The 72,089-nt window shown below is 44.5% G+C and overlaps 2 protein-coding genes across 2 annotated transcripts; one reads left to right on the forward strand and one right to left on the reverse strand.

Moving 5' to 3' along the window:
- Positions 1-2,648: 2,648 nt before the first annotated feature.
- On the reverse strand, positions 2,649-3,524 carry LOC308424847 (small ribosomal subunit protein uS5-like; the record flags this gene model as incomplete). The annotated part of the gene is made up of 1 exon (XM_080922032.1): positions 2,649-3,524. The coding sequence occupies one exon, from the start codon at positions 3,522-3,524 to the stop codon at positions 2,649-2,651; it is 876 nt and encodes a 291-aa protein (XP_080778158.1).
- A 7,684-nt stretch (positions 3,525-11,208) lies between these two features.
- Positions 11,209-31,440, forward strand: TBX19 (T-box transcription factor 19; the record flags this gene model as incomplete). The annotated part of the gene is made up of 8 exons (XM_080941811.1): positions 11,209-11,405; positions 18,452-18,716; positions 20,029-20,163; positions 22,935-22,996; positions 25,000-25,061; positions 27,550-27,738; positions 30,117-30,252; positions 31,146-31,440. The coding sequence occupies 8 exons, from the start codon at positions 11,209-11,211 to the stop codon at positions 31,438-31,440; spliced, it is 1,341 nt and encodes a 446-aa protein (XP_080797937.1).
- Positions 31,441-72,089: the final 40,649 nt, after the last annotated feature.

Below are 72,089 nucleotides of genomic sequence, written 5' to 3' on the forward strand. Positions count from 1 at the left end.
AATAAAGAAAACACTAAAAGAGACAACCCTGGCAGGAGAAAAACTTAAAAAAGAAATCACGAGTCACAGATGCAAGCTTCACCAACAGACTACAAGAGATGGAAGAGAGAATCTCAGGGGCCGAAGACAACATTGAAAACATAGACAAAACAGTCAGGGAGGATGCAAAAGCCAAAAAGCTCCTAACCCAAAATGTCCAGGAGATCCAGGACACAATGAGAAGACCGAACCTAAGGATAATAGGAGTAGAAGAATGAGAAGAATATCAACTAAGAGGCACAGTAAATATCTTCAACAAAATCATAGAAGAAAACTTCCCTACCCTTAAGAATGAGATGACCATGAGCATAAAAGAAGCCCACAGAACTCCAAATAGAGTAGACCAGAAAAGAAATTCTTCCCGACACATAATAGTCAAAACACCAAGTGCCCAAAGCAAAGAAAGAATACTAAAAGCAGTAAGGGAAAAAGGTCATGTAACATATAAAAGCAGACCAATCAGAATCACACCTGATTTCTCAACAGAGACTATAAAAGCTAGAAGATCCTGGACAGACATCATGCAGACCCCAAGAGAGCACAAGTGTCAGCTCAAGCTGCTATACCCAGCAAAACTCTCAATCACCATATATGGAGAGACCAAGATATTCCAGGACAAAACTAAATTTACACAATATCTGACCACAAACCCAGCACTACAACGAATTATAGGTGGAAAACCCAATACAAGGAGGGAAATTCCATCCTAGTAAAAACAAGAAAATGAAAAAGTAAGAAAATAAAAAGAAGAAAGACACACAGACATAACTCTACCTCTAAAAGCAAAAATAGTAGCAAACAGCAACCACTATTACTTAATATCTGTTAACATAAATGGACTCAATTCTCCAATAAAAAGAGATAGGCTATCAGACTGAATATACAAACAGAATCCAGCATTTTGCTGCATACAGGAAACTCATCTCAGAGACAAACACAGACACTATCTCAGAGTGAAAGGTTGGGAAAAAGCCTTCCAAGCAAATGGCCCCAAGAAACAAGCTGGAGTAGCCATTCTAATATCGAATAAAATAGATTTTCAACCAAAAGTTATCAAAAAGATAAGGAAGGACACTTTTACTCATTACAGGGAAAAATTTTCAGTAGGAACTCTCAATCCTTAACATATATTCTCTAAATACAAGAGCACTCATATTCATAAAAGAAACCCTACTAAAGCTCAAAAAATACATTGTACTCCACACAATAATAGTGGGAGACCTCAACACCCCACTCATCAATGGACAGATCATGGAAGCAGAAACTGAACAAGAACACAGTGAAATTAACAGAGGTTATGAACCAATTGGAATTAATAGACATCTACAGAATATTTCATCCTAAATCAAAAGAATATACCTTCTTCTCAGCACCTCACAGCACCTTTTCCAAAACTGACCATAAAATTGGTCACAAAACAAGCCTCAATAGACATAAGAAGATTGAAATACTCCCATGCATCTTATCAGATCACCATGGACTAAGGCTGGTCTTTAATAACAACAAAGACAACAAAAAGCCCTTATACACATGGAAACTGAACAATGCTCTATTAAATGATAGCATGATCGAAGAAGAAAAAAAGAAAGAAATTAAGGATTTTCTACAATTTAATGAAAATGAAAATACAACATACCCAAACCTATGGGGTGCAATGAAAGCAGTACTGAGAGGAAAACTCATAGCTCCGAGTTCTTCCAAAAAGAAACTGGAGAGGGCATACACTAGCAACTTGACAGCACAGTTGAAAGCTCTAGAACAAAAGGAAGCAGATACACCCAAGAGGAGTAGATGGCAAGAAATAATCAAACTCAGAGCAAAAATTGACCAAATAGAAACAAAAAGAACCATTCAAAGAATCAACAAAACCAAGAGCTGGTTCTTTAAGAAAATTAACAAGATTGATAAACCCTTAGCCAGACTAACTAGAGGGCAAAGAGAGAGTTTCCAAATTAACAAAATCAGAAAAGAAAGTGGAGACATAACAACTGAAGCTGAGGAAATTCAAAAAATCATTAGATCCTACTACAAAATCCTATACTCAACAAAGATGGAAAATCTGGTGGAAATGGATGAATTCCTAGACAGATACCAGATACTAAAGTTAAACCAGGACCAGGTAAATCATCTAAATAATCCCATAACACCTAAAGAAATAGAAGCAGTCATCAAAAGCCTCCCAACCAAAAAAAGCCCAGGTCCAGATGGGTTCAGTGCAGAATTCTATCAGACATTTATTGATGACCTAATACCAATACTCTCCAAACTATTCCACAAAATAGAGTCAGATGGAACAACTCACAGACTATATGAATTTCAAGAAAAACAAAGGCCAAAAAAAAAAAAAAGAAAAAAAAAAAAGAAAAATAATCATGTTTAATCTTTACACACCAAGAAAACTTTAACTATTTCCAGGTTACATCTTGTTTTACATGTACTTTATGTTCATTGTAACTAGTAAGATTTTAATGCACACTATCAAACCTTTAAAAAAATCAAATACTGAAAAAAATGTATTCATATACTTTCATGTAGAAATGCTTTTTTTTTTTTTTTTTTTTTTTTTTTTAACAGACTTGGTTCATTTATTTTGTCTTTTATAAAAATCCTTATGTGGTAGCCACAGCTGTAGCCTGGGTCCTCTGAACAGAGACTCTGGTGTGGGTTTTCACAAGATGATCAGTGAATTCCTGATAAGGAGACTTGGTGAACACAGTTTCTTTCCAGAGGTCAGGGGTCAAGTAGCTGTACGTTTTTGAGATGGCATCAAAGGTGGCCTTGGCAAAGTTGCCCAGGATGGCAGTGCAGCCTCTGGCTGAAGTGTAGCAGTCCTCTATACCAGCCATCATCAGAAGCTTCTTGGGCACAGGAGCAGAGACAATGCCAGTGCCTCTGGGGGCAGGAATGAGATGCACTAGCACAGAGCCACAGTGGCCTGTCACCTTGCATGGGACAGTGTGGGGCTTGCCAATCTTGTTCCCCCAGTAGCCTCTCCTCACAGGGACGATGGAAAGCTTGGCCAGGATAATGGCCCCTTGAATGGCAGTGGCAACCTCCTTGGAGCACTTAACACCAAGATCAACGTGACCATTGTAGTCCCCAATAGCGACGAAAGCCTTGAACCTGGTCTGCTGGCCAGCCCGGGTCTGCTTCTGAACTGGCATGATTTTCAGAACCTCATCCTTTAGAGATGCACCCAGGAAAAAGTCGATAATCTCAGACTCCTTAATGGGCAGGGAGAACAGGTAGATCTCCTCCAAAGACTTGATCTTCATGTCCTTAACCAGGCGGCCCAGCTTGGTGACGGGGATCCACTCCTTGTCTTCAGCTTTACCTCCACGAGCCCCGCGGCCTCGACCACGGCCTCGGCCTCGACCACGACCACGGCCCCTAAGACCGCTGCTGAATCCTCCGTGGCTGCGGCCTCCTAAGCCTGGGCCCCTGGGTCCTCTGGGCCCTCCCGCTGCACCGGCGTCATCCGCCATTTGGTGATTTCCCAAAGAAGAAGAAGCTAGAAATGCTTTTAAAATCTGTAAAAAAATAAGAAAAGTTGTTCAGTCTCTTAGGTATAATTTTCTTGTCTGTTAAACATAAGTTTGGACAGTATAATGTTTGTAAACTAACTCACATGTCTTTCTGGTAATCTCCCAACTCTCTCATTCCTATTCTTGGCAATTTTTGTAATCTCTTACTATGTTTAAAAACATCTTTTACATTTATATGTAAAATATAATCATCTTGTATCAAAAAAAAAAAAAAAAAAAAAAAAAACCACCACACACATGACAAAGCTCCTTTCCTGCTAAGGATGTGAGTTTGTTTCAACGTATACAGATTGTCGTATAAGTAGACTGAAGGGCAGAGGCTGTTTGATCATCTCACCCAACTCAGAAAGAGCCTTTGACAAGGTTTGGTAGCATTAGAAAACCCCAAATGTAGGAATAGAATGAACATACTTCTGCGTTCTAATTCCTGATCCCTCTGGAGTGCTGGGATTAGAGACCTGGACCACCACACCTGGCTTCTTTTGAGGTTCATAGTGGAATGTTTTTATAATTGCAGTTTCTCTAGTTGCTTAGCTCAGAACTGCTGCTGCCTCCTGGTCTGCTCCGTATTCCTCTGTTTACAAAATATGTTCATGGTTGATGCAAATTAAATTTTTAAATCTCAGTGTAGAGTTTGAGTGTTTTGTGTTAGTAAATGGTAGTAAAATTGTCCTAACCTGTACCCCAGGATCTGCTATTCTGCCAGTCTTTTTGTTTACACAGCTGTCTACATTGTCTTTGTATCTCCTTTGTGGTTCTTCTTGGTTATTTTAAATCTCAAGTTTCACTTTTTGGGCTCAGTGATTAAGAGCACTGACTGCTCTTCCAGAGATCCTGAGTTCAAATCCCGGCAACCACATGGTGGCTCACAACCATCTGTAATGAGATCTGATTTCTTCTTCTGGTGTGTCTGAAGACAGCTACAGTGTACTCATATGTAATAAATAAATATTTTAAAAAGATTAAAAAAATTCTACTTTTTTTTTTTTTTTAAAGACAGTTTTACTGAGTAGCCCTGGCTGTCCTGGAACTTGCTCTGTGGACCAGTCTGGCCTTGAACTCAACAGAAATTCTCCTGCCTCTGCCTTCTGAGTGCTGCAGTGAAAGGCACTTTTGTCCCCTCAACCCACACACAGTCCAATAGCAGTGAGAACCATGTAGTATTGGACTGTTCTGTACTGATCATTGTTGATAGTACTGCGGACATCTTTAACACACCCAGGCACCATGCTCACGAGTTCTTTCTTCTCAGACAGTTGGCAGGTTCCATTTTACTCTGACTCCGTTACCTCTTCCCAGCCTTTATGTTGTTTTCAAACATTTTCGTTCAACATGTACTTAAAGACACTCAGGACTGATGTCGCACAGCACAGTGAATGTATTTTTCATTGTTCCCTGATCCTTCCGCTTCCTGTGATGTTTAATCAGAGATAATTTTCCTTTTGACTGAAGAGCATGCTGTATTATTTCCTGCAGTACAAGTCTGGCTGGTGGCAGGTTGTTCTTAAACAAAGCAAACAGACAAACAAACAAACAAACAAACAAACAAACCCTTTGTTCATTAGTGTATCACCTAACATAGAGAAGACACTTAAGCTGTTTGCTGAATGAATGAAATCATGACTTTGTAAAGGAGTCTGAACGCACAAGCAGTCTACAGACACAGTTTGTTTTTCTGTATATAGGACAGAAGCATCTTCTGATGCTGCTCAAAGAGCATGTGGCTTTCCTCCAGTCTCATCGAGCTCAGTCTCCGCTTGTTTCTTAGTGTGTGTGTGTTCTTTGGGTTAGCTCCTCAAAGGTGTGGGAGTCGTACGATAACAACTGTAGGGGAGTCAAGGCTCTCTCAGCTGTCTCGCCTAGAGGATCAGTTGGATTTATTCCTTCTTTTAAATATTTTAGGTGTAAGGGTCTTTTGCCCGAGTGTATGTATATGCATCATGTGTGTGCAGTGTCTGCAGAGGCCAGAAGAGGGCGCTAGATCCCCTGCCTCTGAATTTACAGATGTTTATGAGCGTCTGTGTGAGTGCTGGGAACTGACCTCTGGAAGAACAAGTACCCTCATCTACTGAGCCATCTGTTTAGTTCCCAGTCCTTCTCATCATTATTAGAGATTAATATGGAGATTTAGAATGATGTTCTCACAGATACTTGGAAACTCAGTGCAGAAATAAAATGTTGAGTAATGTTTCTGTTGAAAACTCATGGGCATTCAGGAATCTGCTGAATCGTGAGTTTGCTGGCAGCTTACAAAATTTAACCTTTCAGACAGGGAAGGATGCGTTATTGGTATAGGAGGTTATCTTAAAAGGCTCCTATGACATTGTATTGGAACTGACCCCAGACACTAATGAAAGGGTAATCCTCCCCAAATCACCCGAAAGCTAGTAATCCCTGGGGCTGTGTGTCAGTGATTAAAAAAGAGAGGTAAGAACAGCTGCCTTTTTGTTCAGTTTAATTCCATCCACGTACCTGGGTGGGTGTTAATTTCCTGGTGGTGCTGGCTGAGGGAGAAGGAGGTGTCAGATTTCTGCAGGGACTGAATGTGCAGACGTGGATCCTGCCTGGTGTGTGTCTGGGGAACAGCACGGTTCACTGGGGCTCAAGCTTGTGAGCTCAGGTTGCGTACCTTTTAATTTTTGTCCTTTAAGTTGGACACACAGGCCACTATGTGCCTTAGGACATGGTAGTACTATCAGGTGTCAGCTAGATTGAACACTTTAATTAACAGTACATCACCTCACCCCCACACTCCAACAATGAGCCCTGCTGGGCCTCTGAGACAGAAGTCATCAGGCAGAAGAGCAACACCTTCACCCTGACTTGCCATACCCGTCTGTCTGTCTTACTAATTAAAACAAGTGTTCCATTTGCTTATGATCTCAAAGAGTCAGAGATCATGGACATCATGGCTGGAGCACAGCAGCAGCAGCAGCAGGCAGGGCCCTGGATCACAGGAGCAGGCAGGGCCCTGGATCACAGGAGCAGGCAGGGCGCTGGAGCACAGCAGCAGTGGGTGGGGCGCTTTAGCAGTAGCTGAGACCTTACATCCTTTCCCATAAGAAGGAGGCAGAGAGAGAGAGTGAACTGGGAATGGTGTGGGCCTTTGAAACTTCAAAGCCCACTCTCAGTTAAGGCAATACACACACCTTAACTGCACCATGTGAACCTTGGAACAGGGAACCCAGCATTACTTTGTCTGGACTTTAGACACCTAGAAACTGTGAGATAGGGCTGGAGAGATGGCTCAGTGGTTAAGAGCGCTGACTGCTCTTCCAGAGGTCCTGAGTTCAAATCCTAGCAACCACATGTGGCTTACAACCATCCGTAATGAGATCTGATACCCTCTTGTGTGTCTGAAGACAGCTACAGTGTACTTATATGTAATAAATAAATCTTTAATAAAATAAAATTAAAAACCCAAAAAACAATCCATATATCTCTCACTAACTCAACTTCCAATTCTCCATCAACGTTACTGTGCATCTCAATGAAGTCAAACACGTCGATCAGTCAACGCCAGCTTTATTTAATTGTCCTTTACTTTTATTTATTTATTTTGAGAAAGGATTTCTTTTGAGTAACTTTGAATTGGAAGAAGAGCCCAGGCTTGAGGGACACCAAGAATATGACAATTATCCATGAGGGTGAGGCTGTGTGTGACTTGTTTCATTTACCGAGTCATCCGGTTCCATCTGTTTTGTTGTGAGTTAGAGGCTTTGGCTCTTCCTGTGGCCGGAGGGTGTCCCACTGTACAGATGTGCCACACTGGACGACATCCACTCATCAGTTATAGCAACATCTCTTTATGATAAAAGTCCTGGAGAATCTAGAGATAGATGCAGGCGACAGATCTCAACATAATGAAGCAACGTGCTGCAAGTTCATGGACAGCGTGACGCCAAACAGAAAAACTCAAAACACTTTCACCAACATCAGAAATAGAGAAGGACCTCTACTCCTTCCCTTCCTCCTCGATACCGTGCCTGAGCTCTGAGTTGGAGCAATAAGACAAACATAAATAGGAAAGAATAAAGTCAAAGTGTCTTCTTTGCAGATGATAGGATACTATACATAAAAGACCATAAAGATGCCATCAGAAAACTCCTGACAAACATGTTCAGCAAGATTGTAGGAATCAAAATTAACACACAAATCCCAGTGACCTTCTTATATAACAACAACAATACACTGAGAAAGAAATTAGAAGAACAATTTTGTTTACAATGGCCCCCAAATCATCTTGGAATAAATCTAAGCAAAGAACTTAAAGACTTGTACAATGAGGACTTTAAGTCGCTGAGGGACAGAATTGAAGGAAAACAAAAACAGACAAACAAACAAAAAACAAAACAGAAGAAAAGACAAAAGACCTCCCATACTCCATGATCAGTAGGATTAATTTTGTAAAAAAAAGCCACCCTATAAAAGCAAACTACAGATTCAATGCAGTCCCTTAAGATTGTGATGTTCGTTTTTACAAAAAAGTAATCTTAAAAGTTATAAACAAATACAAAAACTCTGCATAGCCAAACAACCCAAAACAATAAGTAAACAAAAACTGCCAGAGGAGGTAGAATCATCACAGATTTCAAGGTACACTACACGTAGTAATTAAAAACCAGCATGGTATCAGCATAAAAACAGACATATTGATCAATGGAATAGAGCTGAGTACCTACATATAAGCCCACATCCCTGTAACCACCTGATTTTCATTAAAGAAGCTAACAATATACATTGGAGGAAAGGCAGCATCTTCAACATAAGGTACTGGATAATATATAGAAGAATAAAAAGTAGATCCTTATCTGTCACCGGACGCTGAATACTCTGGGTAGGATAGGGGGGAACAGTGAGTACGTGCAAAAAAGGGGGTGATGGTTAAACAGGACCCCAGTCAGCCAAAACTTAATAAAGGAGACGTCATGAAGCCAAAAACCTGTCCAGCAAAGGACATAATCATCAGAGTGAGGAGGCAGCTCACAAATGAGAGAAAGTCTTTACCACAGTAATAGACCACAAAACCCTAAATAGTGTGTTGTTTTAAAGAAAAATACAAATAGCTGAAAGATGTCTTTCAAGGTGTTTAATGTCTTTAGTCATTGGGGAAATGCAAATCAAACTTTTGTTATTTGAGACTACATCTTACTCCAGACACAATAATTAAGACCTAAAGAATGTAATATTCACTAGTGAAAACTGATCCAACCACCATGGAGGTTTCTCAAAAGCTAGAACTAGATACACCACATGATCCAGCCATACCACTCTTGGATTCACACCCAAAGGACTCTGTCCTAGTATAAAGATACTTGCTCATCTGTGTCCATTGCAGCTACACTTACAATAGCCAAGAAAAAAACAAAACAAAACAAAATCCAGTATAGATGTCATCTGATGAACGGATAATGAAAATGTGGTATGTTTATACAATGGTTTATTACTCAACTGTTAAGGAAAGTGAGATTATGAGACTTGTGGGCAAATGTATAGAACCAGAAATAATCATTCCGAGTGTTGTCGCGCGCCCCACGTCCCGCCGGCAGGAATAGGCGTGCAACAACAGGATTCTTCTGCGAACAACCTTTATTGTACAGTACTCTGAGCAGGGGATCTCCCTTTGAGCAGGGGACTTCTCTACGTGGGAGAGAAATGCATTGCTTATATATGCCCAGGAGACTCGTGTCGCTACCTGATTGGTGCACTCTCCAGTAGCTCATTAGTATGCCCCGAGAGTGGGCTATGACGTATGTGGCGCATGCGCTCTAAGTCTCTTGGCTGGGCAACAGCTCTGTTTGCTGAGTCCTCGGCGGGAAGCCGGCGCCATGTTTGGGTGTGGCACAGACGGCTCTCTACAGAGTGTGGTAACCCAGAGCCAGGAAAACAACTGTCACATGTTCTCTCTCAGTATGGATGCTAACTTTCAGACTTTGGTATGTGTATTTAAACTGGAACACACAGAGTTTGGGAAACTAGTAAGGGTTCGGGGACCCCTCAAGGGAGCAGAGACAGGATGGGGTGGTATATAGGGGAGTGGGGACTAATGGAGCAAGAAGGATTGAGTGGGGAGAAATATGAGGGCAGGGTAGAGGAGGGAGCGTGGGGAGGGATAGCTAACATGAAAGATCTTTGAAAAGTCATGTGGAAGCCGTAATATAGACACTTTCTGAAATATATTTCTATGTGGAGTTGGAAAGATGGCTCAGTGGTTAAGAGTACTTACTGCTTGTACTGGATTGAATGAGCCATGTCCCCAAAGACTCATAGGTTTGAATGTGTGATCCCCAGTTGGTGAACTACTTGGGAAGGTTATGAGGTATGGCCTCTTTAGAGGAGACACATTCCTGGGAGCAGGCTTTCAGATCCCTACTTCAACCTTCAGTGTCCCTCCCTATTCAGACTTTCCCCCCTAAACTTTCTGCTTTCATTTCCCCTTTGTTCTGATGTTATTGTTTACTTTTATAACAACAAGATTAACCAGCATCCTAAGCTCTTCTAGAAGGTGGGGTGTTCCAGATGTCTTGGTAGAATCCTTCATGGTTTCTATCTTTCTGTCTGGTCACATTGTGCTGTGTCTTTAGGAAAAGGAAATGTTTCTACTAATTGCATAGGATTTATATAGCAGGATTCACTCTGGAGGGACAGCGTCAGCCATGGCTATCCAAAAGTGAACCAGAAACCCTTTTGGATCAAGGGTTAGCATCACCCAGCCTAATGATGTAAAAAGTTGATTCTCACTCAGGAGGCATAGAGTTTTTCTTAGAATAATTTGGTACAAATTACTTTCCCCCATCCTTTTGTTAGGACTGGAGATAAGAGAAACCAGGGATCTGGATTCTAGGGAGGAAGATCAAAGTTCAAAGCTCTCCTCTTTACTGCAAATAGAAATGACCTTTATTTTTTTTTCTGATTTTGTTTTTGTTTTTCCCTCCTGACTTCAGTTCCTTGAGTATAGTACAGGGCAAAGCTTCCTTTCTCAGGTCTTGTATCTTGGCACAGAGCCCGTGACCCTCAGCAGAGACCGCTCTTGTCTGCAGGCTTCTGTGTCTGTTCAAGTTGTGAAGTGGGAGTGGAGGGAGTTCAGCTTCTGCCCTGTCAGGACAGCTCACCCAGGCAGCACCTCCTTTTCTATAGGTGCCACATGCCACAATTTATACACAGACATGATTTGTCTGATTGTTGCAGTCCAGGCCTGGAATAATTTTAATTAACGGGAAAATGGTCCTCAATCCACCGATTAGACCTCTTCAGGTACAACAGGATAAAAGCCTGATAATTTGGATGGAGTACTCTTCTTAAACGTCTACTGTAGGCAGGGCAGCCAATGAGAAAGCCAGGCTGACTCCCACCTGATCCTGTGAGTAATTAGGAGAGCGCTTTTTCTTCTCCACCTCTCCCCCACCTCCTCCCTGCTCCCCAACTGAAGCTTAACAGGTTGGTGGTATAATTCAGAGACTTTCAGGGGTGTCACACTGGAAGATTAAGCAAGAGCTAAGGCACCCCATTCTACTCCCAGACACTGACCAGCAGGGGCTGAAAAGCTAGCAAGTGAGGGAAGGAAGGAGCTGGGGGCAAAGACGGTGGGAACGGCTCTCAGCAAAGTTTGAGAGGGTCTACGGCCATGAGCGAACTGGCCACACAGAAGGTTGGTGAGGGAACGGTGTCTCGCCTGCTTAATGTGGTGGAAAGTGAGCTTCAGGCAGGGAGGGAGAAGGGAGACCCTACAGAGAAGCAACTTCAGATCATCTTGGAGGATGCTCCCCTCTGGCAGAGATTCAAGGAAGTCACCAACGAAATGATCGTGACCAAGAATGGCAGGTGAGTTTAACTGCAGCCCACTGGTCACTGTGGGCCCTCGCTTGGTGAGGAAGGTAAGACACCTTTGGTATTGAAGAGACCACCACTCTTCCTTCAGAGACAGCAGGCTCTGGACTTCCTAAAGACAGTCTCCTCTGGCTGTCACTCGGCCAACTTAATTAATGTCTTTGAGATCATCAGAGCAGTGGAAGATGAAGGCCACCTGCCTTATACAAATATTATATGGGGAATTATTTTGCAGGGGAGCATGCCCCATGCATTGGGAAAGTGGACTCAACTGTCATACACTGGTATTCATTTTTGACTGACTGTGTCTCCCTAAAGCAGACCTGTGCTCGATCCTGTTTGGATAATGTGGAAGTTGATTTTATTTGGAGACCGGGATAGTTTGTTTTTAAGCACTGCAAACCTGTCAGATGGTTCTGACTAGTTGGACATTGGGATTGAGAGGGCCACATTGCCGATCTCTGCAATTGATTGAGGGAGAATGTAGAGTTTGGATTGTGTGCTTCACACAGTTATGAGCATGGGAAAGCTGGTGTGGCAACAGAGAATGAAGCCCTAATATCAGGTCTCAGGGAAGAGAGGTTTTCTTATGTTCTCCCTGCAGAGAGTGGGCATCACAGATACCGCTCCCTGACGGTATTTCTCAGATCCTGGGAAGCTTAGCCTGTTGAGGGGATTTTGAGGGAACATTAAAAGCTTGCGCAGAGGAGATGCAAATATTTTGAAAGAGACTCTCACTCGCATGCTCACACATCTGTGGGTACCCATGGACACAAAAGTACGGGAAGGACATTTTCAGTAGTGTTGGTTGAGCCAGGACTCTTATTCTGATACCTTGAGAGAAATTTTGCTTATAGAGTAAAGTTGAAAGCCTCTGGACCTCAGGCTGGCTTTTGTCCTTGAGAAAAAGCCTTCAGTTCCTGGTATCTCGGTGTTCTAATTCTGAATAAAATACCACACTGAAAGTGAGCTCTCCCTTGTACAGCTGGGAGGCTTATGAACCTGGGAGCCGATGTGTGATGATAAACTGTGTTGTGAGTCAGAGTTAGAGGTCAACGCGTACATTCTATAAACTGCAACCAACTTTGTATCAAAGTGACGCATTTTTTCCCTTTCCGGACTTCCCTGTGTATACTAAACATTTTGTTGCTTTGGGTATTTGAAAATCTAATTTCACATGTTTCTTTTCCTGATATAAAACATATTTTAAAAAATTTTATTGGATATTCTCTGTATTTACATTTCAAATGTTATACCATTTCCCCTACTCCCCTCTTTCCTCCCCCAGATATAAAATATTTTTAATTTCAAAGGACTACCCCACATTCTCATGTGGATTCGGTCCCTTTCAAAGATGTGTGCAGATGCACTTGTGAATTGCTGCTGGTTGTGTGGGGAGCACTCTGCCTGTCTGTGTTACTGGGTAACTACATTCCAGTATTTGACCATCAGAGTGGCCCTGGATTGTAATCTAAATAAGTACAACCACTAGATGAAGCTATGGTTCATGTATTTTAATAAAGACAGCAGGATTCTTGGAGGCATTACACAATCCAAACTGATGGTAAATTACAACACAATGTATCTTTGCCACTTGAAAAGAGTGTTTCTTACTTTTTTTTTTAAACTTCAGCAACACTTCTTTCAGTCTTTAAAGTTTAAAATTACTTGTGTTCAACATCATTCCTATTCCTTTTAATTATTTAATTATTTATTTATTTTTTGGTGGAAACAGTGCACTGTGGCCAAAGTGGTTCATTGCTGCGAATGAAATCTTTTTCTTTAACCAAGTCACATCTGCTGAGCCTTCAGGGTCAAGATTTCCCCCAGCATTGGGCAGTGTGCTTTATGTTTTAGAGGAAGTGGGGAAAGCTGTGGCTGCGGCAGGGGATATCGATGGAGCTTGAGATTAAGAGTTTAGAGTTTAGATTAAGAGTTTAGTAGACTTACTTTATCTCCTTACCACAGACCACAGCTTTCCAGCTTTATCTTCTCCTCCCTCCCCTCTTCCTTCCCTCCCCCATCTCTTCCCCATGTCTCCATTTTTCTCCCTTGTGTCTTCTGATTCCTACTATCTCCCCAGCAGGTGGACATTACCGACTTGTTTTCCAGAACCTTCCTTTAGATCAGTGAGCTCAGTCCTGAACACTTACTTGTAGGTGCCTGGCTCCCTTTTCTCCTCTTTCTGCCTTGTTCCCATTGCAAAGTATACAAAACAACAACAACACCACAACACCCACACTTTTAGCCATTCTCAGTCAATAAGCTTTCAGATACAGCAGTAACTACAACACTGCTGGTTTACGCTTGCTCTCACCTCTGTCTTTAGGTATGTATATGTTAGGTGGCAGAAAAGAATTCAATTCTGAGTAAACAGGCAACTAAATTAAATCTATTGTAGCTCTTTCCTTCCCTCTTCCCTCTTTCTCCCCTTCTTTCTTTCCCTCTCCCCTCTGTTCCTCCCTCCCTCCTTCCCTCCCTCCTTCCCTCCCTCCTTCCCTCCTTTCTTCCCTCCTTTTCTTTCTCCCTCTCTTCTTCCCTTTCTTCGTATTTATTTCTTTCCAGTACTGGGGACTGCTTACACACTAAGCAAGTGATATCCTAACAAGGTATTTCCCCAGCCTTCTTCTGAAGGGATCTCACTAAGTTGCCCAGGCTGGGCTTGAACTTACTTGGAGCCCCAGGTTGGCCTTGACGCATTTCTCTGCCTTAACCTCCTGAGTAGCTGAGACAGTAGACTGAGTTCAGATCCAATGCAGTTGTTTATCTCTGAACATTTTCATCTGAGCGGCATGTGCATATTATGCTGTTATTTGCCTTGTACAGATTTTAAGAATTGGAAGCATTTTCTGACATATCTGGTACCTATTGACTTGGAATCTGTTGTTAAGTGGGGGGTGCAAGGGATGCTCAGCCTTGGCCGGCAGCATCCAAAAAGAGCAGCACAAAGGAGGAAGAAGCAAAGGGTGCACTTCAGGCAGGTTCATCTCTATGTCTGTGTAGCCCGTGAACTACGTTCTCTACTTTTCACAGTTACAAATGATACCATAGTTATCTGCATAACTGCTTCTAACCTGATGCTACTGCTCTCTTTCCCTTGATTGACAGCTGCAGCTGAGCTTATCTCTGCTTACTTTCATGTATTGGCGTTCACATGCCATGCATTTTATAATCATATAACATGAACACACACAGGCATATACATACACTCGAGTGTGTGTGCACGCGCACACGCATACACACACACACACACACACACACAAATACCTCAATCCCGACACCACTAGTGAGCTGATGACAGTTACTGTTTGGTGAACACAGTGAGGAGGGTGTTTTTGAGCAAGACCTCCTGAATGTTGTTGCCTCGGACTGCCTCTGTTCTTCTCCTGCTTACAAAGCCTGCCTCATCTCTTCCCCTCACTGTAGCCCTCTCTCCTTCTAGACTCTTTCAGCAGGGATATCTCCCCTGATTCCTGTTGGTGAAATAAAATCTGGATAGCTAGCTTCACAGTGAAACCAAAGGCAGGTGTGCAGGTAAAACTCAACCCCCACGACCCACCATTATGCTGTTTAGGGAGATGTGCTTACTTTGTCACGTTTCCTCTTTCTTCTCTCCCCACAACCCTCTTGTTCTTTTCTTTGAAGAGACTCAGGGATGATTTAAACACTGATTCATCATATACTTTTAAACTCCTCAAAGACTCTTGGCCTTCTCTGCTTAGTCAAGCTTTGGGGGAAATGCCAGGAAGAAATCACTTTGGGTAGAAGTGGATTCCATCCCACGAGTAATTACGGTAGGTATCTAGATGATGTGAGCTGGAAGGAGGCTAGCTCTGCTAAGAGGGAGGTCTCATCTAGATCTAAGACCTCCGGCAAGCTGACTGATTTGTTCGTTCCTCATTGAGATGATAGAGATTAAAATTACGTACTATTGTTTGGTTCATTCACATGTTAATATCAAAACCGAGAATAGTCATGAAGTTCTTGGCAAATGGAACACTAAAGGGAGTGAAACAGTTGATCATTTTTCATATAGGACCTCCTTTCACCCTTCTTCATTTCAATTAACAGCATCACTGGGTGATACGACTCATATAACCTATTGCTCACCCATGTAAGGTACACAGTTTAGTGGATTTAGCATAGTCACAGAATTGAGAACCCCTCGCCACAGTTGATTTCAGGACATTTTCATTGTCTCCCCCCCACCAAAGAATCCCATATCTTTTAGCCATCACTGACCCACTAGTCTACTTTCTGCCTCTGTAGATTTAGCTATTCTGGTCATGCGATTTTTTTGTGAAAATTTTGTCACTTAGCCCTGGGTTTTCAAGGCTCATGTACACTGTAGCACACAGCAGTAGTGCAGATCTTTTGTGACCAAAATAAAACCCTATCAAATGGATGTAGTGTATTTCGCATGTACTCATCATTCGGTGGATCTGGTTTTGTCTTGTTGCTGCTGTGTTATATCTGTAGACACATGTCTCCATCTTTCCTGCATATGCACTGAGGAGTGGAATTTCAGATTAACTAGTAACTCCTTGTTTAGTCAGACATGTGACTGTAACATTTTAATCCCTCCATAGTACTGTGAGAGGGGCTCCAGTCCCTCTCCTTCCTCACAGGTGTTTTCTGTTGTCTGGCTTTTCGACTGTAGCTATTCTTGAAGGCATGAAACAGCATCTTACTTGTATGCTTTTAGGATGGCTAGAGGTGTCGAGTATCTACTTATGCAGTCATGGTTTCTTTACAATATCAAGTTTATCTCTTAATTTAGAAAGAAGGAAGAAATGCCATCATGGGTTTCATTTCTTCTTCACACAATAGAGCTTCGAGACTAAGAGCAGGATTCTATACAGACATGCCTGTGAGGGCATTTCCTTCTCTTTGTCCCACAAATGCAGCTTTTTCTGTCAGTCTCTTGGCTGATAGGTTTATTAGAACCTTTGGGTCTTTGTACTAAAACAGGGTCATAGTAACATCTCCCTGCGGAGAAGGAAGACTTCAGTGAGGTGTAACTTACTCTAACCCCTGAGTGCATATGCTAACAATTATCACCACAAAGTGAGTTTGCATTAGATTACCTTGTTAATGGTGATAACTATACTAAGACTTCCTGTCTGATGTCACACTGACATGTTGATCAGTGTTTTGTCCTGCATGTATGGGGAACAGCTATACTTTGCAGGTTTTTTTTTTTTTTCTCTCTCTTATTTACAATGACATGTTACTGATGCTACATTTCTTATGGTACTTTAGTCCACAAAAATAACAATTGTGTGTATCATGCTTGTGCTGTCTGTCTGTCTGTCTGTCTGTCTGTCTATCGATCCATCAATCCATTGATCCATCCATCGATCCATCCATCAATCCATCCATCCATCCATCCATCCATCCATCCATCCATCCATCCATCCATTCATCCATCCATCCATGCATTGGCTGGCCTGAAACTCAACATGTAGGCTGGTCTTGAATTCATAGAGATCCACCAGCCTCTGCCTCCCAAATATGACTGTTTTCTTCACTTTGCCACTGCCACTAATAACGAGTGACCTCTCTCTCTCTCTCTCTCTCTCTCTCTCTCTCTCTCTCTCTCTCTCTCTCTCTGTGTGTGTGTGTGTGTGTCTGTGTGTTTATAATGTAAAATGGGGTAGAACAAACCAAAAACAAACCCCAAACATATCTCTTTAGGAGGAGCTTGGGACCAGAAGACAGAGACCACTTGTAACCACACCTCCTATGAATAAGAAACCTTCCCAGCTGTTGGAACGACTTACTGGGTCTCTATGTCATTTATCTAATGTCCACATTCATCTCTCTCTCTTTCTTTTTATTTTTTGCAAGTGACACTTTTGTATTCAGTAACTCCTCTTGTCAACACTGGGCCAATACCATTAAAATAATTAAAAACATAAAAATTCACAGAGAAGAGAAATAGTTTAATCTGATATCAAGAGAAAACAATGGGGAACCCCCCCCTTCTGATTCTATGAAGGAAAACAACAAAAAAATTGGAGCAGGCAAAAGAATGTTACATCACCAGCCTTCCTGGTGCCCTGAAAGGGAAGTCATCTCAGGGAGGGTAGTAAGGTGGGACTCTGGATTTTCAGCCAGGAATATGGGAAGGCGGCACATTATCTGGCGCATTTTCTCCCCTAGGTATTTTATTTGATGCATGTAGTCTCATTTATTGAAACTCAAGTCACAGGAGGACAGTTTTATAAAGCTGCAGGAACTCAGTTGATTCTTGGGAAGTGTTTATCGCCATGCCCAGTGAATGTGCTTAGCTATCTGCCCTCAGACTCATGGTCTCTAGCTGGCCAGTCCTGTGCTGTTCTAGAACCTCACCTTGGGTCACTGTGGATGTTATAAGCACATGTATTACTCATCCCTGTCCCTGGCTGGCAGGAACCACCTCCCTCTGCTTTTCCTTCTGGAAACAGGAAGTCTAGAAAGAACGGGGGACTGAGTGATGGCTGCTTTGTTGTTCCTCTTCCTGGGTGCTCAGCAAGTGATAGAATCAGAAGGCAGATGTTTAGGTAAATACAAACAGTGGCTCTGTACTAGAGGGGAGAGGAAGGATCAGTGGATCTTTATTTTCAACACCCCTTCCTCTTCAGCCTGGGTATGGGTACAGGGGGACTCTGGGAAGTCTGCAGGAAGGGAACTGTTCAGCTGTCATCTCCGTTTCCCATGGTTCTACCATGCAGACATCCACGCGCTATTACCTTTACTCACAACCAGGGTTCTGTGTCAGTCTCGGGACAGCAGGTCTCTAGCATTAGGATGTATGCCCTTCCGTATGGAATGACCAGACTGGTGGTCTGCAGATGTCAACACGCAGAGCAGTGCTTTATAGTCAAACCCAGATGTCAAACGTGTTCCTAAAAGAGGCTCTGGCCTTAGCCGCTGTCTATGTCGCCTCTCTTCCAGAACAGTTCCTGAAAGATCTCCTCAGAGGTGAGAAGCCTCTGGGGCGAGGAGGGGAAGAGGGCCTCTAAGGTCCCCTTGTGGCTGTTTCTGACTTCTTTCAGACGGATGTTCCCTGTCCTGAAGATTAGTGTCACAGGACTGGACCCCAATGCCATGTACTCTCTCCTGTTGGACTTCGTCCCCACCGATAGTCACCGCTGGAAGTATGTTAATGGTGAATGGGTACCCGCAGGCAAGCCAGAGGTCTCTAGCCACAGCTGTGTCTACATTCACCCCGACTCCCCCAACTTTGGGGCTCACTGGATGAAAGCTCCTATCTCCTTCAGCAAAGTGAAGCTGACCAACAAGCTCAATGGAGGTGGGCAGGTACGTGCGGCCTCCCCACACGCCAATCAAGAAATATCAAGGGTGCATTTAGGCAATTAGAGAGGTCCTCACCAGCCTCTTTGCCCACAGAAGCCGGTTATTTCCTGGAGTCCAAATGTAAACAGGAATAAACAGCTCTTAATTGGTGCTTCAGTTTTTAATGGACTTCCTGATGTTAAGAGAACAAGAGTGCACTAGTTTACTCAATCATTGGGCTCTTTTCCGCTTTGTCTTGTGTGTGGTGCTTTTTACCTAGCCCAGGGAGGGAGATGTTTGTGGGTACCGGGGGTTTTGTTTTTCTCTCTTCCTTTTTTTTTGGTGTAAGTGGCGTGTTGGCAACAGACAAATACCTTAATAAAAAGCTGCTCCTAAATGAAATAATTACTTCTTCTGCTTGGGCATTATGATAATTATCAATAGAATATTGAATCAGCTTTTTTTTTCAGGAAAGAAAACATAATCCAAACCAACCTTAAATAAGGAAGGTTTTATTTAAAATCTCCAATTAGAGTAAACATGATGTGAAGCTTTTCCCCTCCATTTCTGTGGCAGGTTGCAAATCCAGCTCCCTGGGTTAGACAGTTAGTTATCTTATAAAATGCAGACCATGTCGGGGTGCGGGAGATGGGACCTGGAGAACAGCCCGCTGCTCTCCCCAGCCCTTGTATTTGGTTTCATTGGTACTGAGCCTGTGCTTTCTCCTTTCCCTTTGTGCTAAGTGGCAGGGACCGTGGGAGTTCATAGTTTAGGAGGCAGAAGTGATATGATCCCAGGCTTTGTGTGAACCAGAATGTTCTTTATTAAAATGGAAATTTGAAGGTTAGTTGTTCCTGCCCTATTAGATCTCACAGTCTGAGGTTTTCAAAAGTCTCTCATTTAAACCATGAAGGGTAAGTTTTGTATAACCCTCTGGTGTCAGATCTCCTTAGCCTGCAGGCACTGTTAACATTTTAGTTACTGCGATGCCTCGTATATGAACAAATATACATTTGAGCGGATTGAAATGTACATTGTCATGCTGAACACAGAGGAACCAAGAAAATGAAAGCCTGCATTTAGGTAGATGCAGAAAACACAAGAACAGCTTTTCCTGGGCTGTCTGCTTCTGACTCAAGTGTGAGCATCAGAGCAGTGCTTGCTGGGAGTGTCTGAAAACCATCTCCCCATCCATCGGACATAGGATTTCATGGGTGTCCCTAGTTCGGGTGGGGTGCTGAGCCTGGGAGGAACCCAAGGTGCTGGCTAGCTGATCAACCATGATATAACAGGCTTATCTTTGCTTTTAAAAATGTTTTTCCCTCCCATTCAACAGATAATGCTGAATTCTCTGCATAAATATGAACCTCAGGTTCACATAGTTCGTGTCGGAGGCGCCCATCGGATGGTCATGAATTGCTCATTCCCTGAAACTCAGTTCATCGCTGTGACTGCTTATCAGAACGAGGAGGTAAATGGGCATGTCTGTGCCTGTGCACACAGCTTTGCCTCCACCCCCTCTATGGAAGTGTGTGAATGTTACACAGGAGAACATGTCAGGACTGGTGGGGAATCTTTTTATTGCAAGCTAGACCGAAAAGGATTTAGAGTTGAGGATCCTGACTTCAAATCAGTAATAAGACTGAACAGTGACGTGTGCGTAGAGCCTTCTAAGCCTGTCTGTCTGTCGAGACCTGTATGTTAGTCAGCGTTCTGTTGCTACTACAGGTATAGGAGACGATACAGAGAAAGGCTTGCCTCGTCTTACAGTTCTGGAAGCTCTGGTATAGGTCTAAGTGCCCCTTTTACTGTTATGGGGAGAAAAAAACTCCCCAAATTCCTTCCAAGGGCGTGTCTCAGTGATCCGAAGCCATCTGACTGAGTCCTAACCCTCAACATTGCTCCCAGGGGCACCGGGCCTTCACACACCAGCCTTTCAGACACCCTCAAGATCCGAACTATAGCAGCCCGCCCAAAGCAGCCTGTCCTGGTGCCAATAAGACACAGTTGAACAGGGCTATACTGAGTCACACTGGAAAACACACCGGAGTCTGTTTTATCGCTGTGTCTGAGAGCAGCGTGGACAGGCAGGTGGCAGGCAGCTTCTCCTTTCTGTTTTGGTGAACGTGGGGTCAACAAGCTCATCCTCCTATGGTTTTTACGAGACTACCTATCGGCTTCTCAGCTTTTCTCTCTGAGCAGTCAGGCCTTTTCTTTCTTAGGAACGTGAACATTGACTGAGTGTTTAGAGTCCCGAGCCTGCCCTCTCATTGAACTGCTTTGAGTCCACCCGGCCCTCCAGGGGGCTGAACAACTGGGCAGCGCTGGACTCTTTCTGATTAAGCGTAAACATGAAAGACAATAAGGTTTATTTAAAAGGCACACGGTGATGGATAATGCAGCGTATGCAAGGTAAAAACAAGAAGTCAAACGCAAAAATGCATTTTTTTTTGGAAGCGCATTCTTTATGGAAGGTATAATGACCATCATTAAGGTGCCCCTCCCCCCATTTGCTATGACATGTATGGAGATTTCTTCATAGAGATTTCTTCACATAAATTGGCTCAACTTGTAACCATTAGCTTGTAAGCTTCTTTCCTCCCTTCCTTAAACAACTCTATAGTTTATTGTGGGCCTCTTTCTATGAAATTATAGTCAGGCACATCTCTGTTTCTTATAATGCTTCTAGCATTTGGTTATACAGATCAATAGCATTTCATGTAAATAGCCTCCTATCCCCAGTAGAACTTGAGTTATTTTATTTTCTATTATATATTATGCTGCAGTGAGCATGCCAGGTAATCTATTATAATTTGCTTGTGTAGTGAACACCTAGAGACAGGATTGCTCCAGATGAAGAATGTATGCTGAAGACTTTCGTAAATATGCCACATCTGTCTCCCAAAAAGGGCGTTACATTGACAGCCTTCACACAGCAACAGCCCCTTTCTCCTCGGCAAACTGATAGGTTTAAAAACCAACAACTTCTGGCTGCTTTAACTTAGTCCCTTGGGGGCCACCCCTATACTTCTTGCTTTTAGCCAGTGGCTCTTGTCATTCCTGATTTAGGAGATACTCAGAAACTCCTGAACTACCTGCCTGGCAATGGTGAGCCTTTTAGCAAACAGCCGTCTGTCTGACTTAGCCAGTCCTTGAATGTGTATGCATCCCCTGCAGATGAAGCGATGTAAAACCTAGGAGGTTTCCCTGGTTGTTGAGCAGGGATGGGGCTGGCTGAGGGTTCCCTCATTTCTACCCAACCTCTTCAGGCTTAACCCAAGTGAACACCAGGAATGCCCCTTCCCCTTTACTAGAAAGAGCTGGACTTTTATACTTACTTCTCTTCCCTCACCCAGCGAGTCATAGGCTCTTGCAGACATCAATATTTTGTTCAATATTTCTTCAGAAGTATTTGCTAGATATCAGCTCTTATCACAGACGCTAGAAACACTGCAATGCACATAACAGGTATGGGCGTCCTCCTCAGGGTACTTTTATACCTGTTGGCGGGAGACAGACACAGATGCTCTCTCCCTGCTTCTGGCTCTGTCTCTAGCTCTGCCTCCAGCTCTGGCTGTCTTCCAGTATGTCTCTGTGTCTCCGTCTTGATCATTGTGATGGATGGAGCTGCTGAGAGAGAAAACGCAGTCTTAGAACTGTAAAGTTTTGCATCCCCCTTTCCTTTAAAACAGTCTAATATCTCCCCCTCGCTGTAAAAGCTACATGTTAACAGACAGACACATGTAATGGTATGTCACAGCATTCTGTCCTGTTTACCGACTGCATGGATTTCCATGATGTCCAGGGACGGTGGGTGGGAACACATGATGTGATTTTGCATTTGTGTGGCCAGGTGGGTGAGTGGTTACGGGAGAGCAAGGGACTTGGTGCTGTACTGAACACTGTAAGTGAGGTGAGCCATTGTACCCTGCTGTGCTCCCCACTGTGTGACAGGAAAGGAAATCCTTTACATAGCATGGCGCAGGGACTCTTGGGTAAGAGTGAAAACAGGGAACGGAAAAGGAGGAACAGTCTGTTAGCACGGCAGGGCTCTCCTGATTCCTGACCCCGTGCTCGCCTCCTTCACTTGCTCGCTTTGCACATCGGTTACCGTTTTCTAGGCAGTGCAGGGGTGAACAACGAGATGTGGGGAGGGAGTTGTGACTTCATAGAGGTTCCCAGGGGGAGACGAGGGCTCTGTATGCACCACACTGTCTTACTAACGCGTCTTGTCTTTGCAAGATAACAGCTCTCAAAATCAAGTACAACCCTTTTGCCAAGGCCTTCTTGGATGCCAAGGAAAGGTGAGTGGGGTTTCAGTCAGATCTCGCCAGCCGAATTCTGCAGACCTGAGGATTCCTGAGCAGAGCTGCAGCTCCCCCCTTGCCTTTGCTGGAAACGCTCAGCAAACTCAACAGTCACAGGTCTCTGTTCCTATCGCGGGCGCTACAGGTCCAGGAGGGGCCGAGGCTGCCAGTATTTTACCTTCCTTGTTTTACTGTGGCTTATTGAACGAAACATAACCACCTTAAAACGTGACTTAGATTTTAAACAACTTCCTCCGTCCTTTCCTTAACCTTTAAGAATATGTATGGTGCTTTTTTTATTTTATTTTATTCTTTTTTAAGACATGGTTTCTCTGTGAAGCTCTGCCTGTCCTGGAACTCACTCTGTAGACCAGGCTGGCCTCGAACTCATGGACATCTGCCTGCCTCTGTCTCCTGAGTGCTGGAATTAAAGGCCTGCACCATCCCACCCCCAGCTTTATTTACTTATATATTTATTTATTTTTTGAAGTATGATCTCAGGAAGACCAGCATGGCCTTGAACTCTCTGTTATGTGAGGATGAACCTCTGATCCTCCATTTCCTAAGTGCTGACTTACAGGCACGCACCATCATGGGGCTGGGATTGACGCTTGAACTTTGTGCATGCCATACGAGCTTTCTGCGAACTCAGCTGTGATCTCCAACCCAGGAATAGGGTTCTCATACCACCCCCCTTGCTTCAGATGGGACCTCTTTATGACCCCATAGTGTCAGTTCTGCTGCCCTGCTCTGGAGTGAGGGGGTCACAGGCGTATGCTGTCACATCTGGCTTTCAATTTTTCTTTTCTTTTATTAAAAATGTCATCCTTAGTGCAAAAGAAGGGCAAAAAGCCGTGGGAAGGGACTTTCTGGTACATGACTGGTGATCTCCCATCTTGTGAGGCTGTCTTGCTAGCTTCCCACCTTTCCTTTCCATGGAAGGATAAGGTGACAGAGAGCAGTGTCTGCAGTTCATGTTGGTTCAGGATGGTTCTTGAAGTACAGCTAGAGTCACTTTTGAATTGTTCCCATTTTACTGACCAAGCTTCAATTTTTTTCACCTTCTTTTTTTTTTAAGATTTATTGCATATACAGCATTTTGCCTGCATGTACGCCTGTCGGACAGAAGAGGGCACCAGATCTCATTACAGATGGTTGTGAGCCACCATGTGGTTGCTGGGAATTGAACTCAGGTCCTCTGGAAGAGCAGTCAGTGCTCTTAACCACTGAGCCATCTCTCCAGTTCCCACTTATTGTTTTTAATGTCCACCCTCTCCTTTTCCTTTTTAAAGGTTATCCTTTTAAAATAACAATCATTTTAAATGCTCTGCCACAGGAGTCTGTTCTGTTCAACATTTGAGAACATCTTGATGCTGTAGAGGGCATCCTTGGATATGTTTTTCAGATAACTGAAGTTCTAAGGAACAAGTTGATCCAGGATAGATCAAAATAGACAATGGCAATGCTTTGATGGAAAAAGTTCAGAGACCTGCTGGCCGGTGGTAGTGCACACATTCAAGTCTCAGCACTTGGGAGGCAGAGGCAGACAGAGCTCTGTGAGTTCGAGGCCAGCCTGGTCTACAGAGTGAGTTCCAGGAAAGCCAGGGGAAGGAAGAAAGGAAAGAAGGAAGCAAGCAAAAAAGAAATGTGTGGTGTTTCCCACAGAGGGCTGATGGTGGGTCTACTACATCACCTATGATGAACCTACTACTTCACCTATGGTGGACCTACCACATCACCTTTGGAATTGCCCAAAGCCCCCGGCGGAGCTTAGCTGCCGTTATTACTGCCTGAATCTTGTGAGGCATGTAAAAGAGTCACAAAACTAATCAAGTCAAGGTAAAAAGTAATGGCTGCAAGAATGACAGGAAAGGAAAAGTGAGGTTGCCATGGTTACAATGTGGCCTCAGTGCTTCTAGGATGGTGAACCTGGGGAGGGTTACTTTAGACAGGCTTATGCTGGACTGTAACTGACACTGTGATTTTCATTATTCTTGCAGAAATCACCTCAAGGACATTCCAGAGGCTGTCTCTGAAAGCCAGCATGTGACCTACTCTCACTGTGAGTGGAGTGGACAGGACGTGTATGTGTGTGTGTGTGTGTGTGAGAGAGAGAGAGAGAGAGAGAGAGAGAGAGAGAGAGAGAGAGAGAGAGAGAGAGACTTGGGGTCATGTGGAAGTCATCTCCTTTCTTGTTTATTTTACTGTCTTGACTGCATAAAGTCTAGGAAGATCTGTCCTCCCACAGATTTCCTCTCCCACCTTGAGGCAAGTTTATATCCTTTTCAGAGTTCTCAGAGAGAAGCCAAACAGGCTGAAGAGGTCCAAGCAAACCTTAGGTAGGAGCCTTGAATGGAATTAACAAATGCCATGTTCTCTAGGTCTCATATAAGAAAGCTCTGTAATGGGTATCCAGTTACAGTGAGGTGTCTCAGCAGACTGTGCTCTCGAGTGTTAGGACTCAGCTGACTGGAGGGCAGAGAGAGCTTGACCATCACACCTGGGATTCTGAGGTAGCACTGACATCCTTGGTGATACTGATTTATCTCAGCCCCAACACAGCAGAGGCCTCGAGGCAGAGCCAGGTTTCTGAAGAAACAGTGGTAGCCCAAAAGCAGAGACATGGGAGTAAACTTGACCTTCTGACACACTCTTCTTTAAAAATTGAAAACAGATATTTCTCTCATACAACACACACTGGCCACATTTTCTCTTTTTTTCCCACTCCTCTAACCCCCCCCCTTTTCTTCCCCTTTCCCCTAGATTCACCCCCCTCTCCATTTCCCTTCAGAAAGGAGTAGGCTTTCAAGAGACAACAACCAAACACAACAAAACAAGATATAATAAGACAAGGCAAAAAGCCTTCACACTGAGGCTGGACAAGGCCACCCAATAGGAGGAAAAGAGTCCCAAGAGCAGGCAAGAGACTCAGAGACTTCCACTGTTAGGAGTCCCACCAAAACACTAAGTAAACAGCCACAAACATCCACTGAAGACCTAGTGCAGACCCATGCAGGCCCAGGGCTTGCTGCTTTATCCTCTGTGAGCTCAGACGTGCCCTGCTTAGTTGATTCGGTGGGCTGAGTTCTTTTGGCTGACCCAGTCTACAATTTAGAAGCTAGTGGGCTGCTGAGGATGACTCTTGCTGCTGTGTGAAAGCTATGGAATTCTTCCCCCCCTCCAGCCTTAAACCGCAAGGCATCTTTTATGCAGAGGGGTCTGTGGACTCTCACAGAGAAGCCACCAGGAAAGCCTTTTAAAGGGACTTCAGTCAAGCGATTTCGCTTAGGGTCAGTGTGGAGCACAACTTCTTAGTATTCACAAGCTGTAATAGTCTCAGCAAACATCCCGAGGTGTAGACATCATGGAGCAAACGAAATGGTCTTGGGGTTGGGAGTAGGGTACCCTGGTTTGTTTTTGCCTAGTAGACACCTGAATTCTGATTATTGCAATCAATGTAGAGACATTTTAAATTTTCTCTGAAATGTCTATAATCTAAGACACAGACTGATAAACAGAGGCAAAGTATACAGATTACACACACGCAGGAGCATGGGGGCTGCAGAGGTAATCTGAGAGTCCAGGAAAGAGTGGTATGTTGGAAGGTGATAGTATGTTGGGTTACAGAGGCTTCTGTGGGCGGAGGGGCGGCACGGGGAGGGAGAGGGGGGATGATGACACACTGTGAAAGGCTGAACAACCTGAGAAATCTGTGATGTCCTGTGAAAGCCTTTTGGGCAGCTCTAGATAAGGCCAATCAGGGGGAGCCCCAGGGAAGCGTGTTTACTACTACTGCTGACTTCTTTACACATCTGAATCTCCCCACAAGGACAGTTTTTAGAGCTCCTCCTAGGTGGAACGGTCCTCAATAGCTACCTCGAAACATCATAAAAATGTACATTTTGGGGTGGGCTATTTTGAGCTCCCTTACCAGGTAGAGCTAATGAAGAAGACAAGGGGTTTGGAAACAGTTAAGCCCACCTGTGTGACGTGCGCTTGACACAATGGGCACACTGCATACTTTGCTCACTTCTACGACATTTCAAGCAGAAGAGTGGGCTCTCATACCCAACTTCACAGTACTGAGGTCCGGTGACGACCTTCAGCCACTGCCCAGGGAGCCACTGGGGCCCTGACTAGTGTTCATTTCTCATTTCAGCTGGAAAGGCTTTCTTGTTTCACTGCTGACACGGCTAAGTCGAGAGAGGGTACTCTGGTCAGGATCTTCACCAACTCATTTATAATGTGTTCCGCAGGATTCCAAAAAAGTCCAGTAAGAACTTCTTTGTTCAGAGTTAGCCCCTTTCGTTTCCTGTGCTCTCAGAACTTTGTTTGTAGGCACCTGCTGGAAGGTGGTTTTCCACTGGGTAGAAAAGAAACGGACTTTTATTTTCTCCTCTGTGTAAGCACATTAACAGCCCAGTGTGTATCTGGAGTCAGCGAGTGACACACCTCTAGTGTTTCCTAAACCAACGTTTACTTTAATTAAGCCAGAATGACTTCTGCCACCTGATTTTGGTGTGGAAATCTTTTCTTCTTGTCTATTCTAGTGGGAGGCTGGATCTTTTCCAATCCGGATGGCGTGTGTACAGCAGGAAACACGAATTACCAGTGTGCTACGCCTTTGCCTCTGCCTGCTCCCCACACACACCATGGCTGTGAACACTATGCTGGCCTCCGAGGACACCGGCAGGCTCCCTACCCTTCTGCGTATGTGCATAGAAACCATTCTCCCTCAGGTGTGTGCTCTACTGATGAAACCCTTGGGCATGCCAGGGTGGGTGCTCAGCTTATAAAAAGTAGTCTATAGTACACACACACACACACCACCCCACACTCACCACACACACAACACATACACCACATACACACACACACCACCCCACACTCACCACACACACAACACATACACCACATACACACACATACCACACACACACACACACACCACCCCACACTCACCACACACACAACACATACACCACATACACACACCATACCATACCACACACACATACCACACCACACATACACCACACTGCACACACACGCATGAGCACACACACACATACACCACACAAGCATATACAACTCCCCCACCACACAAGCACACACATCATACACACACAGCATACCACAACACAGCACATACAGCACACAATTACACACACACACACACACACACACACACACACACACACACACGCTGTATGTATATATTTGAAAGTAGTGTTAGTTGCACCTTTTAAATTGATTTCTTAGGAGAGTGCCACACCACGGCTGCAGCCCCGGCCTAGTCCACGGTGTCTAGTGCGTACGACCTAGTGTGACTCAGGGTCAGTGTACTGGCAGTTTTAGGTTGATATCTGACATTAAGTCAAGTCTGAGACACTCACCCCGTTGTCCTCAGGGCTCTGCCTTGTCACTGTGTTCATGACTTGCTTGGTCTAGGGATTCTGGGTCCAGTGTGGAGAATTGTTAGGAACACCTCTGGGGCACTGTATGTAGCCCAGGCCTTCAACTGGGTCAGCATCGTGCAAACTCAACTTCTATTTTTCCTTATCGATTGGAGTCTTGATCACCTCCTGCGTGCTCACTGCCCTCTGCATATAGATTTGTTTAAAAAAAAAAAGCAGGGGGTGAAAGCAAAGGTTAATTTTTAATTTTGGTTATTCATGCCCCACATAATTACTGAGAACAAACGTATGCCAGGTTCTGTTTAGGCACATGACGGTCACATACCTTACCAATGTGGAGACCCCTGTTCTGAACACGTGTGATTAACACTGAGCACAACACACAGACAAAGCTCACGATTCCAGAAATGCCTCTTCCCTCCCTGAGCCTGTTCGTCACTCGGGCAGACGTGGTCCTGGAGAGGTAGCTGAGGGTGCTACATCAGGATCCACAGGCAGCAGGGAGTGACAGTGACCTCAAAGCCTGACCCCTAGTGACACACTTCCTCCAACAAGGACATAGCTCCTATAGTGTTTACTCCCTGTGGGCCTACGGGGGCCATTTTTATTTGGACCACCACAGATATACAGTAATACACACATACACACACACATACGTGGAAAATTATTACTATGTTCAGGCAAATTAGCATTCATTTAAAATATGAAATAGATTCTCACTGGGCAGTGGTGGTTCATGTCTTTAATCCTAGCACTTGGAAGGCAGAAGCAGGTACATCTATGAGCTGAAGGCCAGACTGGTCTACAGACTGAGTTCCAGGACAGCCAGGGCTACACAGAGAAAACCTTGTCTCAGACCCCCCCCCCCAAAGAAAAGATTCTCGTGGTAAATTTTCAGGAGATAATACATTATTATTATTATTATTATTATTATTATTATTATTATTATTAATTATTTTGAGACAGTGTTTCACATAGCCTAGGATGACCTTGCAGTATGTAGCCAAGGCTGACCTTGAACTTCTGACCCTTCTTCAAGTGCTGGGGTCACAACAGTGTACTATCACGTCTCGTTGACGCAGTACTGGGAGATCAGATCTTGGGCTTTACTGGGGCTAGGTAAGCACACTGAGAACTGAGCTACACCCTCAGCCATCACACAACAGTACTTTTAGTCCACGTGCAATGTGCTAGATTTCTGGACGGCCTCATTCCACATACCTGCCTACTCCCTCCTCCCCCCACCCCGTGCTGCCATCCAGCCTCTGCTTCTCCATAGCTGATGTCTACACACAAAGGGAGGCTGTGCAGTGCTCTGTTCCCGTGAAAGACCCTTCTCTTGTGTGAGGGATGCTGTGATGGTCCATTCCTGAAGGGTAGCAAGCATGAAAGGAGCCAGGCAGGTGTTCAGTGCACAGGGCGAAGTGGCCTCCCTCCCACAGCATTGTGGGTAAAGTGATGGCGGCAAGGCGTTTGGGGAGGTTATAAACTGAGTAGCACCTGGGCCGTAGTGAGCATTGGACACACACACACACCCTTCCTATTTTGTCTGTGCACTTCAGAAGCTGCCGAGGTGCTGTTATGCAGGTGCCGGCGTAAACCAACTGGTCTAAGCTGCAGTTGTGTTTTGCCTTGAGATAAAGTCACTGGTCATGTCTTTCCATGTTCTGTCAATTGAACTGTTTGTTATTTCCCCAAAGTGAATTTGATAGAAAGCTCAGGCAACAATCTGCAAGTTTTTTCCGGGCCTGACAGCTGGACTTCTTTATCCTCCACACCCCATGCCAGCATCCTGTCTGTACCCCACACCAATGGGACAATCAACCCAGGGCCCAGGTAAGAGCAACACCAGGTACTCACTCACAGGGGGACTTGGAGGTTTCCTGCATCCATCTTCGAGGACTCTGTGCCTTGCTTCCAGGATGTTATCAGTTTAAGTCACTGTTCTGACATCAAGCTACAAGAAACAAAGGTGACAATGGGTGGCTCTTTTGCTGTTAGAGAAAGGATGGTAGAAAAGTCCCCGTTCAGCAACACACCCTTTATTTTATGGCTACATCATTTATGGGTTGGGACGGTGATGTAATAGGTCCATCTTCCTATGCTTTGGACCAAGGGGTGGAGCTGAGAGGTGAGGTTCTGGGATGTAAACATGAAAACACCATGTATGGCGTACTGTGGGCGTGGCACTGCACATTTGCCTTTGCATTTAGTCTTTACAACAATCGCTGTGGCATGCAGAATTATTCCTTCAGTTTTCGAGGATGTAGAAGGTGGGACTCAGAGATAGGAAGTAATTTGACCAAAGTCACAGAGCTAATGGCGGCAGAAGAGTCACAACCAAGGGCTTCTGGGAGCAGTGTCCTATTGGTCTGTCACATTCCCTGCCTTGGCCAGGGAAAGCCCATGTCACAGTTCATACGTCCAAGTACCTTCCGTTCAGCTTTAACTGTCTTAGACAGTTGGGAGGGAGTCTCGGATAGACGGAATGCTGTCTGAAATGAGTATCTTATTACCAGCAGGATCAGCACCAGAGTCCACTCCAATCTTTTCTTCCTTATTTACTATATCTATCTTTCACTGGGACTCTTGGATTTCTGCAGAAATAGAGACACGATCATTGCCACAAGTCCTCTCGGGAACATCGCTCTCAGCAACGTATGCGCGTTTGTTGGTAGCGTTTTGTTGCTGAAGTATCATCACCGACTCCGGTCTCTCCATTTCTGCAGCCCCTATCCGTGCCTGTGGACCATCAGCAATGGAGGTGGGGGCCCCGTGGCATCGGGCTCAGAGCTGCACGCCGGCACCTCAGGAACGTTTCTCCTTGGGAACCCTACTGCTACTTCACCTTCCTCTCTGCTCCCCACCCAAGCAACCACTTCAGCTGCTGTGGAGGTCTTGGGTGAGCCTGCGCTGACCAGCATTGCTGTGTCCACCTGGACGGCCGTGGCCTCACATCCCCTCCCAGGCTGGGGCGGGGCGGGTGGAGCTGGACACCATTCCCCCACTTCATTGGATAGTTAGGCGGGATCCTCGGAGCCGCTGCCCGCAGAGAGCTGTCTGTATGTGCGTAGCAACCTCCTTGCTGATTCCAGGCAGTTGAGCTGCAGAGTCTCTTTACCCAGAGGCCCGGAGGGGTGTATGGTGATGCCGAAAAGCCTTCCAAAAAGTGGTTTCGTCTGGTTGATGGTGATAATCCTGCTTGAGTCTCCCACCATCTCCCGAGGTTCTCCTGCCTTCTCTGAGTTTATCTTGGCCCTGCTTAGGTTGCAGAGTTGGCTTTGTCTAAGGACTCTCCTTGTGCCCTGCCCCTTACTCTCATGCATGGTGTTGAGGAGAGCTCAGAGTTTGCCCACTGAGGCTGCTGCTTCTTCCTAGCTTTGTGTAGCCTTAGAAAGTGTGTGCAGCCATAAGACCTGAGCTGGCGTCTGAGACCTAGAGAGGACGAGCGCCCGTAAAGCTGACAACAGTAAGTTAGAGCTGATGTCACTCCTGTGTGTTCGCAGAAATGTGTTTGGAATTCAGAAAATGAGCTTTAGCTCTCACTAGCTCATAATTGGTGTCTCCCATTGTCTACAGAACAGTGACCCCCTATTGTAAAGACAGCCTCTGATATTTGGCCTTCTCTGCACCTCCAGCCTTGACTCTCCTGTTAACCTTTTAGCACCCGCCACTCAAAGCAGACAGCTTTCCTTGCTCTGAACACTTGCTTCCTGGGCCTGATGCATCCTCTCTCCCGCCCCATCTGTGTAAATTGTCCCAGCTTGGCCAGGACTGGTTGAAAGGCCACACCCGGTATCAATCACCTGAGGTGATGTTTGACTATCTCTGTCCCCTGCTTTCCCGCCATTTTTACCTCAGGCATAGAGCTCGGCTCACTCTGCCTTACATTTCTGTGAGTGTATCTGTCTCCCTCTTAGACTGTAAGCCTCTTGAGGGTGAGAGCTAGCCTTCCTCATCGTGCCCATAGCCCCTGGCATTGTGCCTTGATTACCATAGGTGCCCAATAAACATTTGCTGAGTTGAGTTGGCGTGGCGTGTGTTTGCCAAAAGGACTGTGTGGGGTCGCCTGGCAGGGAAAAGTCTGACATTTGCATGTGATATAGAAGCAAGTCATTGTGGAAGCCAGGGACATGCTGGTTACTCAGTGTCTTCACCTGAGGCACAGCCAGTTCTTCCATTGCTAACGACAGACGGGGATGAGTGAACCTGAGACATTTTGCACACACGGCTCCTTGTGTTCCCTGTGCTGGGATTCTCTGGATAGGAATACAGATTCCTGGGTGGGAACAGAACCTCTGGGCTGAGGATCAGGAATCTGTGCTTTAAAAATTCTGCGAAGTAGTTTGAAGAACCAAGTAGGAGACCATTTCTTTCAAGCAGAGAAAGAGAGTGGGGGATATTCAGGTCCTTAATTCATGAATCTCAACTTGTACCCCAGGCGAGGCCACAGCTTCAGTCTGTGGGCACAGCATCTCTTCTGCTCTTACCGCTGGCTGTGCTCAGGACTGTAGGAGTGTGCTGTCCAGACCTGAGAGTTGAGGATTTCACACACCGCCATCAGACTACACTGAGGGAGCCGAGTAGTCCCACCACTACCCCATCAGCTGAGCTCTCTCCACTCTAAAGCTGAGTGTACCAAGCATGGCATTACCGGGTCTTTGGCTCGCCCCATAACATGTGACTAATTGAGTGTTTTTTGTTTTTGAAAAAAAGACTTCAGATCTCTGGAAACAATAATACTTCAGCTACGTGGTATCTTGGGAGGCCATATTACCCCAGTTGGGGTTGCCTGGCTAGAGCTCGGGGCCACTAATTGGTATGACTAAGGCAGGCTATCCTCATGTGACTATTATTTGAAAGGATGCTCCATTGTCGTGTTCCCATGGCTATACGGTCCTCAGGTCCCCAATGTCTCTGTGACATCATTAGAAAACATTAAGATCTTAAAGCATTAGAAACTCTGCAAGGTATTTTTGTAAGTTTTAAAAGGTGGCTGTAGCTTCTTTTGTCAGAACTTTGAGTGACGGTCACTTCTAGTTCCAGGTGAAGGCCTTTACCCTAGCTGCTGTCATCATTCCTGTGTGACCACGGATGTGTCTGTATATTTGTCTACATGCATTGAAATAGGAAAGCCCATCTTCACCTGTCCCAGACCTCCCAGCCTAGAGCTAACAGAACGTATGGTTAAGAAGCTCCAAACAGCAAGAAACCAACGACCTTCATTCTGTTTCATTCACTTGGACTCGGTGGCCCCCATCCGCTACAACACCCACCTGTTCAGGTTCACAGAAAACTGGGATTCCTTCTTCTCTCCTGAGTTACTGCTGCAGCCCCAGACACTCTCTCCAAGAAATCACAATTGGCACTTTTTAGCTTATGCTGGGAGGGGTGGAGCTCTGAGGATCACCCCCTTCAATCACTGGTGCAGCCAATATTCAAGTTGCTGCATGGAGCCCATGCTGGGTACACACGTGTCTCTGAACTCCACAGTAGGCGAGACCTTTCCATATCAATCATGAATTAACAAAATGTTCCCACAGGCTGGTCCGGTGGGGCAAAGTTGCTCAATTGAGGTTATCTCTCCCCAGGGGATTTTAGTTTGTGTCATGTTGACAAAAACTAACCAGTTCCTCTATATACATAAGCTTGCTACAGCTCAGCCTACACAGTGTTGGCCTGAATTTTATGCTATTTAGGAATGACTCTCTGAAATGTCTCGGAGTTGGACCGCTGAATTGAATTGCTAATGTTTACTGAGCACTTACTACGTGACAGTACTGTGTTCAGTACTTAGCATGCACTGCCTCACTAAATACACTCAAAAGGGACTTAGCATTTTAAATGGCTCTATTAATCTCTAATTTGCAACCAGATGCTTTAAATGTTTAAAGGGTTTAAGTAACTGATATTTAATTTTTAAATTATGTTTATTTATATGTATGTGGGGGAGGGGAGGACACATGTGCTTGACTCGGTGTGGCTGTCAGAGGTCTTACCTTCAGGAGCCAGTTCTTCTCTTCTACCACGTGGGTCCTGGGGACTGAGCTCGGGTCGGCAGGCTTGGCACTACACACCTTCACTTACCCAGCCATCTTGCTGGCTTCAGTTTGTACATTTTAAAAGCATATCTACAGAGTTGAACAAGCCCCATTTAATTATAAACCATTTTCATCAGCCTAGAAAGATAACTTACTTCTATTAGTTGTCATTTCTACCTCCTTCCGGTTCCCCCAGGCAGCCATGCGTGTGCTTCCTCTACAGACTTCCCCATCCTGGAATCTTCACGGACATGGATTCATGGAACTTTGGTGACTTTCCTGGGTAGCTTCTTTTACTCAGTGTGTAACTTTAGAGGTTGATTGATGCAGGGGGCATGAGCATCCCCATCCTGTTCCCGATGCGGGACACACCAGCAGCCCCATTCTCTGATGCAGGACACGCCAGCACGCCCATTCCTTTCTGTGCAAATGATATTCAATCATATAAACACACATCGTGTTCACACTTTTACTTATTTGGTTAATAGACATCTGATCTGAAGCCGCTTTTTGAGTATTTGTGTATAAGTTCCTTTGTGCCCTAGAGGTTGCCAGATCACTCTCCAGATAAGGAGGGAGGCCCAGGAAGCTGAGATGGGCTTCCCAACACATATGACTACTAGGAAGCTGGACTCAGGCCTCCTTTAGCCTCTCACTATGCCAACTCAGGTCTCTAGGGATGCTCTAAATAAAGCAGAGAACCAGATCCTTGGGGACAAACTTGTTAGAAGAAGCAAGAACTCGGGATAGTCATCTGAGCAGAGTCTCCTGGGCTGCAGATTTCAGGGGCCTGGTAGTAGATGGCTGGTTCCAGGAAGGACTTACAGGGCAGAAAAACATTGCTAGGAATTTCCCAGAATTCCTTTGGGGCAGGCTCTGGGAAAAACTGAATTTCCTGGAACAGTATAATATGGGGTTTGAGTTCATTACACTTTGGGTTATTAATGCAAATGTGATCTCAAAACCTGCTTAGTGGAGCTTGTAAATATTAATTATAATTAGAAAAGAGGTGGTTGGTCTTGGGACAGATTATTAAAAGTGCACTTGTGACTTAACAAAAATGTGTTGCAGACACAACATCCAGAGTGCTTTAAGAACTCACTTTATATTTAAAGGGTTTAAGTGGGAGAAAAACTTTGCATTTGTCATGAGGACACTTTGGATTGGGAGGCCATTGTCATGTGAGGTCCCTGCTTAGTGAGCCTGCCTCCAGGCTAGTCGTGAACAAGATAATACCACGAGTGTTTTTCTCTGCAGAGGATGAGGGTCAGGGGCCCTCATGTGGGCTTTTCGAAACCCAGGATGGCTTGGGCTAGGTGGGCTGGGTGGAGGCAGAGGCAGGTGGATTTCTGTGTGTTCGAAGCCAGCCTGGTTTACAGAGCGAGTTCTAGGACAGTCGGGGCTACACAGAGAAACCCTGTCTGGAAAACCTAAAGAAAATAAAACAGAAAAGTAGAGGAGAGGAAAAGGAGCAAAAAGCTTCCAGGAGGCCTTACATTCTTATTCCTGCAGTTCTCAAAGCCGACTGTAGGTGGGGCTATTGCTCAACACACTTACTAATGGAAGGCAATCTGGAGAAGCTTCTGAAAGACCCAGCCTCTGCCTCTCTTGGTCTCATTGCCATCAACCCTGCATGTTTATCTCAGTTTTATTGGAAGCACCCCCAAACCCTTGTTTGCACTCTGATCTCTAGGAACACTTGCACGTGTCCTTAAGAGTTTCTGTTTTCAAGCTGTAAAACCCCAGGTTCACGGCCCACAAAGGACGAGATGTCTCATAACAGATGAAAATTTAGATTTGCCGAGTCATGCAAGTCACAGCACTATAACTCACTGGGTAAGACCTGGCCTTCCAGCAGGGTCCTGGGCTTTATGCTAAGCACTCACACACACACACACACACACACACACACACACACACACACTACACATGTGCACCCATGAACATACACGTATGATTAAGAGGCCCCTCAGCAATGATGTAGCCCCACTGCAGGCATAGCATCACCTGGACCACTCTGCAACACTCTTATGGGAATGCGAAGGCAGGAAAAGTGATGTGAATCGGAGAATGAGCTGTCTAGTCTGACAAGGAAGTCCTTTGTTTCTGGCCCAGAAGTTAGGCTTGTGTGTGTGTGTGTGTGTGTGTGAGAGAGAGAGAGAGAGTATGTGTGTGTGTAGTGTATGTGTGTGAGTGTAGTGTGTGTGAGTGTAGTGTGTGTGTGAGTGTGTGTGAGTGTAGTGTGTGTGTGAGTGTGTGTGAGTGTAGTGTGTGTGTGAGTGTGTGTGTAGTGTGTGTGTGAGTGTAGTGTGTGTGAGTGTGTGTGTAGTGTGTGTGAGTGTAGTGTGTGTAGTATGTGTGTGTAGTGTGTGTGTGTATGTGTGTGTATGTAGTGTGAGTGTAGTGTGTGTATACGTGTGTGTAGTGTGAGTGTGTGTGTAGTGTGTGTGAGTGTAGTCTGTGTATGTGTGTGGGAGTGTAGTGTGTGTATGTGTGTGTGTGTGTAGTGTGTATGTGAGTGTGTGTGGTGTGTGTATGTGTGTGTGTGTGTAGTGTGTGTGTGAGTGTGTGTGTGTAGTGTGTGTGTGTGAGTGTAGTGTGTGTTTGTGTGTGTAGAGTGTGTGTGTATGTGCAGCATCAATGAAGCTGATTAAATGAAAGAAGAACTCATTATCTTGGAAGGATGACAAGGATCTTAGTTCATTCTCAGTTCTCCTCTTCTCCTCTTCCCCCTCTTTAATTAAAAAAATAAATAATTTAGTGGTGCTTATCCGTGAGTGGTCTTCGTGTGGGTTGTAGATGTGGGAAGATGCCCGTGGAGGCCAGAAGAGGGCACTGTATTCCCTGGAGCTGGAGTTTCAGGTGGTTGTGAAATACTGGATATGGATGCTGGCAGCCAAACTCTGGTCCCCTATGAGAGGACCTGTTAAACACTGAGCCATCTCTCCAGCTCCCTCAATGGATGCTCTAAAGTGGCTTACATGTTTATAAAACCTCAATATAGCTATCACTTTATAAAAATATATATATAGAAAATATAACAATGAGAGTCAATTTTTCTAAACAAAAATGGCTTAAGTCAACCTAGGTCCAAATAGATACAAAAATGAACAGAAAAATGAACGTGGACTCTCGTTGCCCTCACTTAATAAGCTAAGATTTAATCATAGTGAAAAAAATTATCAGCAGCTTACCTGGTCCCATATCCTACAGATGTGACAGGGCCACAGTGTTGAAAAGCTCTAAACTAAACAGGCCATAAAGAGTCAAGATGAACCCACATACAAGTCAGTGGCAAATGACATGAGAGGTTGTCCCCTCCCTGAGTTCACCGCACTCACATGGCTGATCGAACGGGTGGCACCCGACCTTGCAGGGTCTCTCTCAGTACCCCGACTCTCGTTCCTCACAATTTTAATTATTTTAGGATTCTTCTTTAGGTAACTTTTCATTCTGTGAATAAATGAGCGCATTTATCGTTACCCTTCCTGAAAGAGTTGATCTCTGCTTGTTCTCTGTTACAAGTGGCTGCCGTGATTGCCTGTGTGGGCTGTGAGAGCCTACAACAGAGCCAGCAACAATGTGGGTGTCAAGAGGAACCCTATCTTGTAAACTTTACTATCCTAAAGCTGTCTTAAGATGTGGACAAGGTTTAAACAGTGAGCTGGAAGCTGAACAGGAAAAGGCTTCCTGCCTCTTGTCCCCAGGCTTGGAATTACACAGGATCACCCCCACAGTGATTGTAGCTTACTTAGATCCAATAGGGAAGGAGGAATGGGGATGATACAACTGGACAGATAGTAGGTGAGGTACATCGAAGTTGTGGTTAACACAAAATCACACACTATGGGAACTATTGTGGCCACTTTGTTTAAACACCACAACCAACACCAAATTAATCTTTCATACCAGTCCAGTATTACTTTTACTGCTAATGTATCAGTTTTGGTTTTCTTGTTATTTACTTTTGAACCAACTCTCTCCCAAATCTCAAGCTCATAGATGAAACTAAGTCACCCCAGGCTTTAATCAATCAAGTGAGAATTCAGACATAGGTAGAAAACCTCCCAAGTATCTTTTCCTCAGCCAGTTGATGTTTTGACCTTCCCCAACGTCATGGCTTTAATTGATGATACAGAATTTTGAAGGTTCTGATTGGTTTTATAATTGTCTCAATTTGACCTTTGAAGCATCATTCTCCTTCATTGGGTGAAGCTCTACAACAGGGGAGTATCTCCTTCATTTTTGTGTTTCCCCAAACTGAACTTCCATCTTATGGCAGATTCTCATCAGGGTTTCTGTGCTGAACTGGAGTGAGGTCATGTTTGTTTCTGTCCTTTAATGAGAATCCATTCTGCTGACTTCAGCACGATATGCTGAGATTACTTTAAAAGTCATTTGTTGTTTACAGACTCCGTATGATTCCTGGAGATAGGGGGCTGTAAGTGTCTGATGAATTAATAATGTTATGAGTTTAGCATATATATGACTTCTTGTGTTTGCAAAGCAGGAGACATAAATGTTTCAGCATAATGGACTTTAAAGGTACCAGACTGGAAAATTATCTCCCCAGTTCTGTGTCCCCGTGGTACGATGCTTTTACTTTTATTTCCATTCAACTGCAATTGGAGATCTACTTCCCAGCCTCCTGACTCTATCCTCTGTAGACACTGGGAGTCTTGCAAAGGGGTCTAGGAATCCAATCATTTTAAATGTGTCCTGAGTTTATGGGTTTGGAGTCATTCCCCTAAATCCAGACTGAGCATCTTCTGTTAGGATTTTAGCAAAATGTGGGACAATGTGTCTTTTGTGGTGCCGATGTGTGTGTCTAAAAAGTGGAGAGGGGAATAAATGAAATCAGGAGAAATAAGGAATGTGAAATGCATTTGAGATGAAAATTTAATGATGATTAAATACATACTTACCATTACTTGTGGAAGAGATGCCATTTCAACCGTTCTCAACGCACTTCTGTGTCTCTCTTCAGCCTCTCATTAAAACTTTCTGGTCCAGTCTTGTCTCTGAATGCTGATGCTAATGAGAAGAGGGAAACAATGCTACAATTGACAGCCACAAACAACTCCGACCTCACCGGAGTCTTTCCTCTTTCTTCTCACCTCAGTCTAGTTTCCTTGTGGGTTGGGTCATTACTGGCTTATTCGAATTTTATCTCCTTCTTTCCTATTGAAGAGCGTTAACAGCAGCAAACATCACAGCTGATATTTCTACGTGGATGGCCATCTGTGCACACTGAAGGACTGTCTCACAATGCTAGCCTTGTTGAGATACTCATCCACATGTTCATGAACTAAAGCTGTGCTTTCCCACCTGCCTTTAGGCCATGTCACCGCTGTTAGCAACTGCCACCACCCCCACCCATCTCCGTAGCAATTTTACCTCTTTTTGTCTTCTCTTTAGATTTATCTATTTTATATTTATGGGCGTTTTAGCTGCATGAATATCTTTGTACCATGTACATGCAAAGCCCACTTAAGCCAGAAGAGGGTATTAGCTCCTGTGTAACTGGAGTGCTGGGAATCTAACACAGGTCCTCGGAAGAGCAGTCTGTCCTCTTCACCACTGAACCATCTCTCCAGCCCCTTCAGATCTCTCTGTGAACCTCTGGGAACCACCATTCTACTCTATGCTCATGATATTGATTATTCTAGCTGCCTCATATTAGTGGGATTCTACAGTTTTTGTTTTTTAGGGCCTGGAGTTCGTCTTGGTATACAATCCTCTTTTTTCTTTTTTTCTTTTTGGTAATATGTGTCTGAATTTTCTTCTGCAGTCAAGCCAAGCAAACACCGTTTATGCATTCATATGTCAACAGGTGTGTGGGATAGTCCCACCTTTGAGCTATGATAATAATGCTCCCATGGACACAAACAGTCAAGTATGTCTTGGAGACCTTCGGCTCTTCTGGGAGTCTGTTCAGAAACGGAATTGTTGGATCATGTGACAGTTTTATTTTTAATTACTTGTGAACTGACCCATGTTCCCCGCACTGTGCTACTGTGTACCCACAGTACTGCACAGGGAACATTTGTTTCCAGTCCTGTCAGCACTTACTATTTTCTGGTTCTTATTAATAGCTACTGTATTGGGTGTGAACTGGTATCTGGTTGTAGCTTTGATGTTGGGCATTTGTACATCATCTTTAAAGAAATGTCTACTCATGAGCTTTCTGTATTTTTGAGTCATATTGTTTTCTTATAGAGCTGCTGAGTTGTTTTTAGTCCCTTCCATCCTCACTGTTCTGTAGAGAGTACACTGCACACCAAGGGCATCACGTTAGTAAGGGAGCACTGGACTGCTAGGCTCTTCCTACTCAAGGCTTCCTGTCTCCCATTTACAATGCTTTGCTGGCCTCAGGAAGGTCTTGGCTCTAACTGCATTGTAATGAATACTTGAGACATTGTCTCTGTTAAGGCCTGTGCTGTAGTCAATTAATCTGCTCTTATCTCCCTGGTGGCAGCAATAGTGAGAGTTCCTCCCTATTGACTCATTGTTCTGAGCAAACACACACACACACACACACACACACACACACACACACACACACACACACAGCCTTATATTTAATATGCCTTAATCAGCTCAATGGTTGGCCACTCTCAAATGTCCACATTGTTAATGCTTCTTCCCCTTCGATACTCCTGAGTTATTACTTTCTAAAAGCTATATTCAATCCTTGCTACCCAGGACCCAATGAAGGGGTCCCTGGGGCTGCTCTTCCCCAGCTCTTACATGATTGGTAGGCTGTCTTCTGCAGCTCTCAAGCCTGCATCTTATTTTTTGCTGGCATGGCAATTCTAATTCCTTCTCTCTGTCCCATTGCCAGAGAATCCTAAAGTCCCACTTCTGTCTCTCTGCCCAACCATTGGCTGCTGGCAACTTTCTTTGCCAGTCGAAACCAACTTGGGGCAGGGACCCTCAGCGTCTTACATGGGGGATTATCGTGCAATTTGGGAACTCAAATAACAGAATGCAAGTTTTAAGCCAAATCCACAATAAAGGCCTGGGTGACTGCTGCTGGTCTAGTCAGCCATTTTGTGCTGTTATTACTGTTACTTGCCACAATGTGTGAGCTGAGTGACTGAGAAAAACAGTATTGTCATCTCATTGTCTGGTGCTGTTACTAGGGAATTTTGTCATGCCCAAGTTGAATAAGTATTCTGTTATGTCCTATGCTTTGATGTTCTTGGAAACCAATCACAACAGGGGCCAGTTGGAACTGCTTTGCATAGTTAGCTAGAAAAATACTGAACCCTAGCCAGACACACAGCAGCACTTCCTGCATCTGTATACAAGCTTTTGTGGCTTTTGCTTCTATAAGCTGCCCCTGGGATGGACCCCAGTGTAAGGGAGACACATGCACCAATGTTAGAAGACATTTGGAGTAAAACTTCCATTTTGAGTAGAGGTTGAGTAAAGTTTTAAGTTCCCAAGACCTCCTTGGGAATTGATATTTTTTTTGGCAGAAAGAGTTATGTTTGGGGGTAACTGACATCCTGATTGGCAACTAAGACATGAATGTTAGGCAAGACAGGTCCTCTGCCACAGCTGAATAACCCAACCAATGAGAACAGGATAAGAGTACCACAAAGACATGTTCCTAAGGAAGTTCCCTATCCCTAAATCCTGATATGTGGACTAACTTGGCATAGATATTTATGGATTTCAGGCTTAAAATTTTGTAGGACTCTGGCTCAGGATTGCAGTCAGCTTCTGAGTCTGTTCTGTGGCCTTGATGTATTGTTTTGAGGGAAGGACTCAATAAACTCCCTGTCACATGTCATTTGTGAGGTGTCTCATGGGCGCCAACAATCTCACTGAGAATGGCTAAACTGATGAAAGGGTTGTAATTTCAATTAAAATACAAAGTCCTGTGGATGAAGGCAGTGAGGTTAAACTGGCATCTCAGGGACTCAGGGCTTGCACAGGCCCTTGGCTTGTGGCAGATGAATATATTTTCTTGAGATGCTACCTTATCTCACAGCATCTTGGAATCAAATTGAGGACTCTCCTAGAGACATCGGCCTCCTTGTCTTTCAAGCAAGAAGTTCTACTAAAAGTCTCACAAACTCTGTATGTACCTCAGAGTTGCCACAGTATGTGAGCTGTGTGACTGAGAAAAACAGCATTGTCACCTCATTGTCTGGTGGCCTTTCCACACACCACTACTGACATAACACACAGGACGGAGGCTCTTCATTCCTGAAGCAGGAAAACCTCAGGCCAAACTTCGGCACCATTCAGTTCAATGAATGATAGTAATACAGGAAGGCCATCAGAGTCCACTAACCTGGACCTCTGGGAGCTCTCAGATATGGACGCACCAAACAAAAAGTGCACAGGCTGGACAGGCCCCAGTGGCACATATGTAGCAGATGTGCAGCTCAGTCTCCATGTGGAACCCCAACAACTGGATCAAGGGCTGCCCCTATAGTTGAAGCTTGATTGTGGAATCACTCCCCAAACAGGTCTGCCTTGTCTGGCCTTAGTGGGAGATGACACCCCTATTCCCGCAGAGAATTGATGTACCAGGCTGGGGGGATACCCAGGGGGATACTCAGAGGAGAAAGTGAGAGAGGATGGAGGAGGGGAGACTCTATAAAGGGGGGACCAGGAGTGGGGTCAGCATTTGGGATGTAAAAGAATAAAGATAGTATATATACTGCTGACCCCACAAAAAGACCACCACGAGTGGGATGATGTCATTATGCAGTAAGGCAGGTCCAGCCTATCATTGGATGAGAAGGAAAGGTAGGCGGGGGTGGGGGAAAGTGGGGAAAGGAGAGAGGAGGAGGATTGAGAGAGAATCAAGGTGGAGTCAGAGAAGGAGGATCCAGATCCAGGTGGTCTTTTTTTCTTTTTTTGTTTGTTTTCTATCATTCATCACTTTATTTTTTATTGTTTTTTTCCTTACAACTTCTTTTTTTTTTAAAGAGGGATACATATACAGATTTATAAAGGAATTTTGGCATAACATTATATGAGTATTTTTGTCAGTACTTAATTCTTTTAGAGGTTTGATAGCATGCATTGAAATCCCACTAGTTACTATAAGCATAAAGCACATGTAGGACAGAATGTAACATGATGGAAACAGATTTCTTGGTGAGTATGGATTAAGCACAATGATCTGTGAATAACAAAAATTGCCACAAGGCTATTATTATATTAGCTCTTGAATTATTAATGATTTGAGGTCCAGGTGTACTACACTCTGAGAGGGTGCTATACATTTATATTTTTCCTAAAAAAGACTGGGGCTTTCATTTTATTTTATTTTTTGGCCTTTGTTTTTCTTGAGCTTCATATAGCCTGTGAGTTGTTTCTGGGGTGCTCAGAGCTTTCTGGGGTTAGTATCCAATTATCAGTGACTGCATATTATGTCTGCTCTTTTGTGACTGGGTTACCTCACTAAGGATGATATTTTCTGGATGCATCCATTTTCTTAAGAATTTCATAAAGTCATTGTTTCTGATAGCTGAGTAGTACTCCATTGTGTAAATGTACCACAATTTTTGTATCCATTCATCTACTGAAGGACATCTGGGTTCTTTTCAGCTTCTGGCTATTATAAATAGAGCTGCTATGAGCATTGTGGTGCATGTGTCTTTATTGTATGTTGGAGCTTCTCTGGGGTATATGCCCAGTGGAATAACTGAATCTTCAGGTAATACTATGTCCAATTTTCTGAGGAACTTCCAGACTGATTTCCAGAGTGGTTGTACCAGTTTACAACCCCACCAACAGTGGAGAAGTGTTCCTCTTTCTCCGAATCCTTGCCAGCATCTCTGTCATCTGAGTTTTTGATCTCAGCTGTGCTGACTGGTGTGAGGTGAAATCTCAGGGTTGTTTTGATTTGCATTTCCCTGATGACTACGGATGTCGAGCACTTTCTTAGATGCTTCTCAGCCATTTGATATTCCTTAATTGAGAATTTTTTATTTAGCTCTGTACCCCATTTTTAAATAGGATTGTTTGATTCTCTGGTGTCTAACTTCTTGAGTTCTTTGTATACCTTGGATATTAGGCCTCTATCAGATGTGGGGTTGGTAAGGATCTTTTCCCAATCTGTCGGCTGCTGTTTTGTTTTCTTGACAGTGTCCTTAGCCTTACAGAAACTTTGCAATCTCATTAAGTCCCATTTGTTGATCTTAGACCTTAGAGCATAAGCTATTAGTGTTCTGTTCAGGAAAATTTCCCCTGTTCCTGTGTGTTCTAAGGTTTTCCCTACTTTCTCTTCTAATAGTTTCAGTGTACCTGGTTTAATGTGGAGATCTTTGATCCACTGGCACTTGAGCTTTGTACAAGGAGATAAGAAAGGGTCTATTTTCATAGATGTGGAGTGGCAGTTGAACCAACACCATTTGTTGAAGAGGCCGTACTTTTTCCATTGAATGTTTACAACTCCTTTGTCAAAAATCAAGTGACCATATGTGTGAGGGTTCATTTCTGGATCTTCTATTCTATCCCATTGATCCATGTGCTTATCTCTGTACCAGTACCATGTTTTTTTTTTTTTTTTTTTTTTTTTTTTTTTTTTTTTTTTTTTTTTTAACACAATCGCCTTGTAATATAGCTTGAGGTCAGGGATGGTTATTTCTTGTTGTTAAGGATGGATTTCGATATTCTAGGTCTTTTGTTATTCCATTTGAACTTGCACATTGCTCTTTCTAACTCTATGAAGAATTGGGTTGGAATTTTGATGGGGATTGCATTGAATCTGTAGTTTGCTTTAGGTAAGATGGCCATTTTTACAATGTTGAACCTTCCAATCCATGAGCATGGGAGATCTTTCCATCTTCTGAGATCTTCCTTGATTTCCTTCTTCAGAGATTTGAAGTTCTTGTCATACAGGTCCTTTGCTTGCTTAGTTAAAGTCATACCAAGGTATTTCATATTGTTTGTGACTATTGTGAAGGGTATCTTTCCCCTAATTTCTTTCTTCGCATGTTTGTCCTTTGAGTAGGGGAAGGCTACTAATTTGTTTGAGTTCATTTTATATCCAGCCACTTTGCTGAAGTTGTTTATAAGTTTTAGAAGTTCTCTGGTAGATTTTTGGGGTCACTTACGTATACTATTATATCATCTGCAAATAGTGATATTTTTACTTCTTCCTTTCTGATTTGTATTCCTTTGCTTTTCTTTTGCTGTCTAATTGCTCCGGCCAGTACTTCCAGTACTATGTTGAATAGGCAGGGGGACAGAAGGTAGCCTTGTCCAGTCCCTGATTTTAGTGGGATTGCTTCAAGTTTCTCACCGTTAAGTTTGATGTTGGCTATTGGTTTGCTGTATATTGCTTTTATTATTTTTAGGTATGGGCCTTGGATTCCTGTTCTTTCCAAGACTTTTAACATGAAGGGGTGTTGAATTTTGTTAAATGCTTTCTCAGCATCTAGTGAAATGACCATGTGGTTTTTTTTCTTTGAGTTTGTTTATATGGTGGATTATGTTGATGGATTTCTGTATATTAAACCATCCCTGCAACACAGGGATGAAGCCTACTTGATCATGGCGAATGATTGTTTTGATGTGTTTTTGGATTCGGTTCGCAAGGATTTTGTTGAGTATTTTTTCATCAATGTTCCTAAGTGAGATTGGTCTGAAGTTCTCTTTCCTTGTAGGGTCTTTGTGTGGTTTAGGAATGAGGGTTATTGTGGCCTCAAAAAATGAGTTAGGTAGGGTTCTGTCTGACTCTATTTTGTGGAATAGTTTAGAGTATTAGTATTAAGTTGTCAATAAATGTCTGATAGAATTCTGCACTGAACCCATCTGGACCTGGGCTTTTTTTTTTAGTTGGGAGACTTTTGATGACTGTTTCTATTTCTTTAGGTGTTATGGGATTATTTAGATTGTTTTTTTGGTCCTGGTTTAACTTTAGTATCTGGTATTTATCTAGGAATTCATCTATTTTCTCCAGATTTTCCAGCTTTGTTGAGTATAGACTTTTGTAGTAGGATCTGATGATTTCTTGAATTTCCTCAGTTTCAGTTGTTATGTCTCCGCTTTCCTTTCTGATTTTGTTATTTTGGATACTCTTTCTTTGCCCTTTAGTTAGTCTGGCTAAGGTTTATCAATCTTCTTAAATTTCTCAAAGAACCAGCTCTTGGTTTTGTTGATTCTTTGAACGGTTCTTTTTGATTCTATTTGGTCAATTTCTTCTCTAAGTTTAATTATTTCTTGCCTCTACTTCTCTTGGGTGTATCTGCTTTCTTTTGTTCCAGAGCTTTCAACTGTGCTGTCAAGTTGCTAGTGTATGACCTCTCCAGTTTCTTTTTGGAAGCACTCAGAGCTATGAGTTTTTCTCTTAGTACTGCTTTCATTGCATCCCATAGGTTTGGGTATGTTGTGTTTTGATTTTCATTAAATTTTAGAAAATACTTAATTTCTTTCTTTATTTCTTCTTTGACCATGCTATCATTTAACAGAGCATTGTTCAGTTTCCATGCGTATATGGGCTTTCTGTTGTCTTTGTTGTTATGAAAAACCAGCCTTAGTCCATGGTGATCTGATAAGATGCATGGGAGTATTTCAATCTTCTTATGTCTATTGAGGCTTGTTTGTGACCAATTTTATGGTCAGTTTTGGAGAATGTGTCATGAGGTGCTGAGAAGGTGTATTCTTTTATTTTAGGGTTAAATGTTCTGTAGATGTCTATTAATTCCAATTGGTTCATAACCTCTGCTAGTTTCACTGTGTCCTTGTTCAGTTTCTGCTTCCATGATCTGTCCATTGATGAGAGTGGGGTGTTGAGGTCTCCCACTATTATTGTGTGGGGTGCAATGTCTGTTTTGAGCTTTAGTAGGGTTTCTTTTATGAATATGGGTGCTCTTTTATTTGGAGCATATATGTTAAGGATTGAGAGTTCCTCCTGACAATTTTTCCCCACAACGAGTAAAAAGTGTCCTTCCTTGTCTTTTTTGATAACTTTTGGTTGAAAATCTACTTTATTCGATATTAGAATGGCTACTCCAGCTTGTTTCTTTGGGCCGTTTGCTTGATAGGTTTTTTTTCCCCCAACCTTTTACTGTGAGATAGTGTCTGTGTTTGTCTCTGAGATGAGTTTCCTGTATGCAGCAAAATGCTGGATTCTGTTTATGTATCCAGTCTGATAGCCTATGTCTTTTTATTGGGGAATTGAGCCCATTTATGTTAATAGATATTAAGTAATAGTGGTTGCTGTTTCCTGCTATTTTTGCTTTTAGAGGTAGAGTTATGTCTGTGTGTCTTTCTTTTTATTTTCTTGCTTTTACTAGGATGTAGTTTCCCTCCTTGTATTGGGTTTTTCACCTTTTATTCTTTGTAGGGCTGGATTTGTGGTCAGGTATTGTGTAAATTTAGTTTTGTCCTGAAATATCTTGGTTTCTCCATATATTGTGATTGAGAGTTTTGCTGGGTATAGCAGCCTGGGCTGACATTTGTGTTCTCTTAAGGTCTGTATGAAGTCTCTTCAGGATCTTCTAACTTTCATAGTCTCTGTTGAGAAGTTGGGTGTAATTCTGACTGGTTTGCCTTTGTATGTTACATGTCCTTTTTTCCTTACTGCTTTTAGTATTCTTTCTTTGTTTTGAACACCTGTCGTTTTGACTATTGTGTTGGGAGGAATTTCTTTTCTGGTCCACTCTATTTGGACTTTTGTAGGCTTCTTTTATGCTCGTGGTCATCTCATTCTTTAGGGTAGGGAAGTTTTCTTCCAGGATTTTGTTGAAGATATTTACTGTGCCTCTTAGTTGATATTCTTCTCATTCTTCTACTCCTATTATCCTTAGATTTGGTCTTCTCATTGTGTCCTGGATCTCCTGGACATTTTGGATTAGGAGCTTTTTGGCTTTTGCATCTTCTCTGACTGTTTGTCTATGTTTTCAATGTTGTCTTCGGCCCCTGAGATTCTCTCTTCCATTTCTTGTAGTCTGTTGGAGATGCTTGCATCTGTAACTCCTAATTTCTTTTTTTGGTTTTCCACCTCCAGGGTTGTCTCTTTTAGTGTTTTTTTTTTTTATTGTTTCTATTTCCATTTTTACTTCCTTCATCTCTTTGGTTCTGTTTTCCTGCATTTCTTTAAGTGTTTTTCGTGTTTCCTCTTTAAAAACTTCTATTTGTTTTTGGTTTTCCTCCTGTACTTGTTTACGTGAGTAATTCATGCTCTTCTCAAAGATCTCCATTATCATCTTGAGGTATGACTTCAGGTCTGAGTCTTCTTTTTCTGGAGTGTTTGGCATTCCACTGCTTGCTGTGATGGAGAGCTGGGTTCTGATGTTGCCAGGTTGTCTTGGTTTCCATTGCTTAAGTTCTTTCGCTTTCTTCTTGCCATCTTTTTGTCTGTGATTATATGTGGTCTTGTTGTCAGTGATTGGTACCTGTCTCTTCCGTGTACTTGAGGGTCTGAGGTTTCAAGAAGAAAACTGATTCTGAGTGTTTGGCTTTGGTGGTTAAGCAGTGAGTTCTTTTAGCAGTGACTCAGCTCTGTCTTTGTGGGCTCAGATGTGGTAGCTCTTGTGAGGCTGTTCTGGTAGCTCAGCCCTGTGCACATAGGTCCTGAGTATTACTGCCAGGGACATTGTTCTTTCTCTAGACCACTACGGACCCTTTTCCCAATAGCACAGTACTTTCTGCTCTCTGAGGACTCCCGATTTGCTCTCCCTGGGCCTATGTGTCAGACTCCTGTCTAGTCTAGGTGTAAGAGGGTCTGTAGAATTCACCTTCAAGCACTGCCTTTCCCAGGGAAACCCTGGCTCCCACTGACAAGGGCTTGTGCCTTACTGTGGGCCTGTGTATCTAGATTTTGAGCCAGGGCTTTTTGGGTGGATCCTGAGTCTCTATGCCAGAGTTCCGGCTCCACTGAACTGGAGGGCCACATTTTCTGTGTGCTCTGCCTAGCCCTCTCTGTGCTTTGGCTACTCACAGCACAGTCTCATCAGGCCTGTGTCCCTGGATCTCTACTGTTCCAGGTGGCAAATCCCAGGTGGTCTTAATTAGCGATAGGTAGTTAGGAATATTCTTAAGGATTTCTGTAGGTTAATTTGTCTTATCTAGGTGGGCAGTTTATATTTTTGTCAACTGGTTGTAAACATTATGTGGATGGTTTGTGGATTGAAAATTTAACATATAAATCTGATTGATAAGTTATTGATCATTGAGTCATGATTTTATTGGTCTGTGGGCAAAGTGAGCAAAGTGCCCGGCTGGCAGAGAGACAACTGGAGCTTAGAGAAGCAGTCGGGGCACACAGATCCAACTCAGTGGCTTGGCTCCGTGTGGATGCACAGAGTGAGAACACAGCAGGGACCAGTAGCCGCCGATCGTTTTTATTATTTACCACCACAACAATACTTGTGCATAAGTCAGAACTGAAAATGATTGGCTGTGGTGAAGGGCTGCACCATCTTCCTGTCTCAGAAGGGAAGGTCAATGTGGGTAGTCAGGGTTTGAGGGTGTGGCCGAAGGTTCCAGTGATGACTGATATTCCAGGATAAGGGTTAATCAGAGCAGTGATGGGGGTTATGAAATAGGTTTACACTTTCCCACTGTTCTAAGTGCATAGTTTCTGTGAGGCAGATGGTCTACCAAGGAGCTGATCTCATACCTCGAAGCAGATTTTGCTTCTTGCTGCAAAGGAAGCTTAGTGACCTATTATTCAGTCATATGGAGTTTCAGGGCATTTTTTTTTTCTTCTTAAGTAGAAATTTAATAAAGTCCTGACAAGTCTCAGTCCACAAATCACTTTCTTTTGGAGTCACCAGGAGCCACGGGGGCATCTGTGCTAGGATACTGTGATGTAACTCCTGGAAAGTGACTCTAAGTGAACTCCAGAAAATTCTAGGTCAAAAGTAAACAGTCAAGTTAATACTGGTGTTTATAGTTCATTTGCTTCCCATGTCAGAATATTTTTGAAGGAAAGAATTAAGGAATTGGCAGCTTTCTCTTAAAAAAATGGTTTGAAACAGTAATATTTTAAAAATTATTTTTTAAAAAAGTAATTATTAGTTTTTTGAGAATTTCATACTATGAACTTGGATACAGAAGAGCAATATTAATGTGGAGTCTTTTTTATTTTTATTTTTATTTTTATTTTTTTGAGACATGGTCATTCTATATAGCTCCGGCTGTCCTGAAACTCCTTATGTGCACCAGGCTGGCCTCAAACTCAGAGGTTTTCCTGCCTCTGCCTCCTGAGTGCCGGGATTAAGATGTGCGCCACCATGGCCAATGTGGAAATCTTAGTTCTTGATCCTATCAATCTATGCGGATGCAGCCATTTTATTCTCTAGAATCTGCCATAAAGACTCACATGGACCCTTTGCTGACAGAGAACATCAGAATGGAAAAAGAACCAGACAGATGAACTGGGTTGTTTTAGTTAATGGGAGAAGTCCTTCTCAGCAAGCTACATTGAATTTCAAAGGAGATATGTGTGAGCTGGAAATGTGGAGTATGAATGATTTGTGAAACTACTGCTTAATACCCCTGATTGACGCTCAGTGTAGTACATGGTACTGGCTATGAGCTCTGGCATGAGTAGGTGCAGGGGAGACGGCATTGTGGAGAGAGAGGTACATGCGCAGTGAGCATGATGCGCGAGCTCTGGACCAGACGGCGTTGTGGAGAGAGAGGTACATGCGCAGTGAGCATGATGCACCAGCTGGACCATCTAGGCACAATGTGGTGATGGAGTGATGACTTCCAGGACAGAGACCAGGAGGACTTCATCTATGGGGAAGCTGATTCTGTGTCTGAGTCCTGAAGCGTAAGAGTCATTCCTGTGTCTCTGGGTATTTGATGGTTGTTTTAGCCTGAATACCAACCATCTTACTGGTCAAGAATTCCAAAAGATGGAGGACTTGTAGTGATTCTAAGTGAGCAGAACCTTGTCATCAAAAACAAAGTGGACACCTCATGGGTCCTTTATTGGGGGGGGGGGGGGATTAACCTTTACTGGGGTTGGAGAAGTGGAGCAACTGTAAAGAGACTGAGATTTGGGCCAAAACTCATGTAGGACAATCCCTTGAGCATTTACTGTAGCAAGAATGCGATGAGACAATTTTTTGGAAATGCCTTTAACGAGCGTGGCCCTCAGGTATTCTGTGGCTCTCCCGCAGAAAGAAACCATGCTTTTGAGTGTCCCGATGTCTTGTCAGCACGCCCTGTGCAGCAAATTGTGACGCCTGGGCTCCAAAGATCCAGCTGGGAAAGCGTTTCCTGGAACAAGAACACTCAGGTGGAGAATCGACCCTCCCCTTGGTGCGCTGATGAACTTCCAGGCAGCTGGCAATTGTTCTAGCTTCAGTGCTGCGGGAAATTGAGATTGTCCCAGATTGTCTCTACAACCGAGAAGTGTCAAATGCTGGATGTTGGGCTTAGGAATCAGATGCTTAGTTTGAAGTGAATTTGCTCTGGCCGGGATGCCCATTAGCAGGGGGGAAATGGTCAGTTTAAGATGTAATGCTCTATAGTCCCAGAAAAAATACCCGCCGGGCTCTGTTACCAGGCTGGATCTATGGAGGTAAATGAGAGCCTAAGCCAAAGGAAGAATTTAGTAACTGAGTCCAGGCATCACAGGATGTGTCTGTGGGGATGATTCCTGGGCTTGCGGCTGGATAACAAGGAAAAAAATATATGGGAGTTCAGGGTGACTGATAATTTGAAGACCACCTTTCAAACCTTTCATACCTTTCATTCCCATGTCTGTGAGAAGGGCAGGCTTGAGTTGCCTTTAATCTTTATGGTCAGTAGTCTAATGCCTGGCTTTTATTCCCTTTGGGAACGATAAAGTTGACCATGGTAATAAATACACGTGTAAACGTGTAAACTGGAGTTCAAGAGGCTGGCAAACTGAAGCCAACTGTAAACAGTAAATGAGTAAGACTTTGTTGGTCCGAAGTCAGTCATAGTGAGATGACTTAGTGGGTGAAGGTGCGCATCATGCAAGTCTGACGACCTGAGTTCAATTCTCAGAACCTCCTAAAAGTGAGAGGAAAGAACTGACTTCACAGATTTTTCCTCTGATTCTCATACTCACTGTGGTACATCACACACACACACACACACACACACACACACTACATACCACACACACATACACACCACAACATAACAAACAACATACACATCAAATATCACACATCACACACACACATACACACACACCACACACATTACATATCAAACCCCCCACAACACACACACATACACACCACACATTACATACCCCTCACACACATAACAACACACACATCAAATATCACACCACACACACACATTACATACCACACACACATCACACATTACATACCATACACACACACTACAACATAACAAACAACATACACATCAAATATCACACATCACACATACAAATCACATATCATGCCACACCCACCCACCCACCCACACACCACACACACATACACACACATACACCACACATTACATACTCCCCACACACAACAACACACACATCACACACCAGACACACGCTACATATCACACACAGATCACACACACACATCAAACACATCACACAGACACACACATCACCCCCACATGTCATCACCCACAGTACACTCATCATACACATCACAGATAACACAGACACACATAACCCCTCACATATTAACACGTATCACACACATGTCAAACACATTACATATCACACATGCATGCTCTCTCTCTCTCTCACACACACACACAAACACACACACACACACACACACACACACACACACACACCCCAATAAATAAAAAGGCTAAAAGAATATAGAAACTCCCAGCCAATATCTAAGCTGACTCTTCCTACTTTAATCAGTCAAATGTGTTTTCTGTCTTCCATCTGAGCCCAGCCTACCGAGGCTGGCTGCCAAGACCGTGACTGCAGAAAGCTTTAGACTCCTGACTGTCTGTATACCGGCTCTCAAGAAACCTTCCTAATCCAAATAAAAGTTGGTAAGTTTGCTTTATCTTCAGTTTTTCTTTTAATAGCTTCAGAGTTATTCCTCTTCAGGGCTAAGGGTGCAGCATGGTTGGTAGACTGCCTGTCTAGCATGCACTGGCTTCTATCTCCAGCCATTACAGAAACCCTTGAGTAGGGTTACATATTTGTGGAGGGAGGAGAATCAGAAATTCAAGGTTATCCTTGGCTACCTAGTGAGTTTAAGGCTAGCCTGGGTTACATAGTAAGACCCTGTCTCAAGCAAATATTCCATGAAACCTTCCACATGAGCAAACATCGTTAGTTTCCCATGAGTCTTCATTCTTTGCTTGGTGTCATAGTTAGCTCTGACAACCTACAAACAACTGGGAAGAGTGTGTCAATGAGAGATTATTTATGGTGGTGCATCTGTGAGGGACCTGTCTTATGTAACTTAATTGATGGGAAACACTCAGCTCACTGTGGGCGGTGCCACTTCCTAGGCAGGGGTCCTGTTTAGAAGTGAAGCTCCTGGTGCTGGGAAGATTGTCCAGTGGTTAAGAACATGTACTACTCTTGCAAAAGACCAGAGTTTAGATCCTAGAACCCATGGCAGGCTCACACCTGCAACTCCAGCTACAAGGGGTACAGTGGCCTCTGTGGGCATTTGTACTCACAGGAACACACTTCCGCCAAATGCACATATTAAAGCCAATGTTAACCAAAGAGTGACAAAATCCAAACTGAGCACCAGCGGGCAAGCCCGTGATTGTGTGCACTTTGTTTTCTCAGGTGTTGACTGTGAATGTGAGGTGACGGGCTGTTTGACGGTCCTGCCTCCAGGTCCCCACAATGGTGGTCTCTCACCTGGAATTATGAGCAGAAAAAAAATCTTCCCTCCTGAGCTGCTTTCTGTCAGTCTGCTTTGTCCCCGAAGCAGAAATGAAGCCAGAACATTCAGTGTCCGTTTAGTCCCTCCTGTGACATGATTTCCAAGTTTCAATCCCTTTTCTCTGTGCTGGTCCAAGCAGGGCAGAATGTTGCTTGCAGACATGTTTCTTCTTTGGCTGAATTCAGTAGAAACATCTACCACCTATCCTCCTGCAAACACTAAGCTTTGATATCTTTGGCTGCTATTTAAGCAGACACCCCGAATCCCTACCTGTGTGTGGTTAACCTAAACAAGATTCTTTTCAGGACTTGAGTCTCAGATCTCCTGGGATAAGTCTGTGGGATTATTTTTGAAAGAAATTCTGCCACATAATACTTTATCATACGGCAACAGCATATACCACATCAAATATGAGATGCCCAACTCAGTATCTTCTTACACATTAACAGAAGCAGCCATAGGCCACAGGAAGTTCTAAGAGCGGTCTGTGCCAGGAATTACTTTCTCGAAAAAAGGGATCGGTTTATTCATTAACTTCTAGTTAGTGGTAAACCAAATTTGATCCAACCTCCCGCCTCCGGTCCTTCTGAGAAATGGAAGTTCATGGCATTATTATTAAAAGTCTGCGGGAGGTATTGTGTGAATGTCCCCAAGTTGGGGCTGTGTGTCCCAGAGGACGGGCCAGTATCCCTCGGACTACTTTTCCATGAAATTAGCGCCAGCTATTTCTTGCTAGTGTTTGCTTTCAGGTGGCTGAGGGAGGTCTCTTCAGGCCCTCGACATGGAAAAGTCAGGCACCGAGTCTTCATGTTTTATGTGTCAGGGCTCCAGTGGAGACCTCTTTCTCTCCCTCCACAGATTAGGCTCTTTACTTTCCTTGGGAGAGGCTGCAGAGCCAGAGAAAAACAACACTACCTGTTCTGGTGCCTCTTTTTCCATATGAGGAAGCTGGTACTGGGTCCAGGTGATCTAGGTGGGAGGAAAACTCAACAAGCCTCTAAGAGCTGCCGAGTTGGGGAGTGTCCCCTGGCCTGCCCTGGTGATGGGAAGCTGGGAAGGTATCAGCCCTCCAGCTGTAGACTTGTCACCGCATCCTTTAATCAGAGCCAATCATGTTCCTCAGAACTCTCTGCCCACCGCATTGCCCAATAAACTCCAGCCCTTATCCTAAACTACCGCATCCCAGCCTCTAAACCGACACTCACTCGCCGCCACAAGGGGGCAGCAAAAGCCCGGCTCGCCAACCTCCCGCATTGCGTAAAGGTCTCCTGTCGCAGAACTTAAAAAAAAAAAAAAAAAAAGAAAGAAAAAAGTTATGCAGCATCATTTTCCTAATTAGAGAAATCACCACCAATATGAGACTCGCAGCTTTAAGGCTGTGGAGTTAATTGGTGCAGTTTGGATGAGAACTGCGTTCTGGTTAGGTTGGGTTAATAAAAACCAAACCAATAAACCCCAAAAGAAACCCACCACTTATGAAGCATCTTTGGGGAAATTGTTACACAGTTATGGACCAGGTGCTTTAACTACTGACAATTCAGTATGGGGAAGGCATGCCAGGAGAGCAAGCTGTGGCTTTCAGAGCCCCTCTCTGACCTCTTGGCAGGGAAGAAGGCGAAGACTAGGCTCTGGAGATTCAGAAGTGTCAGGACGACGGGTGGAGCAGTATTCTAACCCAGAACGAGAGGTTCTGGGGCCCTCTGATCCTTGGGGAGGTGGTGGTTTGAACCGATGCAAACACCAAACACAGAGTCCTGTTGCATGGCTGCATCCCAGAGGGAGGAGAAAGGATCGGGAGACAGGAAGTATAAGTCTGTTAAGGCTCTGGAAATACGGGTTTCGTCTCCAGAGACAAAGCAGCACAGAGCACCAAGTCCTTAGACGTTGGGAGCCCCAGACTATTCATTTCCATCCCACACCATCTTTACCGCCCCACATCAGCCCTGGTTCCTTCCGGTGAATGAATGCAAACAAGAACCCTGCTGTCAAGGCCTTTTAAGAAGTCAGGCCATGCCAGTTAAAGCTGTCACCTCACAGAAGTATTCCAGCTGAAGATGAGTTCTACAGCTTGTTTGGCTAAGCCAGGCTTAGTCACAGGATTCAGAGGCTCCACAGGAAACAATGCAAAAGGCTTTTTGCCACGGACAGGAAGAAGGGCAGTTCTAGGCAGATGCCTCTTTTTTCCCATACCCTCCATCTCCTAAGGGCTGGAATATGATGGAGTTCACAATGCTAGAAGCCCCTTTTCCCTTTGTCCTTGTCCTCATCTTTCAGGATGTCCCTGTGTTCTGAGTCCTCCCGTCTCCCTTACCTTCTCTCAGCATCCTGTTCTAGATCAGCACAGCACGCAGCCCATGGGAATCCATCTCAGACTCATCCTTCTGGTACAGACATCCCACACAGGAAGTTCCTGCTTCTTCTCCCTTCTCTGACTAATGCATGGGAGTTGGTTAGTAGCCAGTTCTTTACATTTGTGTATCAAAACTGGTCGATTTCTTTGCTTACTTTGTAAACTGTCCAAGTAAGCCTCTAGATAAGCTAGGGTGGCTCATAGCTGTGCTGAGCCCCAGATCCTGCTTGCCAGAGGTCATGCAAATTAGGAGGCTGATAGGGTGAGTGCTAACTCTAGATGAGTGTATAAAGTCATAATACCCCTCCTCCTCCAACATAGGTTCTGCATTAGATAACTATGGAAGAGTTTTCAGGTCATTTATTTCCCTTTTGCCTGGGCGATAGCTTCAGAGATACTGAGGGTGGGGGTGAGAGACTCCAAGAAGTCAAGAAGGACACACAGGTTCAGGACACTGAGCCAGAAAGCAGCAAGAAGGCTTTCTGGTTAGAAAGGCTGGGGGAGGGGCGCATTCTTGGAAAGCTTACATTGTTGTAATTTAATACAACTAGGCACTAGGTGTATACTTGCCATGAAAGACAAAGCCTTGGCTAGCTAAGCCAAGATGAACGCCCAACTGCAATGGTATTCTAGGTGGTTAAATGACCCTCATGTTTCCCAGCACTGCTTCCTGTCTCCTAAAGATTCCCCCCCCCCCTTCTCTACATCAGACTTAGTGTGTTTCCTGTTTGAAATCTAATTGAGGAACACATGCTCTTCAAATTCCAAGGACACCATTAAGGTGGCCAAAGAGTAGTTTTGAGGACAAGTCCTAGCTATAGGTTTTAGCCGTGAACTCTAAGCAGCCAATTTTAAGTGCTAAGCTCTTCTTCCATATCAGATTTTCCCCGTTTGACCTCATGGTAGTCCAGTCTGGGAGAGAAATGTCACCACCATTTTAGGAGATGAGCAGACCTAATTTGAAGCCAGCCCTGTCTTGTTGAGTGGGTAATCTGGCACAGTTTTGAAAGTTGACTGAGTTTTAACCTTACTTGTTCAACAGAGACTTGATAGCTTACATTTCAAGGTTGGTGTGAGATGTGGGATTGTGACTGTTTGGCTACTGTCTGATACTTTGTAGGTGGTTGTCTCACCAGACAGCAGTAAATCTGAGCTCCTGTCTTAGATCAAGGTAGTTGTGAGAATGTTATAGGTCACTGGACTGAGATCCTTTAGGAAAGTCATTGCATTCTCCCGAGCTAGCCGGGACCAGGACAGAAGAGGAGTATGCCCTCAGATACCCAGTGACAGGCACAGCGTGCAAGAGCCAGAGGCAGGGGGATCATTACAAGCTTGAGGCCATTTTCATATTTTCATATGCCCAGGGAGTACCAGCCAGCCCAGTAAGACTGTGTGTCAACAAAGAAACTATTCATGGAAAAAAATAACCCAAAGGACTTTACCTTTTACCTTCACAAATAGTTTAACATGTCTTTCTGTAAACATGTTCTTTCTGAAGCAGAAAAGAAAATGCCACAGAATTAAAGGGAATTTAATACACCTAAAATTTGCTTTTGGTTCTCTTGCTTTGAGAACGAGTCCCAACTTATCATATTATCTTTCTTCTATTTATAGACCTTTAATTGTATCCAATTTGTATGCTATTTTAAGATACAACTTTTAAACTTTAAATCGCACCAGGGTTCCCATGTTTCAAAGCATTTCTATTATAACCCTAACTTCTGCAGAATAGCTCATCTTGTTTCTTTACTTTAAGGTGAACTCTTTGGCCTAAAGCAGCCACTGTGTATCTTTCGAGTTTGGCTAAAGTTTTCTCTGTATATAGTAAACTCAAATTCAACTTGATGTGTGACCCAGTTTTGTAACAAGTATCTGGGTCTGAACCAGTCATATATGACCGAATGTTCAAATAATATTAAAGTAAGAGTGGGTGGGAGCTGCTACCAATTGGACTGTCTCTGACCCTCGTTTGCTTTTCTTTGGCTGAAAAGATAACTTTCCATGTGATGTGATGGAGCTTTAAAAAAGTATTGGTTCAGACTGCTGGTCAAATTTTGAGTCTCAACTAGAACTGATTAAGAACTACAAAGTCAGAAGCTGGGATCATTGACCCTTAGCTTTGGGATGTTGTGGCAGGAAGAACTTGAGTTCAAAGCCATCTTGGGCTACATAGTAAAAAAAAATAATATAAATAAACTTCAACATTAAATTTGTTACAATTTTTACCTTATAAAAGTATCAAGATTTATTAAATGTCAAATAAAACTTTAGGGCTTATTTTAAGTTTTCAGCAAAATCTGGGACTTTGTGGGGCTAACATTTATGCTACAAACTATCTCACCATATATATGTACATATGTACATATACATATATGTGTACATACACACATGTATGTATGTACATATTTAGGTAGATATGTATATACATATGTATGTATTCTTTTCTTATTCCTTAGGGTGATATGACAAAGTTAAAGCTTGTAAATTTGTGACCTGAGTCTGGCATCTCATGCCTGCAATTTCAGCATCTAGGAGACTAAGGAGTGAGTGTGAGGCCAGCCTGAGTTATAGAGTGAGAATTGATAGTTGCTGAGGGAGTGAGGCCTCATTTTCTCTTTGCGAAGTGATGGGTAACTGGTAGGCTACCCATAGCATAGTAGATGGCTCTACATCTATAACTATGTGCTCAGTACCTAGACTTAGGGATTGTTATTGTTAAATTTAGTGTGTGTGTGTGTGTGTGTGTGTGTGTGTGTGTGTATGTGTGTTTGCCTGAATGCATGCTTGTGTGTGTACCGCATGACTGCTTGGTGCCTATGGAGGTCAGAGTGAGTTATGGATCCCCAGAACTGGAGTTATAGAGAATGTGAGCCATCTTGTAGGTGATGGGACCGAACTTGATACTTCTGCAAGAGAAGCCAGTGTCCTTAACTGCAGAGCCATCTTTCCAGTCCTGCTGCTGCTGGTGGTGGTGATAATATAACAATAGGAAGTTGGAGACAGAAGGGTTTGGGGTTCCTGGAAGAATTGGAGGAAGGTAGTATGAGGTGAGCATGACCAAAATGCACTGTATGGAATTTATAATGAATAAATACAATGTCACTAAGAATCAAACAAGGAAAGAGTTGGAAATTTGGTATTGGCTTGGCAGTAACATTTCAGAAAGATGATCCCAATTTAACCCACACAAGTGCTAAATGCATGATCCTCTTTGCCCAGGAATGCCTACTATTTTACCACCGTGCCATTCCGCTCTCTGAGAATCTTAGGCATGGCTGTCTCCTTCCTGTCCCTATGCAGCAGCACACGGTCAATCCAGGCACGTGTCGTGGGGTCCCATACGTGAGCCTACGGAGCCTTTGCTCCCCTTGCCTGCCTTGTGCATCTTTTGGTCTCTACCTCACTGCACAGAAAGTCCCATTTATAGCCAGAGGAAAGAAAGCAAAGGCCAGAGATGTCACTGACTGAATCACTGCCCTTGACCAAGTTTCCTGAAGACAAAATGGGGGAGGGGGGCTGGTGAGCTGGTGGCAGTTGTGGGGACAGTGACCTGAAGCTGCCCTGTGACCCACCCATGACACAGAGTATGTGCTCCTGCTATAGTCCTTTGAAAGAAAAGGACACTAGATTCCAGACCTGAGGAAACATGCTAGAGAGACAGGCACCAGGGAAGACAGACTTCTGGTATTACCGGTGTAACGGCCATGGCTTTGGGAACCTTGTTTGGATTCACATGTTTGCCCTGCGTAGAGAAGCTGACTCAAGATTAAAGAACTAACTTCCCTACTGGTTTGTCTCCCTCCTGTTTCAGTCTCCTATTATTTATTTATTCGCCAATCAATCCAAAAGGGATCTTACACACTTCCCCTTTGCTCCAGAACAGAGAGTGGAGCCTGCGGCATCTGGTTTCTCTCCACCCCGGGGAGAAGGCGTGGTGTACTCTGCTGGGGAAATGTGTAGATAGCCTTTAGGGCTAAGCTGGGCGACTATGACGGAGCTACCACAAAGCAAGCAGAAGGCAAGTGGCTATTAGCAAAGAGAACGTTCAAGCGCCCTCTTCTGGGAGAGATTAAGAGTATTTTTAAATAGCATGATCTCTGCCCACCGGAAGATAAAGAAATCGACGCCATTATTCCATGGGATAATCTTACAGTGTAGAGAGGGTACTGATGCCAGGGGACACACAAACCTCAGCGGATTTGGGGCGACAGCGGAGCTGCAGCCATGAGCTCTAAGTGGCATCTTGGGCTGGAGTCTCTGAGCTCACTCTTCTTCGGTGCCACTCTGAGCTCCATCCTCGCAGACTCCTCTGCGAGTCCCACAAAAAATACAGCCTGCCGCTTGATTGTCCCTTTTCCACTCTCTGCTGCATTTCCTCACAGCTCCAGTTACCAGGTGAATAGCTGTCTTACTTGTTTCCGGGCAGTGCGAGTGTCAGGGTGATTTGGTGTGTGATGCTGGGCTACGGAGTCCGACCGCCTGGGCTAAGGCTAGCCTCACATTTGGAGCATCTTCCTATCCCTACCTCAGCCTCCCTGGAATTACAGGCAAGGTGGGTGTGTATAGCATGTAGGAAGAGGCCTTGCTCTCCCACCAAGACTCACAGCAATGGAAACTCTTTTAAACAGGAAGTGGATTGGTACTCCAAAATTTGGGTCTTAGCAATGTGTGGGCGTTAGAAGGCAGAGCCTCCATGGAATGTCCCCTAACTAACGCAGTGGTTCTCGGGGTCGGCTTGCTAACTTGCTCTCTTTTCCGCCTTCTACAGTGTCAGGATGCTGCAAGGCAGCTCTCATAAGAGCAAATGTGTTTTCAGGGACGGGGTTTCTTTAGGCTCCTGAGCTGTGAGAAGATAAACTCCTCTTCTTCATAAAGTAATCAGCCTCTGGTATTTTGTTGTAGTAGTTCAAGTAGACTATGACAGTGAGTTGATGGACAGTTGGCATGATGGCTGCCTTTTCCTTGTCTTGTACATATGTTCTTTCTTCCTTCTAATAAAAAATTACATTTAGTTATTCACTTTGTGTGTGTATTTGCACACACAGGCACATACATGCACGTGCCTTAGTGCTTGTTCTATAGTGTAGGATCCAGGTATGTGCTGGACTTTACCCCAGCCATCCCTGCCTTGCACTTTCTTTCCATCTTCCACTCCTTCCCGATCTTCTGCACTCTTTATCTTCTGTCTTGGTAAATTCTCCCTTTTCTCTTTTAGCCAGGTACTTCAGCAAACTTCATCATCACCATCATCATCATCATCATCATCATCATCATCATCATCATCATTATTTATTTCTATTTGAAATGGTATCCCCTTCCCCCACCCCACTCTCATCCCCCTCCACTTGTCTCCATAAAGGTGCACTCGCTCCTAATCACCCAACGAAACTTCTTTTGCTTTTTTTTGCTTTGTTTTGTTTTTCTTCTTTTATGTCTCCTTTTGTTTAGTTTAGTCCATTCGCGGACTTCCTAAAACTGGTTGTGGATGCTGTATTTGTGGAAGGGAAAGGAGAGTTCTGTATCTGGGTGTTGCAGAATATTTGATCACACTGTGAACCCTATTTCTAGTTGTTGTGAAGCAAATCTGCACAAGTCTTTCAATTTTTGGTTTGAAGTTTGAGGACAACTTTATTAAAATTTAAAAGAAAAACAATCGGTGGCAGCTGCCCGAGGAAGGGAGACGAAGAAAGGCAAGCGAGCTCAGTGAGGAAGCAGCTGAAGGCCGTCGGCTCGCATGACAAGGTCTACCGTGAGCCTCAGAGAGAAAGCGGAGGCTGGAAGTGACGTAGCTCCAGCCAGGACCTGAAAAAGATGCTGCAGGGAGGAGACGTTTGCTTGTCTAAGATCTCGGACAAGTGTGCAGATCACAGAGCCACATGGCCACTCTGAAAGGGACTGCCTCCACATCCTTCGTAAACAGTTGTCATGACAACATCCTTTATTCTGTAGCATGGAAACCCACTCCGTGAAACTCAGAGGTGGGCAGAAAATCTTACTGCAGAAAAGAGGAAGGCAGAAAAATAATGAGATAAGAAAAAAGTTATACCCTAGGCAAATTCCAAATATAATATTATTTATTATTAAAACTTCATGTATGTATGCATGCATATATGCATGCATGTATTCTTGTGTGTGCATGCATTTATTTTGTGTTATGTACACATGTATGTGTATGTATATATGTACACATGTACATACATGTGCGAACATATATGTGAATGCATACATGCATGTGCATATGTACATGTGCATGTGTAAATTTGCGTAGTACATGCACATGCATGTGTAGGTGCAGAATTTGACCTTGGATACCTTCTGTTGCACTCTATATTAGTTTTTGGGATGGAGTTTCCTACTGAACCTAGCTCACTAGACTGGCTGGACAGTGAGGCCTCAGATTTTCCTGTCTACCTGCTCCCTATCCCCAGGGTTCAAGTGTGTGCTGCCACACCCAGGTTAGAGATCTCTTAAGTCCGTGTGCTTGCAGAACAGGCTCTTTATCCACCGTGTCATCTCCTCAGCCTTGAATAATATCATAGTATTTATCCACAATATCAGACTCACTGTTTCCCTCAATAGTAAGAGGTTTTGCTTTTTGGGAAAAATTGGGGAACATTTCAGCTACTACACATTTAGAATTTTGGGTGGAAATTTAATTTGCAGAAACCCACCACATTTTAGAAACATGTACCCCCAAAGGAAAACGCACTTTATGTTGACAGAAAGGACATTCATTGATCTGGGTGGCACATAGTGCTCCTGAGCACGGGTCTGCCCATGCGAGCTTTGCTGATCAGCCTCCAGTGAGTCGCTAGGCCAGACGAGGCTGAAGGAATTCTGTCTTCAGCACCATCCAACGTCTGAGGAGAGAAATGCGGCTCTCAGTGTTGATTCCAAGTCCTGACCCACTCACCAAATTGGGAACACCCCAAGCTGGGAGCGACACCTAAAGAGGCAGACGCCCCCTTTAAATGGACCTCTTATCTCATCTTTTCTTTTTTATCTCTGGGAGCTCTCTGTCCCTGCTCCTGTCACAGCTTGTCACGGCCACCTCTCCCGCCTCCTGTCTCTCTTTGTCTGTCTGTGGCACTTTACCACATCAAGGAACCATTTCTCCCACTGGGGTCATGCAGCAGTCTGGGAATAGATGCAGCTTTGAAGGAGCTAGTGAAGGGGCCTGGGGACCCTGGTTCTCCCTGACAGCAGCTGGAGCACGTGACGTGAGACTGAGGTGGCAAAGAGCATGGAACTCCTTGTCAGCTCTGGTCAGTGTTATGACAGCTATCACCTTTTGACATGGTGGGGAGTTAGGTAGGAAAATGAGCGCTCATCCAGTTTTCAACCCATCCATTCATAATTGTATTAAGACCTTCGATTCTGAGATGGTTTGGTCCATACAAGGGACCTGGAGAATGGGTCACAAAAGCTCTTCTACAGAACAATCATGTATATTCTTCTCTCTCAGGGTTTGGGTAAAGGGCACTTGAGTGCCCAGGAATGTGGGGCCATAGATAGATGGTGGGTCTGTGGGATAGGGTTGGGGTCGGAATATGAGAGAGGTGGTTCCAGCAGGCCAAGGAAGGCTGTAGAGCCTCCTCAGGTAGCCAGACACCAAATTTGAGCCTGTGGATGTCTCGCTGTCCCCCTTGGTAGTGCTGGGCACACGTCATGGCTTCTGACGGTGGCTTTTCTGCAGAACGGCAGAGGCAAGAGCTCAGCTCTATATCTCAATTCCCAGCACAGGGCATGGCTAGGGGGACATGGCCACATCTCCAGCACTCTCCAGGAAGTAGAAGGCATGGCTACTCCCAAATCTCTTGCTTATGACTTAGAAACTTTCTGGTCAAGTCTTCCTTCTATGATGCTTTCTTTAGTGTTCCCGGCTACAGTGTCATGGCCTCAGTGTGGTCTGTATTATTGAGCACCTAGAGCTGACTCTCCCCTGAGCTCTCTCTTGGTTCAGCATTCTCTGCTTGGAGTACTCCTTCCCCTTCATTCCAATGCTGATAAATCTCCCTCTCAGAGGGGACACTAGATCTGGAAGTCCACCCTCTCTAGCCTCCCCTCCCTTCTGAGGTCATTATGCTTAGGTGGCCCTCCTGGACTCTGGATTGGGTCACTTGAGCACAGGAACCAGAGCTAACACATCTCTCTGTGGCTGTCAGCTGGATGTGATGTGTTTAGCTCAAGCCGGGACCACAGAAAGCATGGCTCTAGGGAAGAGAGTACACACACTCTGGCTGGGAGCTGACTCTGTTACAGGATAGACTGGCTGAGTTTCTTTCACATCACGAGCTCACTGGCCAGTGAAATAGCCTGCTGAGAGTCTAAATCAGGTTCTAAGCTGAGTCATCGGTTGTCCGCACAGTCGTTATCTTCTCAACTGCAGGGAGAACAAAGTCGGAACGGCCCCTTGATGCTTGTAACTTGGTACCCAGGTTATCCACACTCAATGGGAATTGGAGATGGCAGTGGTGTGGGTCTGCTCTTCACTGTCCCAGTCAAAGGTCTTCTTCTTTCTTCACCTTCAAGTTACCTAGAAAATAGCCTAAAACAAGAACTTAATACTCACATTTTAACTGGGAGGAGCAAACCCAGGGTACTGAGGGTGATAAAATGGGAGGGAGGCTGGGAGAACAGGAGACAGCACAAGGTGTTGCATTTTTGTCTGTTTCACATGACAAATTCAGGGGCGGCACAGTGGGGCATGTCTATCAGTTCCTTGGGTGGTCTCCTCATAGGTGGTCCTGGTTTGGAAAAATGGTACCTTGCAGAAATCCATGGATTGGAGAGAAGGGGGGATTTATCTGCTCGGATTCTTCTTTATCCTATCTGCTGACTGTGGTGGTTTGATTAAGAATGGCCCCACAGGCTCATACATTTGAATGCTTAATGACCATGTTGTGAAACTCACTCACAGGATTAGAAGGATAAGGAGGTGTGGCCTTCTTGGAGGAAGTATGTCACTGGGGGTGGGCTTTGAGATTTCAAGAGCTCATGTGGGAATGGGGAGCAGGGAGGAGGCAGCCCTCCACTGTGGATCTGGATGAAGCTCTCAACTGCTCTCCAGACCTGTGCCCACCTTGCCTGCCACCATGCTCCCTGCTGCGGTGATAATGGATTAAGTCTCTGAAACTGTAAGCAGCGCCCAATTAAATGAGCTCAATTCCCAGTAAACCACAAGGTGGCTCACAACCATCTATGAAGAGATCTGATACCTTCTCTGGAATGCAGGCACGCAGACAGAACACTCATAAATAAATCTTAAAAAAAAAATGCTCTCTTTTATAAGAGCCGTGGTCTCTTGGGGTCTCTTCTTACAGTTAGAACAGTGACTTAGTGAATGAGAGTCTATTCTTCTCCAGATTGACCCCCATAGCTTTGGGTTAACAGAGGCTGTTTGGGATGCTGTAGCCTGTGTCTTGTGGTGGTTGATGAGGCAGTCAATCCAACCCTGGAAGAAGTGGAGAGGTACAAAAACTCTGGGGATGTGGGTAGTGAGCTTCTGCATGCTGCCGAGGTGAGTTCCCAGGAGCCCTGCCCAGTTTCTCTCATTTTCTAGAACAAACAAGGCAGAGTGATTGGAGACATTTCCCAAGGTCATGTGGGAGGTGAGAGGCAAATGGCAGACGGGCTCTGGAAGCTTTGAAGGACCAAGATGCAGGATCTGAATCTCAGGTAACAGTCACTAGAAGGTTTGCAGTTGGAAGACCTGAGACAGAGATGTGTTCTTCTTATCCAGCCCAGCTTAGAAGCCAGTAGGCAGTGTCAGGTGAAGGCACCCAGCAGAGTTTTTGAGGGTTTGGGGGAGTCCTTGACTGGACCTAGATCAGTGGATACTTTTGCAGGAGAACAGATATTTACATTACAATTTATAACAGAAGCAAAATTGCAATTATGAAGTAGCAATGAAAATAATTTTATGGTTGAGGTCATAACATGAGGAACTGTATTAAATTTTGTGTTTTATAAAAAAGAAAGGGGAGCTGAGGAAATGTTTAATAGAAGCTTGGTTTGGTGTGGGGGAAGGGGATGCCTCTGTGGGCCATGCTGTGGCATCCCTTCTCCCTGAGGTAACAGCCACATGAAGGGTAGAGCATAGACTGGAGATTATTTAGGGCATGGGGAGGGAAGTTGAGGGAGCAGAGACAAAAAAAGGCAGAGAGAGAGAGAGAGAGAGAGAGAGAGAGAGAGAGAGAGAGAAGAGGAGGGGTATGAATATGAGGAGGGGGAGAGAAGGAGCAGAGAGGGAAGAGGGTAAGAGAGTAAAAGCTAACATTAAAGGGTTGCAGCATTAGGAAGGTCTAGATTTCATTTGGGCTTCCTTCTGTACCTTCCTTAGTTTATTTAAAGATCTTCAATTTTAGTGACTGCATATGAGGTGGATTTCCAAGTAGGGCAGTCTCTGGATGGCCTTTCATGCAGTCACCAAACCCAGTCACTATTGCTGATGCCAAGAGGTGCTTGCTAACAGGAACCTGGTATGGATGTCTCCTGAGAGGTTCTGCCAGAGCCACACTGATACAGATGAGGATGCTTGCAGCTAACCATTGGACTGAGCACGGGGAGGAGCTAGAGAAAGGACTGAAGGAACTGAAGGAGTTTGCAACCCCATAGGAAGAACAACAATATCAACCAACCAGACACCCCAGAGCTCCCAGGGACTAAACCACCAACCAAAGAGTACACACGGAGGGACCCATGGCTCCAGTTGCATATGTAGCAGAGGATGGCATTGGTTGGCATCAATGGGAGGAGAAACCCTTGGCCCTGTGAAAGCTTATTTCCCCAGTATAGAGGAATGCCAAAGTGTTGAGGTGGGAGGGGGTGGGAGAGGGAGCATCTTCATAGAACCAGGGGAAGAGGGATGGAGAGGGGGAGACTGGGAAAGGGTATAACATTTGAAATATAAATACATAAATTATCAAAAAAATCTTCATTTTATTTGTTTAGATTTTATTTTTTAAAATGTGTGTGCATGCCTGTGTGTGTGTGTGTGTGTGTGTGTGTGTGTGTGTGTGTGTGTGTGAGACAGATATGTGGGTGTTCTTGGAAGTTACAGAATGGCATCAGATCCCCTGGAGCTGGAATTACAGGTACTTGTAATCTGCCTGATGTGGGTGCTGGGATCTGAACCCAGGTCCCCTAGAAGTGCAGCAAGCAATTTTAACTACGGAGCCTCCAAGATCTGGGATTTAAGTGGCAGACAGTAGAGAGTCACATGTATACAGAAAGCTTACGCCCATGCCAGGAATTATCTAAAGCCTACTACCAATCTCAGTCCCTCCCGAAATTCTAAGAGACGGGTGCTCTTACTGCCCCCACTGGCTCTGGGCCACCGGTTAATGATGGCCGTTAGTATCGAAACCAAAGCAGTCTGCCACCAGAGCTCTTAAGCACAGACCTGGTTCACTAAGAGGAGGAGGAGCCTTCGGCTGTGGTGAGAGAAGATTCACACAGGAAGTAAAGGAGATCCACACAGGAGCTATTTGAGGCTGGTGGGTTGGAACAGGAATGTCTTTAGCCAGGGCTCGGTGCTGCGGCTGTGAGAGGCCCCGCTTGCTTCCGGTGTGAACACCAGAGGCTTGTGATGGTTGTCCTGAGTCTCTCTTTTTTTTCTTTAAAGATTTATTTATTCATTACATGTAAGTACATTGTCAGTGTCTTCAGACACACCAGAAGAAGGCATCAGATCCCATTACAGATGGTTGTGAGCCACCATGTGGTTGCTGGGATTTGAACTCAGGACTTCTTGAAGAGCAGTCAGTGCTCTTAACCACTGAGCCATCTTTCCAGCCCTGTCCTGAGGCTCTTTAGTGGTTGGAATAGATGTACACAGATGTACATTTATGGGTGTATAGGGGAAGCAGAGGAAATGTCTGGGCACATGAAGGGTGGATAAAGACCAGAATCACCTTTTACGAGAGGGAGTAGCTCATGATGGGCAGAAAGTAGGAAGAACTAGAGCAGAAGAAGAAATCCCCAAAGTTTGGTGGGAAAAAGGGTTCCTCTGACTTCTTGGTGAGTTCTTAAGTGGGAGAGGCTAAAATGTACTGGGTCCAGTCTAGGGGAACCTGGGAGGAGAGACCGCATGTCAGCAAGACATCAACCATGCTTTTCAGTCAAGTTAAGGCTTAATTTCTTTGTCTGGTTGCTCTCCGGTGGCCTCAGGTCTGACACACAGCTCATCTTCTCTGGAGAGTCCCTGGGAGAGTGACCCAAGGAGGTGGGCTAGCGGAAGGCAAGAATTCCTGGGCTGGGGCTGATGGGCCAGTGTTCAACCTTTTCACCTGCAAGTCTTTGCTTGTGGTTGCCAGAAGTCTGGCTTGACCCACAGTTTAAATTCCAGGACACTGGACCAAGGCTCAGCAGGAGACTCTCGGTGAACAGTGGGAAGGGGGCTTGCATGCCGGTCAAAGCACATCAGGAAGTTCTGAGAGGTCAAGTTTACAGCAGGGAACACTGAAGACACTAGGGACCAATGGCAGCACAGAGCTAGAGGGTATAAATAGCATTTTGCAGTTTAAAAACCTAGATTGGGAAAGAGTTGGGTATTGTCTGTCTGTCTTCCTCTTCAGAAGGACATTTGCCTCTAAGCCTGGCTACTTTTCTCATGGTTCGAAGCCCCTGAGTTCCTCTTCCTTCTGAAGCAGACGTGTTCTTTGGGTGAAAAGCTCATCTTGCAGAAACACTGCTGCTATGCTGCTGAGTTACAGTGGGGCGCACAGGGAAGACGTCCTTGCTACCCTTTCTGCTGCAGGCTGACTCATCCCCTCTGCAAACGGCAGACTGCAGATGGCATCCTGCCTCGTACTTGCTATGCAGAGCTAAAGGCTGTCCCCTGAGAGAGTTACAGAAATTACAGCCAGTCGAAGGGGATATTGTTCTAAATGTGCTCTTTTAGCGAGGCTTTATTTTTATTATTTTATTAATGGACCTTCATTAGGAAACAGCAGGTATCACTGTTTTCAGACATGTGTTGTTTTTTTTCTTGGGGTCGCTTAGTAATTGGCTTTGGATTCGATACCCTGCAGTCATGTTGGATATGACTTTCAGCTTGCCTCTGTCTGCCTGGCGTGAGTTCAGGCTAAAGTTCTTTTGTTAGGAGACTACCTTGGAATCAGAGGTTTGTGGGTGGGGTAGTCTCCTAGCAGCTGGCACTCCCCCCTCCCCGCCCTCCGCTCCACTCTGGATAATTTGACCCCAAAGAGACATTTTTTTTTCTTTCATCATGGTTAGGCTATGTTCCAGCAGAGTGAACAGCTACCACGGGCCCCTGATATAATATGCATCATTTTCCCAGGCGTCTTCACTCAAAGCTCACCTCTCCAGGAAGAGGCTGGGCGGGCAGGGTCTTCATTGCTTGTGTGGGGTACCCCTTAGCCCTGGCTGACTGCTCTTGGTTCTGCTCTGCAAGGAAAGTGTGTGGCAAGAGTGCCATTTGAAGCCACCTGCAGCTTACACAGATCTGGTGGCATCTGGTGGCCACTGATAAGGCAGGAGGCACTCAGGCCAATTTCTATTGTGTGGGCACAAATGAGATGAAACCTTAGAGCAGCAGGCTGCAGAGATGCCTGGCTGGCATGGTACCCAGGGCTATGTTTGCTGAGTGCCTGCAGAAAAGTGCGGCAGAAAAACAAAGGGTAGGCCCAGCTTCAAGGAGTTCCAGGAACAGAACATTCAGCCAGTGTTCTCTGAGGGGGTGGAGGTACTCAGAGCTCAGCTGCTTTCAAGTGTGTCCAACCTTGACACCGTGATGTAATGTTGTCATCTATGAAGTTCACCATGGAGACCCATGCAACTGAGTTATAAAAACGTTGTAAAAAAAATCTCGTCATGGTTCAAGTAAGTTTATGATTTTTGTGTTGGGCCACACTCAGCTGCATGTGGCAATCAGGACCTGCTGGCATTCTTGGCAGAGTTTAAAGGGAGTGTTCTGTACATTGCTGGGAAGAAATGCATATGTTTTCTTTTGAAACATTAAACAAATCAAGAAATAAGTGAAACAAAGATGAAGGCAAGCCAAGTGTGTACAGGCTGACAGGTACATGTTGTGTGTTTTTTCTTTTCATTCTTGTGTGTATGTGTGTGTTGTACATCTGTATATATGCATGTTTGTATGTGTGAGGGACACGGGCGTTTGTGTGTAAGTCGAGGCCTGTGGCAGTTTGAGCAGAAGGGTCAAGCCCACTATGGGCGGTGCCATCCCTAGGAAGATGGACTGAGGCTCCTTAAGAACGGTAGCCGCATGTGAACCTGAAAGCAAAACAGTGAGAAGCATTTCTCTGTGGTTCCTGCCTCCGATCCTGCTTGAGTTCCTGTTGTGACTTCTTCCAATAATGGAACACAATGCAGAAGTGCAAGCCAAAGAAACTTCGGGGTGTTTATCATCACAACAGAAAAGCAAACCAGGACACCACCGAAATAAGGATCTGTATAATTGTGTCTAACTGTGTAATCATCATAACGGAGTGAGAGAGTGCTGGTCTGGGGGAAATAGGGAGGCCAAGAAAGGTTTTGTCTGTGGCCCGCTCCATTCTAAGATAGTCAGGAGTCTGAGCTTGGGTCTGCCTCGTGGCAGGGATTGAAGCATCATGTTTGTCATCATTAGGAATCTTCTGTGTGACCCGCAAACGGCAACGCCCAAATAGTTCCTAGTTCTCGAAGTGGATGAAACTGGATCTGTGCACGTGTCTCATCAGTCGTAAATCACAGCGGCAGTACTGTGGTAGGAGTTCCTGTCTCATTGAGACGTTGACTTCATAGCCTGTCCCTACATGTTCATCTCAGAAACATTAGCATTTTAGGTGGACTGAAAGAACAAACAAGGCTCTGATATAGTTTAAGACATGAATAGGGAGCACTGAAATACTAGAAAGACACACTGTTCGGGAAAGCCTACATCTGAGCCCAGGGACTGCGGTGTTAGGCTGGAATCCCTGATCAGCCCCTGCACAAGCTGGGAAACCCCATCTGCCCTCCTCCCTCCAACCTGGCTGCACAGAGAAAACTCCTCCACCCCTAAGAAAAAACTCTGGGCTAACACGTCATCACTTTTCGTCTCCGCGTTTCCAGCAACCCACCCATGAGTGCCCGTTAGGGGCTCAACTTTTCAAACGTATAGACACAATTCCAGCTCCTAGCTCACAGGTCTTCACCCGATGCCCAGGACAAAGCCTTGCTTTAGTCTGGATATGTGACTTTACTTACCTCCACCTGTGATCAGTAAACCCACTCGAGAGCTGTGTCCTGATAGACCTGCCATTGTCTTCTTTTAATCTGGTCTAATCTGGTTTATAACTGCATCTTGTGGACGCTGGGAGCGAAGAGATGAAGAGGATGCAGTAAACCGAGGAGCGGCGCAGTCTGTGGGTTTTCACCACTGCTGCCTCCTGTGGTACCTTGCCTTCCCACTCGCTCCTTGTTTCAACCCTTCTCTGATTGTAAGAGGTCACAGGGCATCAGAACTGG

This window comes from Micromys minutus (genome assembly GCF_963924665.1).
Source record: "Micromys minutus genome assembly, chromosome: 1".
Classification (NCBI taxonomy): domain Eukaryota; kingdom Metazoa; phylum Chordata; class Mammalia; order Rodentia; family Muridae; genus Micromys; species Micromys minutus.